The sequence below is a fragment of the Rhinatrema bivittatum genome, chromosome 3 (assembly GCF_901001135.1).
Source record: "Rhinatrema bivittatum chromosome 3, aRhiBiv1.1, whole genome shotgun sequence".
In the NCBI taxonomy this organism is placed as follows: domain Eukaryota; kingdom Metazoa; phylum Chordata; class Amphibia; order Gymnophiona; family Rhinatrematidae; genus Rhinatrema; species Rhinatrema bivittatum.
In genome coordinates this window covers 595,535,238-595,607,326 of record NC_042617.1, presented here as the reverse complement: position 1 = coordinate 595,607,326, position 72,089 = coordinate 595,535,238, and the positions used below count along the sequence as shown (strand labels likewise).

At 46.2% G+C, this 72,089-nt stretch overlaps 1 long non-coding RNA gene across 1 annotated transcript; it reads right to left on the bottom strand.

Moving 5' to 3' along the window:
- Positions 1 to 13,045: 13,045 nt before the first annotated feature.
- LOC115088448 lies at positions 13,046 to 48,312 on the bottom strand. The gene is made up of 3 exons (XR_003855781.1): positions 48,234 to 48,312; positions 25,347 to 25,504; positions 13,046 to 13,183 (listed from the first exon to the last, which is right to left on the bottom strand). It is a non-coding gene; the product is annotated as an uncharacterized LOC115088448 (long non-coding RNA).
- Between the last annotated feature and the right edge of the window lie 23,777 nt (positions 48,313 to 72,089).

The following is a 72,089-nucleotide window of genomic DNA, read 5'->3' as shown; positions in this document are numbered from 1 at the left end:
GGTCTTTGACGAGGCCGCTCGCAAACCCACTGCTGCCTCCAAGTTGCTCCAGCTGCGGTAGGGCAAACGGTCCCTAGCGGAACATGCCATGGACTTTCAGACCCTTGCTGCTGAGTTAAACTGGGGAAGTGACAGCTTACATGGTATCTTCCTGGAGAATCTCTCCCCGAGATTGCAAGATGAATTGGCAGCCCGAGACCTCCATGATGATCTGAACGATCTTATTGATTTGGCTGGCCGGGGTGGACCGCCGCATCCAGATTCGCTTCCGAGAGAGGAGGGCGGCTCATAGGCCTGCTACCCTCTGGATCCGCTCCATCCACCGTGGGAGTTCCCCCGCCAGCCTCTTCTGGGACCCAAGATGTTGAAACCATTGCAGGTGGGCCGAGGACCCCTCTCCCAAGAGGAAAGAAGGAGACGTCGCTCGCTGGGCCTTTGCTTGTACTGCGGTGGAAGAGGTCACATCCTTGCCCGTTGTAGCGAGCGCCCGGGAAGCGCTCGGACCTAGGGATAGTTGGGGAGCTCACCCTAGGTCACACCACTACCGACTCCCCATGCTTCATTCCAGTAACCTTACTTCTCCTGGAGGAAGAGTTTGAGACTCAGGCCCTGATTGACTCTGGGGCTGGAGAGAATTTCATCCTTCAGGAGCTAGCTCTGCAACTCCGGATTGTGTGCAACCCCAAAATCCTCCACTCCGCATTTCCTCCATCCAGGGGAGACTTCTTTCAGGCACCATTGCTACATGCACCCAACCGCTCACCTTACGTACTGGCATTCTGCACCAGGAGGAGATTTCCTTTCTCATTTTAGATAGATCAATGCATCCAATCATCTTAGGGCTGCCCTGGCTCCGGAAACACTCGCCTGTCATCGCAAGGGATTCCCTCCAGGTGGCTTCCTGGGGGCCTGCCTACTTTAACTCCTGCCTGACTAAGGTGCTTCGAGCCCCGGTGCTGCTCCTGACGACTCCCTTGGTGTTACCTCCGCATTATCAGGAGTTCCATGATGTTTTCTCCAAGGAGAAAGCCGAGATTCTCCCCGAACATCGCCCATTTGATTGTGCGATTAATCTTCTGCCCGGTACCACACCCCCACGAGGTCGGGTATATCTCTTGTCCCTTCCTGAGACCCAAGCCATGTCTGCATACATCCGGGAGAACCTGGATCGAGGGGTTCATTCGGCCATCTAAGTCCCCGGCAGGAGCAGGCTTCTTCTTCGTGGCCAAGAAAGATGGGTCACTCCACCCCTGCATAGACTACCGTGGCTTGAACAGGCATTACCCGCCGTGATCGGTACCCTCTGCCTCTGATACCAGAACTCTTGGACAGGTTACAAGGGGCCAAGATATTTACTAAATTGGATCTCCGAGGAGCCTATAACCTGGTTCGGATTCGTCCCGGGGATGAATCTAAAACCACATTCAACACAAGGGATGGCCATTATGAATACTTGGTTATGCCCTTCGACCTCTGTAATGCCCCAGTGGTTTTTCAAAACCTCATGAATGAGGTCCTCAGAGACATGCTACACTCTTCGGTCATAGTCTACCTAGACGATGTCCTTATCTATTCCAAAGACTTGGAAACGCACCGTCAAGACGTCTGGTGAGTACTGCTCCTATTGCGAGAAAATCAGCTTTATGCCAAATTGGAAAAGTGCGTTTTCGAACGGGATTCATTACCCTTCCTGAGGTACATTGTCTCGGCTACTGGCTTCTTGATGGATCCTGAAAAGGTGGCTGCAATTCAAGACTGGCCACAACTCCAGGGGGTGAAGGCACTCCAACGATTCCTATGGTTCGCCAATTTTTATCAGCAATTCATTCCCCACTACTCTCAGATGGTGGCTCCTCTGACAGCCCTCACCAAGAAAGGGGCCGATGCCAAGAATTGGCTGATGGCGGCCATATGGGCCTTGCAAGACTTAAAAGAGGCGTTCCTTCAGGACACCTGCCTGCGTCATCCAGACCCCCAACGCCAGTTCTTCATGGAAGTAGATGCTTCGGACATAGCCGTAGGGGCAGTACTAAGCCAGTTGTCTGCAGGAAACAAGCTCCTGCCATGTTCATGCTACTCTTGTAAATTCACCCCGGCGGGAGAGGAATTATGGTATCGGTGATTAAGGAGCTACTGGCTATCAAGTTAGCATTCGAAAAATGGCGCCAATGGCTTAAAGGCACTCTGCACCCAATCGTCGTTTACACCGATCACAAGAACCTTGAGTACTTGTGCCCCGCTCAATGCCTTAACCCCCGGCAGGCACGCTGGTCACTCTTCTTTAGTCGGTTCGACTTCTCTCTCCATTATCGACCGGCGGCAAAGAATATCCAAGCGTATGCACTCTCCCGTACATCAGAGCCTGAGGATGCGCTCAACCCACCTCAGTACATCTTGGATCCAGCCAAGGTCTTGCTAGCAGCTTCCAAGGTGGCTCCGGCGGGCAAGACTGTGGTGCCGACCCGTTCCCGCAAGAAAGTTTTAGCCTGGGTCCACGACTCGCTGACAGCCAGGCATCCAGGGATCGCTGGGACTCTGGAACTCCTGACTGAGTTCTATTGGTGGCCGCGGGTCAAGGAGGACATATGCCATTATGTCCAATCATGCCCTACCTGTGCCCAACAAAAATCTCTGCATGGACGTCCCTGGGGGCTCCTACAGCCACTGCCCACTCCCACGGAGCCCTGGACTCACCTGGCCATGGATTTTATTGTGGATCTACCAGTTTCCGAAGGAAAAACCGTGATCTGGATCACAGTCGACCGCTTTTCAGAGATGGCCCATTTTGTGCCTCTCGCCAAGTTACCCTCAGTGCCAGAACTAGCCAACCTTTTCATTCAACATGTATTCCGTCTACATGGCCTGCCTTCGCACATTACCTCAGACCGTGGGCCGCAGTTTACGGCGAAGTACTGGAGGGCCCTCTGCCGGAAGTTCAGGGTGTGCCTGGATCTCACTACGGCCTTCCATCCCCAGGCCAATGGCCAGGCCGAATGGACTAATCGTACACTGAAGGCCTTTCTTCGAGCTTTTGTTGGGGATCTGCAGGATGACTGGGTCACCCTTCTACCCTGGGCTGAGTTCTCTTATAATCGACACAAGCACTCTGTTACTGACCAGTCCCCGTTTCAACTCATCTACGGGAAGAGTCCTAGGCCTCCATTACTTTTGCCCCTGACAGTCTCCTCTCCGGTGGTTCAGCTTACTGCCCAGCAGCTGCGCTTCCTATGGACGTCTACCCAAGAGAAGCTCCAAGTTGCTTCTGCCAAGGCAAAGAAGTACGCCGACAGGCTACGGTGGCCGGCTCCGGTCTTCCTCCCAGGAAGTAAAGTCTGGTTGAGTACCAAGAATATTCGCTTACGGGTTCCGTCTATGCGCCTGGCTCCCAAGTATGGCCCATTTTCAGTAGTGGACCGTGTTGGAGCAGTGTCCTACCGCCTGCGATTACCTTCAACTCTACGGATTCACAACGTGTTCCACGTGTCTTTGCTCAAGCCAGTGGTACTCTCCTCCTTTCATGAAAAGCCTCCAGAACCCACTACTAATGAAACGGAGGCCGACGGCACCTATACAGTAAAGGAAGTACTAGACGTCCGGTTCCATCGTCGCAGGTGGGGGTACCTTCTCTTGTGGGAGGGGTACGGCCCAGAGGAAAACTCCTGGGAACCCTCTTCCAATATTTTGGATAAAAACCCTCCTCCGCCAGTTTCATCTCGACCTCCCAGGTAAACTCAGGCCTCCAGAGAGAGGGCGTAGGAGAGGGGTACTGTTACGGGACCGGGCCATGCCCCGGCCCCTCCACTCACCTCGGGGATGGCTCGGCCCGCGCGAATCTCTCTTCAGCCTCCAGGGCCTGTTCTGCAGCCTGCCGTGGTGTCTCCACCATGACGGAGACGCTGCCGACTCCTGTCTCTGGCCCCGCCCCCTAGACGCGCGGGCGCAGGGACTCCCTCTTAAAGGGGGCAGCGCGGGAAACCGAGGACAGCCCAGAAGATGATGTCAGACGCTGCAAGGTATATTACCCTGCAGCTGAGAGAAGATCTTCGCCTTACAACGAGGTTCCTCAGGTTTCCTGATCTCTACTTGCTGCGTTCTCCTGGATTGCTCTCTGTTCTCGACCCGGCTTGACTCCTGACTTGTTCTCCGTCTTCGTCCCTTGTCTCTGGTATCTGCTTCTGACCTCTGGTTCTGACCCGGCTTCGTCCACGACTTCACCTTCAGCTTCTGTCCCTGGCTTGGCTTGCTCTGACCTCTGGCTCCGACCCGGCTCCGTCCACGACTCCGTCTTCTGCCTCATCCCTGGCTTGGTTTCTCCTCCGACTCCCAGCTTCCGACTCAGCTTCCTTCCTGGTCTTCGCTGGCCCAAAAAATTTGCCTAAGTCCCAGCGGCCGGGCCCCTACGGGCGCCTCCTGGGGAGGCTTCGGCTTCCAGGGTGAATCTCCAAAAGTCAGAGCAGCTGGACTCCTACAGGCTCCTCCTGGGGGAGTACTGGCTTCCAGGGTGAAGACTCTTCAGTCACCGGGGCCCAACATCGTCCGTCCTCTCAGCCTTTGCTGAGTCCTTGGTCACATAGGACTCCACCTTGTCCTAGGGCCGAAGCCTTCCCTGAATCCTCCAAGCTGCCTCCCGGTTGGGACGCTTGCCGTGGTTCCCCACAGCGCACCATCTTCTGTTCCAACCGGCCCAAGGGTCCACAACCGTAACACATACTAATTACTAATCAATGCATCTTTGGCCATTACTGGCTCTTTGAAGTGATGATGTTATGAGAATATGATGAAAGGAAGAGGGTAATCAAAGAATAATGCATTGATTGGCTGTGTATGTGTGTAGTAAAAAATGAAAAGTAAATAGTGAACTGCCTGTGTAGGATGAGGGGAGCAAACTAGAGCTGTACTTTTTGCAATAAACCACATAAAAGAAGAAGTTTTGGTTTCATGTCAGAATTTCTTGGCTAAGAGTTTGCTTCTGTAGACAAATTTGGGACCTGTGAGCAGTTTTATTCAGAGATCAGGATTTTTAAAGGAAATATGGGACATTTTCCTAACTTATGCACTTCCTTTCCTTTCTAAATATTTTTTTACAACTTTTTTTTGGCTCTAAAATAGAACTTTAGAAGTGCAACCTTTCTGTCTGAAATCCAGCAGAGAAATGACTGAATACAAAATTGTGACTGCTCAAAGTTTAATATTCCTTTTCAGTTTCAGGTTAAAAAAAAATGAGGAGCTCATTGTCAATCCATACAGGTTCCAGCTAAGCTAGGCTGGTTGAAAAAATCCTTGACCATGATTGGTCCTGCTCCTTCTATGTCCCTCCCATCCTAGCTCCATTCTGTCTGTCTTCAATGGCTTGCCTTGTGTAGAAAAAAATCTATTCAGTTTTGTTTGCCCCATAGACTTTAATGGAATTAAAAAACAAATGCAAATGAATTTTCATTATTTTCAGGAGCACTGTCTATTCATTTCATTTAAAAAAATGAAAATCCCCAGTTTATTGCAGTTTACCCACTCATTTTAAACAAATGCACATCCCTAGTCAATGTCTCAAATCTTTTATTTCTATGTGGGACACCTGTATCTCTTAGATTATCATTTAATTTAATTGTGAAAGATTTCAGATAGACCTGATTTTTGTCTTGGAAAACCATATAAGTAAATGAGGACTTAGGCTGAGTGGGTGGACTCTAACTGGCAAACAACCAGTTTGAAAGAACTTACTTTCTATGCTAATCAAACTTCAAAAAGCAACCGTGAAGGATCACCTTCCTCCAATTAGAAAATAGCCCATACTCTGAGGCAAAAAGGACTGGTGACTGTAAATTTGGGATTTTGCCTTGGGAATTATTGTGGCCCCAGTAAAGGTCAGGGAAAGGGAAACTTGATAAAATGAGAAAAATATTTAAAAAAAACTGAAAGGAGCAGCTACAAAGGTAAAAAGTGTGCAAGAGGCGTGGTCATTGTTAAAAAATACCATCCTAGAAGCACAGTCTGTTGCGCGTCCCATCCGCGCTTGGCTCGCGTCTGGGCCTACTTACCCCACCAAAACTCCCACAGGTCCCGGGTCATCCTCCCCTGCTTCTGCAGCAAGCTCAGCTAGGCTTCGGTATCCCGCGGCGGTGGTCGCCTGGCCTTCCACCTCCAGCCAGGCCTCACGGTGGGGCTCGGCGTCCTCCGTGGCATTTGCCCCGCCCCTAGGCGCGTGCGAGCGGACCACCCAGCCCCTTAAAGGGCCAGGTGTGGATCCCAGTTCCGTGGCACGCCCTGATTGAACACTGCTCAAAAGGAAGTGCCTGCCTGCACTTCCTTGCCTTGGTAATCTGGTCGATCACGCTGTGATTTCTAGTTTGCCTCTGTGTTTCCAGTGTCTGTTCCAGCCTTGTTCCAGTCTCATTCCAGTCTTGTTCCAGTCCTGTTCCAGTATCCTTCTGTTCTAGCATCCTTCAGTTCCAGCGTCCTTCTGTTCCTGCGTCCTCCTGTTTCTTCGTCTCACCAGGTAGTACCTCTCAGACTGTGTTCTCGGTACTGACCTCTGCCTGTTCTTGACTACATTGATCGCCGCCTGGATTTGACCTCTGTTTCCTCGACCATGTCTGCCCGCTGCCTGGAACTGACCTCTGCCTGACCACTGACCACATCTGACTGCCGCCTGGAACATGACCCCCTTCTTTGGCTGACTACCCACGGACTGACCTTTGAAACTTGACCCCTGCTTTGGCTGACTATCCTTGTGCTGACCACTGGTATTGACCACTGTTTTGGCTGACTACGCTACCTTGACTCTGGCCTTGATTCTTGCCATACATTCAGAGACTCTATTCTGGCCTTCTCTGGCACCCCGGACTTCTAGCCTGAACATCGATCATGCACCCTTGATCGTGGTGGGCACACCTCTGAACTTTCTCTCACGGAGATCCTGCGAGGCCCACCTAAGACCAGGCGGACTGGTTAAACAAGGGCTCAACATGAGGGAACCCTGGGTTGCTATTGGTGAAGCTCCAGCTAGCCTCTGCCTCCTCTTGTGGTCTGCCTCCTGGGGGCAGGCGCTCTCTGGGTATGACGAGGGAGCCTACCAATCCTGCAAGGGTCCACCTCCCGGTGCAACAGGTTGCCAAGGCCATGGACTTGGTGGACTCTCCCGCCATATGGACCATTCTGGGTCTGTCCACAACTATCAAAGAGCAACGACGAGCCCTAGAGACACTAGCATCTTCAGTAGAAGAACTCCGCTCTCAAATGTAGGATGCAGTAATGGCTAACCCCACAGACCTGATGTCTACCTTGCTACTGAGAGCATTACTGGTGCTGCCAGCTCCACCTCATTTCAATGGGGGTCCATGCCTCTGCCGAGGCTTCCTCAACCAGTGCTTCATACAATTTGCCCTTCAGCCATCATTGTTCCTGAAGGAATCCACAAAAATCACTTTTATCCTCTCACCCCTTGAGGAGAAGGCCCTAGCATGGGCTTCCGCACTTAGGGAGTGTTCTGACCCCATCCTCACTCAACTGTCCCAGTTCATCACCACCTTCAAGCAGACCTTGGAAGATCCTGGTCATCAGGCGGTTGCGGGCCATCACCTTCTCCATCTCCGTCAAGGCTCAAGATCCCTCTCTGAGTTTACAGTGGAGTTCCGGACACTGGCTATGGAACTGGGATGGCAAGAGGACTGACTCCGGGCACTCTATCTAGAAGGCCTATCTCCTGCTCTCAAAGATGAGCTCATTGTCTGTGAGAATCCCATGTCTTTAGAGTACCTGATTTCCCTTGCTGGGAAAATTGACCATCACCTCCAGCAACGCACCATGAAGGGAAAGCATCCCGGCCTCCTGCTCAATGCCCAGCACCTTCCCCAAGCCCTCAGTTGAAAGCTTAACCGGCACCACCTCCATCTACCAAGGAACCTATGCAAGTCAACCATGGGCGGTTGCTCCTGAAGAGCGTCTTTGGCACAAGAAGCAGGGCCTCTGCTTATACTGTGGTGTTTCCAGACACCTGAGGCAGTCATGTCCGGTCTGTCCAGAAAACCTCAAAGCCTAAACTCGGCGGGGACCTGAGCTTGGGCGTTACAGTCATCGGCCCCCAAGTCTGCCACCACCGTTCCTTCGCTACCACCGATCTTATTGACACTGGAGCAAGTGGCAGCTTCATCATGGACAACATCATCAACCTCTTGAAAATCCCCATGCAACTCCTAGAGGTGCCTCTCCGCATTGCATCTATCCAAGGGGAACACCTCCCCGGACGCATCACGCATCACACGGTGGCCTTCCACCTCACCATGGGAACCCTCCACGAGGAAGAAATATCCTTGTATGTTTTGAAACACTCCACACACCCAGTTATACTGGGCCTTCCTTGGTATCAAACACATAGACCTCAATTCGACTGGAAATCCCTCCAGCTGGTCCAGTGGGGCCCGCAATGCCAGAAACACTGCTTAAAACAAGTCTCCCCAGCAGTTATTGTCCTGAAGACTACAACCCTCGCCGGCCTACTGGGTCAGTACTCTGACTTTGAAGATGTCTTCTCTAAGCAAAAGGCAGATACACTGCCTCCACTCCGAAAATTTAATTGTCCTATCGAACGTCTGCCTGGCACTACACCTCCCAGAGGTTGAACCTATCCACTCTCACTTCCTGAGACCCAGGCAATGTCCGAGTACATCAAAGAGAATCTCAAGAAAGGGTTCATCATACCCTCTGACTCTCCAACAGAAGCAGGCTTGTTCTTCATCAAGAAGAAGGATGGAGGACTATGCCCTTGTATCAACTATCAAGGGCTGAACGCCATCACCCACAAGGATTGCTACCCGTTACCCCTCATCAGTGAATTGTTTGACCGCCTGCAAGGGGCCCAGATCTTCATGAAACGTGATCTACGAGGAGCTTACAATATCGTATGCATCCAGCCTGAGGATATATGGAAGACCACTTTCAACACCAGGGTTGGCCACTATGAGTACATAGTGATGCCTTTCAGCCTTTGCAATGCCCCTGCGGTGTTTCAATGCCTGATGAATGAAATCCTCTGAGATCTACTTTATTCATTCATAGTTGTATACCTAGATGACATCTTGATCTTCTCAAAGGACTTGAAATCCCATCGCTCTCATGTCAGAACTGTTCTTCAATGCCTCATAGAGAATCACCTCTATGCGAAAATCTTTAAATAAATAAAATAAATAGAGAAATGCATCTTTGAACAAAAGCATCTGCCCTTCGTAGGATATATCATTTCCGATCAAGGGTTTACTATGGATCCTGAAAAGCTTCAAGGGATTCACGACTGGCCCCAGCCAGTAGGCCTCCGTGCCTTACAAATATTCCTTAGATTCACGAATTATTATAGGAGCTTTATTGCCAACTATTCCACGTTAGCTGCTGCACTCACTGCAATGACCAAGAAAGGAACCAATCTCTGTGTTTGGAGACCCAAGGCCCAAGCTGCATTCCATGCATTAAAAGAAGCTTTTTGTTCTGGTCCCTTTTTATGACATCCAGACCCATACCGCCCATTTGTCGTTGAAGTCGACGCATCTGCCATTGGAGCCAGGGCAGTGATGAGTCAGTACTCCTCCAAGGGTACATTGCTACCATACTCATTCTATTCCCACAAATTTTCGCCTGCGGAGCAAAATTACACAATTGGAGACCGTGAACTCCTAGCCATCAAACTAGCACTCCAGGAGTGGCGCCCATGGCTAGAAAGTGCACAACACAAAATTACTATATTCACAGATCACAAGAATCTGGAGCACCTAAAAGAGGCACAATTATTAAATCTGAGACAAGTCCGATAGGCATTATTCTTCTAGCGATTCAATTTCGAGGTTTTCTACCGGCCAGCATCGAAGAACCTCCATGCAGATACACTCTCGTTCTCCCTTGAATCCGAAGACACACTGGACACCCCAAGACACATTATTGATCCGGCTTGTGTGTCCTTTGCAGTTACCACTACGGTACCCGCCGGAAAGACAGTCATCCCACGCCGACTACGTGAGTGTGTACTTCACTGGGCCCATGACTCAAAGCTAGCCGGTCATCCTGGTTGAGCCAGAACCTTGTAAATGTTAAGACAGTTCTACTGGTGGCCCAGCATGGTCACAGATTCCCATAATTACGTTGATTCATGACCTGAATGTGCACAACAAAAACCTCCCACAGGTTAGCCATGGGGACTTCTCCAACCACTTCCAGCACCCACCGAACCCTGGTCCAGTATTTCAACTGATTTTATCACCGATCTGCCCCCATCACAAGATAACACCATCATCTGGGTCATCATTGACCGTTTCTCTAAGATGGGACATTTTATTCCTCTGCGGAATCTTCCATTGGCTCCTAAACTTGCTAAATTATTCCTGAGGCACATCTTCCAACTGCATGGCCTACCTAAGGAAATAGTTTTGGACCGAGGGCCACAGTTTGCTGTGAAATACTGGCGATCCTTATGCCAGAAATTTAATATCACCCTGAGCTTCACCTCGGCCTACCACCCTCAGGCTAATGGCCAAGCAGAAAGAACTAATTGGACACTAAAGACCATCCTAAGTTCTTATGTAAATGACCAACAGGACAATTGGGCCGACATGCTACCATGGGCCGAGTTGTCACACAACACACATATTGCTGCCACCACGGACGTCTCTCCATTTTCAGTGGTGTTTGGCCATCAGCCACGACTATCCTTGCCAGTACCCCTCTCCGTGCCTTCGCCAGTGGCTCAATTCACAGCACAGACCATCCACAATGTATGGAACCAAGTGAAGGAGTGTCTGACCCAAGCTGCCGAACATTCCAAAAAAGTTGATGTCGCTCATCGGCGGTCAGCTCCACTCTTCAGACCCGGCCAAAAGGCGTGGTTAAGTACCAGACACATTAGACTGTGACTACCTTCCCCTCACCTAGCACTGACGTATATTGGGCCATTCCCAATCCTCCATCGTTTCAGAGTGGTAACCTACCAACTCCAGTTGCCACAATCCATGGGTATCCACAATACTTTTCACGTCTCCCTATTAAAACCACTCATGCTCCTGGCCTTCTTGCAGAGATCCTCCACCTCCACAGGTCTTCACAGAACCTGACAACACCCTCCAGGTAAGAGAGGTCCTCTATGTCCGTCGCTGTTGAGGCCGCTGGGAATATCTCATTGCCTGGGAAGGGTATGGGGCCGAAGAAAACTCCTGGGAGACCTCACAAAACATCCTCGACAAGGATCTCCTACGGGGGTTCCATAGAGCACACCCAGACAAGCCTCGCCCAAGGAGAGGGAGGCCTAGGAGGGGGGTACTGTTGCACGTCCCATCTGTGCTCGGCTCGCGACCAGACCTGCTCACCCCACCAAGACTCCCACAGGTCCCGGGTCATCCTCCCCTGCTTCTGCGTTTGACAAAGTTCCTCATGGGAGGTTTCTAGGAAAAGTAAAAAGTCATGGGATAATTGGTGATGTCCTTTTGTGGAATACAAACTTGTTAAAAGATAGGAAACAGAGAGAAGGATTAAATGGTCAATTTTCTCAGTGGAAAAGGATAAACAGTGGAGTGCCTCAGGGATCTGTACTTGGACCGGTGCTTTTCAATATATTTATAAATGATCTGGAAAGGAATACGACGAGTGAGGTTATCAAATTTGCGGATGATACAAAATTTTTCAGAGTAGTTAAATCAAACAGATTGTGATACATTACAGAAGGACCTTGCAAGACTGGAAGATTGGGCATCCAAAAAGCAGATGAAATTTAATGTGGACAAGTGCAAGTGTTGCATATAGGGAAAAATAACTCTTGCTGTAGTTACATGATATTAGGTTCCATATTAGGAGTTACCACCCAGGAAAAAGATCTAGGCATCATAGTGGATAATACTTTAAAATCATTGACTCAGTGTGCTGCAGCAATCAAAAAAGCAAACAGAATGTTAGGAATTATTAGAAAGGGAATGGTTAATAAATGTAAAATGTCATAATGCCTCTATATCACTCCATGGTGAGACCACACCTTGACTACTGTGTACAATTCTGGTCACCACATGTCAAAAAAGATATAGTTGCGATGGATAAAGGGGATGGAACAGCTCCCCTATGAGGAAAGCAGAAGAGTTAGGGCTGTTCAGCTTGGAGAAGAGACGGCTGAGAGGGGATATGATAGAGGTGTTTAAAATCACGAGAGGTCTAGAACGGGTAGATGTGAATCAGTTATTTACTCTTTCAGATAATAGAAGACTAGGGGGCACTCCATGAAGTTAGCATGTGGCACATTTAAACTAATCGGAGAAAGTACCTCTCATCCTTCATAAGTTGTACTGTAAACCGATGTGATGTACCATACAAATGTCGGTATATAAAAGCGTTAAATAAGTTGTTTTTCACTCAATGCACAATTAAATTCTGGAATTTTTTGAAAGAGGATATGGTTAGTACAGTTAGTGTAGCTGTATTTATTTATTTATCTATTTGTTTGTTTTTCTATACCAATGTTCATCAACATATCACATTGGTTTACAGTGTAACAGAGGAGTCTATTAGTGTAGACTTCTTGTTTTACAATGGAACATTGAGACATTTAAGACTGAACTCTTTAAAATTTTACATTGAACTTTGTAACATATTGCATTGAACTTTATAACTTTTAGAATTGGTACTTTATAACATTTTGCATTGAAACTTTGTAGCATGCATAACAGTTGGTCTGTGGGGAGTCATTCTGAAGCATATTAGAGGTAGAGGTAGCTGTGTTTAAAAAAAGATTGGATAAGTTCTTGGAGGAGAAGTCCATTACCTTCTATTAATTAAGTTGACTTAGAAGCCACTGCTAAAACTAGCAACAGTAGCATGAGATAGACTTAGTTTTTGGATACTTGCCAGGTTCTTATGGCCTGGATTGGCCACTGTTGGAAACAGGATGCTGGGCTTGATGGACCCTTGGTCTGACCCAGTATGGCATGTTTTTATGTTCTTTTGTTCTTAATCACCCTGAATAGGGGTTACCTCAATATTTCCTGTCTCGTATATTTAAAAAATAAAATAACATTTTACATACAACTGCATGATATTTTGCAAGCTTTGTTGTCTTCTGGATTGACATTGCACCACCAGTAGCTGTTAATCTGAAATATCCCAAATTCATGTGGACTTTTGTTTAATGATGTGTCATAATCACTGCTATAGTATGCCAGACAAACATCTGTGAAAACAAAATGAAAAAGTTATCAAAACGTAATGAGAACAGAAGCCTAAAATCTGTATTGGTCCAGTAGAGAACTGAATTCTCTAAGCATTGTGAAACCTTTATGGGATCAACATCAGATTTATCTAAAGATGTTGCATGTGCATGAGCTTTCAAAACAACATTTCTTCAGATGATTGATTGATAATCAGTATATTTCAATATCTCTTATGCTGGTCCATAAAAAGGTATTGTAAACCCCATAAAGAATCATAAGGCATTAAGAATTGCATTGGTAGTTACACACATGCACATATTGGGGTAGATTTTAAAAGAAGCGCGATCAGCCTACTTTTGCTTGTGCATCAGACTCAAGCAAAAGTACGCTGGATTTTAGTAGATACGCGCGGAGCCGCGCGTATCCACTAAAATCCTGGATCGGCGCGCGCAAGGCTATCGATTTTGTATAGCCTGCGCGCGCCGAGCCGCGCTGCCTCCCCCCGTTCCCTCCAAGGCCGCTCCGAAATCGGAGCGGCCTCGGAGGGAACTTTCCTTGCCCTCCCCTCACCTTACCCTCCCTTCCCCTACCTAACCCCACCCACCCGGCCATGTCTACACCCCCCCCTTACCTTTGTCGGGGGATTTACGCCTCCCGGAGGGAGACGTAAATCCCCGCGCGCCAGCGGGCCTGCTGTGCGCCGGGCCGCGACCTGGGGGCGGGTACGGAGGGCGTGGCCACGCCCCCGGGCTGTAGCCACGCCCCCGTACCCGCCCCCAAAACGCTGCCGACACGCCCCCGGAACGCCGCGACGACCGGGCCCGCCCCCCGACACGCCCCCGACACGCCCCCCTCCGAGAACCCCGGGACTTACGCGAGTCCCGGGGCTCTGCGCGCGCCGGGAGGCCTATGTAAAATAGGCTTCCCGGCGCGCAGGGCCCTGCTCGCGTAAATCCGCCCGGTTTTGGGCGGATTTACGCGAGCAGGGCTCTGAAAATCCGCCCCATTATTAGGGCAAAAAGTAAATATCTTTCATTAATGTATATTCCCAAGAAAATGCTTCTGGGAGAAGAGTATCTGTGCATTTATAAAGAAAAGCCAGAAAATGAGAGATTAGGTGACAGAAAAGGGAAGATACAGGGGCCGATGCAAATGTGGGCATTCCATTTACTGCGGTGGTGAGCGCGTGATTGGAAGCACATTTTTTAAGCACCAAAGGAATGCCAATGCAATATCTGGATTAAGATGTCCATACTGCGCTCACAATATCTGTGTGTAGGGAATAGCACCAATAGCATGCTAATCTAATTTAAATGTGACAATTAAGTTTAATGATCACTGTCCTGATCTCTAATCTATGATTGTTTGGTTATCAGTACTGACTGGATTACAGTGGTACTATATTTTCATGTTTGTTTCCTAAAGGTGATGTTGTATTGTGAAAATCAATAAAATAATAATTAAAAAAAACATGCGAGAATTGTCTATTAGTACCTGATGCAGTAACATGCACTATTAGTACCTGATGCAGTAACATGCACTGAAATTTTGTGCTTCCATAGTGAGTTTACTTACGTTCAAAATGTTGCGCCTGCCTTATCCTAGTGTTAGTGTACTGGAGCTAGTGGCAGTTGGTGTTATTGTGCTGGAGCTAATGGAGTTTCCTGAAGGTTTCCTGCTTTTCAATTGAAACTGTTTACTTCCTTGTCATGCTGACCTTCTTTTTGTGTCTGCAAGCAAGAATTAGGGTAGCCACAAAAGGCACACAAGCGAGGGTGATATCAAATAATCCTGCCAATGACAGAAGACCAAAGGACCATGTGATGGCAAAGGCACAGGTTAGCAAATGGCTTAAATCCTTTTAAATCCTTATTAAAAACTTGTCAATTGGATGTCCATTTCTGGGGCCATCACAAGACACCCTGGACTTTGGCGTTGGTAACATCATCAAAAAGACACCTAAAAGTTGATCGGCCATTACTAGAACAATGGATGCCAAATTCCAAGTCATCTGTGAAAACCTCAGGCCTTGGGTGTCTTTAATTAACAAGGACTTTTATGAACCCTGAAGTTTTCAGTGCTTTTGGATCCTACCCACCACATAGCTGTGATATGCTGAGGATGTGGTTGGTCTAACTGTGTTTAAAAAGCATCTGATGGACCCTTGGTCTGACCTAGTATGGCATGTCTTATGTTACTTATGTTGTTATGTTTTCAAGTGCAACCCAGAGCCAACTATAGACCCTGCAAGCAGCATCTTATTTGGCCATGCACAACTCTCCCTGGATTACCTGAATCAGAAGTGGTGTGAAGATACCATCTCGGCTCTAGTGCAATTGAGACCCTATATGAGGACTTGCGCAATGATATTGATCCAATTGCCTTTCACAAGCATGCGGGTCCCTGGGTTGATGAAACTTCTGTGTGCCTTGCCTTTTTTCACTATAGGAAGTTTCTAGAATACAGTAGGACTGGTTTGCGGGATGAATCAGTTCTCAGTCTCACAGCGCTTTGGACAAGTCTTGAGGGCTAGGATGAAACATATGCAACAGTATATTTATTTCCCAGTGGACCCAGGGCAACTGCAGGAGATCTGGCATGGATTCTTTGACATAGCTGGGATGCCCAATGTATTAGGCACTAGGGATGTGAATCGTTTTTTGACGATTTAAAAAAATTATCAGATATTTTTTAAATCATCAAAAATCATTAAGAGTCGCGATACAATAGAAATTCCCCTGATGTATCGTGAAAAATCATAAATCGGGGGAGGGGGAGGGCGGGGAAAACTGGCACACCAAAACAACCCCTAAACCCACCCCGACCCTATAAAACTAATCCCTTACCTACCCCCACCCTCCCGAACCCCCACGCCCCCACTGGAGCACCAGGTAATTGTAAAAAGTTTTGGGGGGTTCGGGAGGGTGGGGGAAGGTAAGGGGTCAATTTTAAAGGGTCGGGCCTCACTAAAAAAAAAATTATGTGAATCGGAAACGATTCCGATTCACATCACCACCGATCAGATTTTTTTCCCCCTCTAGCCGAACCCGATCATTAAGACGATCGGGCACACGATTCACATCCCTATTAGGCACAATAGACTGCAACCATATTGCACTTACCCCAGCTTGGAACAGGAGAGTACATTCCACAATCGGAAGTCATTCCATTTGATGAATGTGCAGATGATTTGTGATACACAGCAATGGATCCTGAATGTAGTATCGAGGTTTCTGAGGAGCTGCCATGATTCCTACATCCTTGCTTGTTTGTCACTTGGAACTGATTTTCCCAAAGGGAAATACGGTGATGGCTGGTTGCTTGGTAAGTAACAGTAGCTGTTAGATGTCTTGATAGACAACCGAGTGGCAAAGAGGAATGCAGGACACTGTACAAGTTAATTGTTTTAACCAGAAAGTATTTTGGTACAAAGTGGGTGTAGTATAAAATGAACCAGTTATGTATATACCATATGAATTAGTATATATAGGTATTTAGTGGTGTCTTTTCAGTGTCTTTGATGCAATATTGCTTTACTCTTTATTAGGTAATTGTGGCTATGGCTGTAAGCCGTGGTTGCTGACTCCGCTCCTGCCCCACACATTGCGGTGAAAGAAAGTACAATGAGGCCCATACCAGCACTAGGTCTATCATTCAGTGGACATTTGGTGTGCTGAGAGAATGATTCAGAAGCTTGCAACAGTCAGGTGGTGCCCTCCAGTACAGTCCTGAAAAAGTTGCATCTATTGTTATGGCCTGCTGCATGCTACATAAGAACATGCCATACTGGGTCAGACCAAGGGTCCATCAAGCCCAGCATCCTGTCTCCAACAGTGGCCAATCCAGGCCATAAGAAACTGGCAAGCACCCAAAAACTAAGTCCATTCCATGCTACCGTTGCTAATGGCAGTGGCTATTCTCCAAGTGAACTTAACAGCAGGTAATGGACCTCTCCTCCAAGAACTTATCCAATCCTTTTTTAAACACAGCTATATTAAATGCACTAACCACATCCTCTGGCAACAAATTCCAGAGTTTAATTGTGCATTGAGTAAAAAAGTACTTCCTCCAATTAGTTTTAAATGTACCACATGCTAACTTCATGGAGTGTCCCCTAGTCTTTCTGTTCTCCGAAAGAGTAAATAACCAATTCACATCTACCCGTTCTAGACCTCTCATGATTTTAAACAGCTCTATCATATCCCCCCTCAGCCATCTCTTCTCCAAGCTGGAAAGTCCTAACCTCTTTAGTTTTTCCTCATAGGGGAGCTGTTCCATTCCCCTTATCATTTTGGTAGCCCTTCTCTGTACCTTCTCCATCGCAATTATATCTTTTTTGAGATGCAGCGACCAGAATTGTACACAATATTCAAGGTGCGGTCTCACCATGGAGCGATACAGAGGCATTATGACATTTTCCGTTTTATTCACCATTCCCTTTCTAATAATTCCCAACATTCTATTTGCTTTTTTGACTGCTGCAGCACACTGAACCGACAATTTCAATGTGTTATCCACTATGTCGCCTAGATCTCTTTCTTGGATAGTAGCACCTAATATGGAACCTAACATTGTGTAACTATAGGATGGGTTATTTTTCCCTATATGCATCACCTTGCACTTGTCCACATTAAATTTCATCTGCCATTTACATGCCCAATTTTCCAGCCTCATAAGGTTTTCCTGCAATTTATCACAATCTGCTTGTGATTTAACTACTCTGAACAATTTTGTATCATCTGCAAATTTGATTACCTCACTCGTCATATTTCTTTCCAGATCATTTATAAATATATTGAAAAGTAAGGGTCCCAGTACAGATCCCTGAGGCACAACACTGCACTGCCCACTCCCTTCCACTGAGAAAATTGTCCATTTAATCCTACTCTCTGTTTCCTGTCTTTTAGCCAGCTTGCAATCCATGAAAGGACATCGCCACCTATCCCATGACTTTTTACTTTTCCTAGAAGCTCTCATGAGGAACTTTGTCAAATGCCTTCTGAAAATCCAAGTATACTACATCTACTGGTTCACCTTTATCCACATGTTTATTAACTCCTTCAAAAAAGTAAGCAGATATGTGAGGCAAGACTTGCCTTGGGTAAAGCCATGCTGACTTTGTTCCATTAAACCTTGTCTTTCTATATGTTCTGTGATTTTGATGTTTAGAACACTTTCCACTATTTTTCCTGGCACTGAAGTCAGGCTAACTGGTCTGTAATTTTCCGGATCTCCCCTGGAGCCCTTTTTAAATATGGGGGTTACATTAGCTATCCTCCAGTTTTCAGGTACAATGGATGATTTTAATGATAAGTTTCAAATTTTTACTAATAGGTCTCTACCGAAGCCCCTATAGTCTCCACTGACTGTGTTTCCAGGGTGTCCTCCTGCAAGGTTATGGTCCATTCTTCCTCAGGCTGGCTCTCCTCAATCAATTTGCTGTCAGTGGGAGGATGCTTATCAGAAATGTCCTGGAACATGAATTCCAGCATGGAAGGAGAGTCTCAATCTCCTTCCACACCATCTTTCACATTCTGAGTAGTCACGTTGTTCGACGGTGCAGCTGCAGGAAAGGATAAGACAGTCAATAATTTGTTATGTTAACCACCCAAGCACCAAAAAAAAGAATAGGGATGTGCAGAGGGACACCATACGTTGCATTTGGAATTCGTATTCGTCGGGGGGCAGATATGTTGCATTTAGCAAGGGGGGCCCCCGATACATTAATGTGTTTATTCTTATTCGTTTCCTGGCTAAAACTGAATTAACTACAACCCTCCACCCTCCTTCCCCCCTCCAAGACTTACCAAAACTCCCTGGTGGTCCAGCGGGGGGTCTGGGAGCCATCTCCTGCACTCACGTCCTCGGCTGCCGGTATTCAAAATGGTGCGAATAGCCTTCGACCTTACTATGTCACAGGGGTTACCGGTGCCATTGGTCGGCCCCAGTCACATGGTAGGAGCAATGGATGGCCGGTGCCCTTACTATGTCACAGTTGCTACCGGTGTCATTGGTCAGCTCCTGTCACATGGTAGGAGCACAAGATGGTGCCGGCCATCCATTGCTCTTACCATGTGACAGGGGCCGACCAATGGCACCGGTAGCCCCTGTGACATAGAAGGTCAAAGGCTATCGGCGCCATTTTGAATACCGGCAGCCGAGGGTGTGAGTGCAGGAGATGGCTCCCGGATCCCCCGCTGGACCACCAGGGAGTTTTGTAAGTCTTGGGGGGGTCAGGAGTTTGGGGGGTTTGTTTAAATTTGCTCCTTTAGACGGCCGAATAATTCGGCGAAGATTCTTTGTATTTGTGGGTACTGTTGTGTCCATCAGTTCCCGACGCCCTCTCTCCACCCTCCTTACCTCTTTGGCACCTTCCTCTTCATCTGGAGGAAGATTGGCTGCCGTGGCGTCCTCCTGCTGAAGTCCTCCTGTGTCCCTGGATCAGCTCGACGCTGCGAACCGCCATGTTTCCTGGAGGCCTAGGGGTGCGCGTGAGGTGCGGTTCCGACTGAAGTACCGGCAATGGTGCGAACCTCAGGGATGTCCCCCGAAGATGACATCATCTGTGACGGGGGCGTGGTCATCTGCCACTGGTCCAAGGATCCACCTACAACTCTCCTAAATGCCAACACATTGCCAACTCCGCAACACTGAACACATCAGATTGCTAACTCCCAAGCAGTCTGCCCAGTACGAACACAACAGATTGCCAGCTCTGCAACTCCGAACACAACAAATTGCTAACTCCATGGATCCGGCACAACTGAGTGCGCTGCAGGCCATACTGGGCCTTGCCCAGTGCATTGTGGAGCAGCAAGACGCTTTGGAGAAACTTACTGCAGCATTTCATCAGCTACACTCACAGAAGGTTCAAGGCACAGCCTCCAACCAAGAAGGTCAGTCACCGGAGTTAACTTTAAAGACTGCTGTACCACTGGAGGCTCCAATCCGCTTTTCCAGAGAAATCCAGAAGACCCGGGCTTTTTGAACCAGTGCTGCATACACTTTGCATTACAGCCGTCTCTATTTCCTACAGCTCTCTCCAAGATTACCTACATCCTTTCATACCTGGATGGTAGAGCCCTATCTTGGGCATCCACCTTGTGGGAACGCAAGGACTCTATTTTGCTAGAAGGATTTATGGACTTGTTTAAATCCGTTTTGATGACCCTGCTCGTATGTCTGTAGCCGGTTCCGCTTTGGTGGATTTGAAGCAAGGCAACAGATCATTGGCTGAATTTGCCATCGAGTTCAAAGCTCTTGTGGCAGAACTACGCTGGGACTCCAGATGTTTTAAGACTCTCTTTTGCAGAGGCCTGGATAACCGTTTGAAGGACTTGCTGGATGAATTAATAGCCTTAGCTACTCGGATTGATCTACGACTCTGGGACAAGGTGAAGGAACTCCGGCCTAAGGTGTTACCTGGGTTGAAACATGCCAGAGCTGCATCTGCACCTCGGATGGTTCCAGTAATCCCTGCTGCTGATACAGATGAACCTATACAACTTGGTCATGGACACTTGACTTCCAAGGAGAGAAGATTTTGGATGAAGCACGGCCTTTGCATGTACTGTGGTCAGTCTGGCCATGATGTCTCTACATGCTCCATTCGGCCGAAAAGACGGACTGGCCAAAGTCCTACTGGAAGACTGTTGTTAAGCCTTACTGCACCCTCTCGTACGCTCTCTCTCCCAGTCTCCTTGACCTATGGACCCCAGCCCTAGAGGACTCAGGGGCAGGAGGCAACTTCATTCTCAGAAGTCTAGTGGAATATTTGAGGATCCCCCTCATCAAGTTGAAAGACCCATTACGGTTATCCTCCATTCATGGAGAGCCCTTACCGGGAGATGTGACTTGCCAAACCGAATCAGTTAATCTCCGCACCGGAGCTCTTCATACAGAATTGCTCTCTTTCTTTGTACTGGAAAAGACTGTGCACCCTATCGTTCTGGGGTTACCCTGGTTGCAAGTACATCAACCCCATTTTGACTGGGCATCCCTAGATCTCGTCCACTGGGGCCCAGAATGTCATTGGAAATGCCTTAAGGAGATATCGCCTGTCACAAGCACGCCTGTGACTCCAGCAGTATCAGGACTGCTGCTCCAGTACACCCCCTTCGGGGATATATTTTCCAAAGAAGTAGTTGATGTTCTTCCTCCACTGGACCCCTATAACTGTGCCAGACAACAGAAGTCTATAACTGAACCCCCGAAAGGACAGGCATATTTTCTCTCAGCATTTGAGAACAAAGCAACGTCAGAAGATTGTGAAGAAAATCTCCGGAAGGACTTTATCCGACCATCTGAGCCACTAGCTGGTACGGATATCTGCCTTGGGGAAAAGGTAGATGAAGATGGTACACTAACCAGTGAATGTTCATCAATCCATCAAGACGAAGACAATACTCTACCCAGTGAATGTTCTTCAATACATGAAGATGAAGATGGTATACTAACCAGTGAATGTTCTTCAATCCATCAAGATGAAGACGATAATCCACCTAGTGAATGTTCTTCAATAAATCAAGACGAAGACGGTATACTAACCAGTGAATGATCTTCAATAGTTCAAGATGAAGACAATACACTAACCAGTGAATGTTCTTCAATATTTCAAGACGAAGATGATACAACTCCGAATGAACTATCTTCTATATCTCAAGACTCACTTATCTTCAATACAGAAGATGAATTAGAACTCAAGATCACAGAGATTCTGGATGTTCATAAAAGAGGCAAGACTTTTGAATACCTTCTAAAGTGGGAAGGTTTCGGCCCGAAGTGATCTCTTGGGAGCCTCAGACCAATATCCTGGATTAACAGATGCTTCGTCAGTTCCACCTCACGCATCCTTCAAAACGTAAGCCTGATACCCGAAGAGGAACTCACCCTTTGAAGGGGGGTACTGTTGTGTCCATCGGTTCCCGACGCCCTCTTTCCACCCTCCTTACCTCTTTGGCGCCTCCCTCTTCATCCGCGGGAAGATTGGCTGCCGCGGTGTTCTCCTGCCGAAGTCCTCCAGCGTCCCCGGATTGGCTTGATGCTGTGAACCGCCATGTTTCCTGGAGGCCTGGGGCATAGGCGTGGCGTGGCCTGACTGAAGTACCGGCAATGGTGTGAACCTCGGGGGCGTCCTCCAAAGATGACATCATCCATGACGGATATTTAAGGTCTCAGAATTTGCTAACAGATTGAGTTAGCAAGGGTTACTCTACCTCAGTTACTCTGCCTCCTCGGACTTACCAGGGGTATCTGCTCCTCGGGGGCCTCGCTCTCTTCTTTGTTTTTCAGGTGACAGTTTGGAACCGGTACTCACTCCTCGAGGGCCCTCGTTCCCAGACTTACTCGTACTCTCTTCTGCCTGGAAGTCTTTACTGCTAACTTCTTCAGTGAGATACCATCACTCTCTCAGAGCTTTCCCTGGAACAGGTACTCGCTCCTCGAGGGCCTATTACATTCCAGCTCCTGGGCTTCTATGAGACATTGTGTGAGTGTTACCATCTGGTTTGATACATGAACTCTGCATATCCTGCCTACTCACTATATTTCAGTTTCTCTACAGCTCAGCCTCCAGGGATCACTGTTCCAGTATCTGAGGGACTACAGCCCATCCAGGCATTCCAGCTCACTACTGCCACCTCTGGTGGTTCAGTATACTGTCTAATAAAAGAACTAGGGTGTGTCTGTCTCCATACTCTGAGCCTGACCAGTGATCCCTCTCAGGATCTTCCCCCGGGGGCGTGGTCATCTGCCACTGGTCCAAGGTCCAAGGCCACCTACAACTCTCCTAAATACCAACAGATTGCCAACTCCGCAACTCTGAACACATCAGATTGCTAACTCCCAAGCAGTCTGTCAACTACGAACACAACAGATTGCCAACTCTGCAACTCTGAACACAACATTTGTGAAGCCTCAATTTTGCCCGCCTTCTCTTTAAGCTCTCTGTGGGTGTCATGCCAGAGATGCTGAATCTGCTTCACATCCAATGTCTTGATCCCCCAGAGACTGACCTCTCATGCAATCCATGTCCAGATTTGCTTCTTGGTTGATGTGGAAGACTTGGATTTGAAGAACATCCTGTAGTTCATGCAGTTGCTCTAACACAGCTGCTCCTTCTCAGCATCGGAGAAGCGCACATCACATACACACTTCAGTGGACGTTGGAGACCACTGGGGCCTGCCTACTTTTCCTGCACAGCTTCCTTTCTATCCTCCTGAGGCAACTTTCATTTTCCTCCATTGAACTGTCTGTCCACTTGGACATCAGCATTGTGACAGTTGTTCTCTATTTCACTGGCTTGCTGCTAAAATAGAGACAGGGAACAAAAGCACTGTACTCCTGTTATTGGCTTCAAAAAGAGCAATGATACATGAGAAAACAGATGATCATGAAGAACAACAAAGACACAAGCCTCCCAGAAAGCATGGACAGAGAGAAAAAGGCCTCCCAGAGAGCATGAACATATAGAAAAACAGACTATCATAAGAACAGCAAAGATACAGGCATTCCAGAGAGCATGGACAGATAAGAAAAAGGGACTCACAAGAACATAAGACAGACAATCATTGAAATTACAATGGCTTCTCTGGAAGCACGAAAAAAGTGGGCTTTAATGGTATGAAAATCCAACCCTTTGGCGTACATGAATTGGGTGTCCTTTAAAAAAAGGCTTGTTTACAAACGACCATTTTTTATAAGCCTGTGGGGGTCCTTTAACAGGTATGGTACTGACGCACAAGGCCTGGGTCTGAAATCGACGTCCAAGACTTGGGTGACACTAAAGTGATTTCCGGGGGCTGGAATGCAAGGATGCTAAAAAAGCTGGATAAGAATGTTAGTGCCCAGAGGTTACCTGACCACCATTCATGTTAAAGTAGACATTCAGGATTCGGACATCAATAAAAAAAGACCCCGTTTGTGGATATTTTCTACCAATCAATGTCCAAGAATTGAGCATCGATAGCACCTTCAAGGCTCGACATCCAAGACTTGGGTGTCGCTAAAGCGATTTCTGGGGGCCAGAATTCAAGGACACTCAAAAAACTGGATAAGAATGTTAGTGCCCGGAAGTTGCCTGCCTACCATTCATACAATGTTTAAGTGGACATCCAGGAATTGGTCATCGATAAAAAAGACCCTGTTTGTGCTCGCTACCAATCGGTGTCTGAGAAGTGAGCTTTGATAACACCTTCAAGGACGTCCAATTGCTCCTCCAGGCCAACAAAAGGTAAAATATAACATGAAAAAAACCAACAAACAAGTCTGCGGACATACAAATAAGTAGAAAGCAACTACTTCTTACCTTTGGAAAATGAAGAAAATGAAAAAATTGAAGCAAAAATTGCGTGAATTCAAGGAACCAGTTCACACCAGTCTGTGGCAATAACAGTCCCAATTGAACTCAGCACAAAAGGAAAGTTTACTTCATTGCAGTGATTTATATACCATACAGATAGGATTGTGTTGTGCATGTTGACATCACATTGGGGGTGCAAAGCTGGTTTCAAATATTGCTTTTTTAATTAAAATATCATTAATTTTTTAATTTAAAAATATTACTTATTGTATTACAGTTGACAAAAGCCTTTTTGACAAATATACACATACACAGATTGCACTTGTGATGCAATATTGGATGTCTAATGCAATAAAATATATGGTACTATGAACGCTCTGTTTTGAACAACTCATGCCTTTTTCGCACGCTTTTCATTTTTGATTCCTTTAAATATTGCATCCGGGTTAATGACATATTCATTGTGCAAACATTGAAAACATGTGTGTTCCTAATGGACACATTTTGCTTATGTGTGTTTTATTGCATCGGCCCCCAAAATAGTTACTGCCTAAGACTGAGAAATAAGGAGTGAAAATTTTTGAAAGAGATAGAATAAAAGACAAGAATAGGAGGGAGCTCTTAAAAAGAAAGAGAGAGAATAACAGAGGGAGAGTGAAAGACAGAAGGCCTTATGAGAAAGGGAGGAAGAGAGAAAAAGGGAGTTTGCATGAGAGAGAGTTATAGAAAAATTAGCAGAGAGAGTAAGAGGGTATGATGCTCAGAAAAGAAAGAGGGAGATGGAGGAAAGAAGAACAAAAGTGGCAGCAGAATAAAAGACCATGTAAAAGCAAAAGAGATAAAGACAGAAATGAATGAGAAGGAGAGGAAAAAGAAGACTCACAGTTTGCTGCAGAATAACCTCTGTAGCCATCCAGTCCTGCATCCACCACAGCTTTATAAACTTCACATTTTTCCATAACTTCACTCTTCATGATGCAAATGCCAAGAAGGAGGACAAGGAGCGTGAGAGTCTTCATCTTGGCAGAAATGAGCTGAAAACTGAAAGAAGCAGCCAAGGTAGTCAAAATGAAATGGTGTTGATTGTAAGGATAGCTAGGTCCATAAAGTAAGCTGACAAGATTTTTCTCCATGTATGTCAATGAAAGGAGGCAGTTTAGAGGTAAGATTGTATGACTGAAAGGAAAAAGGAGGAATATGTGAAGAAGGATAGTTTGTAAAAACATTTCTGTGCGTAAAGTAATGCTCTATGTACAGAAATCACCTTTTATGTGGGTATACCTGAATGTAGAGGTCCTGTTCTCACTCGTTTACCTGGAATGAATAGAGGCATTCCTGACTGTGGCTTTGGGAAGGGGTTTGCACTTACATGCATACTTTTAGATTTTAAAAAGTATGCATGTAAAATTTCCTGAGATATTGAAGGTGAATTTTAAAAGCCCAATGCGTATTAATTAGGGGATGCACAAACGTGTCGGGCTGGCACACGCCGAGCAGATTTTAAAAGCAGCCCAGATACATGTGTAAATGCAGCTGTGCAGACATCTCAGAACTTTTCAAAAAAGGGCGGGGCATAGGCATGGTTTGGGCAGGGCATGGGTATTTCCAGACTTGAACCAGAAATTTGCACATAAATACTTAGGCAATCCAATGCGTGCCGAGGTCCCCTGACACATAACTTTACTTCTGCTATGGATGGTGTGTTAGTAAAAAAAAAAAAATTAACAAGCCATTTTAGAGAAGAATAAAGGGTCTGGGGTAAATGGGGGGGCGATGGAGGAATACAGGCTACCAATCCAGGGGTTTTGTAGGACCTAGCCGTTAAGTGGGCAAACTGGGGAGGAACTGGTAAAACTGGCAATGGCATTGGCACACGTCACTTTTAAAGTGCCCCCACTTATATGGTAAAAGCACCCACTTAGAACTTGTATATGCAGCCAGGCTATTTTATAAATGCATGCATATACATGTGTGGTATAATATAGCCACATCCCTGGGTGCAGGCCAACGAATGCGCACACATGTGCGCTCGCATGCCGGTTTGAAAGTTACCGTCTACGTGAGGACATCTTAGGGGATGTTAGTATGTGCAGGTAGTTTCTGTGAGATCATTTTCACAATACCCCTTATTGACAAAGGCTGACCAATGACCATACCTGTTTGTGGATAGATAATCCTCCAGGGAAACACACACTGAGAACATTGAAGAACACAGCAGTTGTGTTTCTAAAACAGGTCTGTTTTATTTGCTGGTCACAATGAGGCCAATTTTCAAAGGATTTAGGCTCCTAATTTGGAGTTAGGTTCTTAAATTGTCCCTTTTCAACATTTACTAGGACTGAATTTCATTTGGTCTCTAAATTTAATTTAAGAGCCTAAAAGCTGGGTGACTACAGAAGAAGAGTTGTTGGGGAGATAAAGGAACTTAGCACTAATTTTCAGAGCTAGGCATCTAGGTTTGTAGCCTAACTCTAGGCAAATTAATAGAAACTTAAATTTAGGACCCTAAATTTATGTGAATTTTCAGTTAAAATCTTAGGCTTCCAACTTTGTCTGAAAAAAGGCACTTAACTTGGTCATCTAATGTAGGTGCCTAAATTTGAACATCGGCCTCAGTATATTTACAAGCTCAATCCAAAGAGAACTTAAAAGTAAATGCATATCATCCTCCTGCTTTGAGACACCAATAACAGCAGCAGAGCAAATAATTCCCTTAAGACATATTTTCTGGGTGAAGCAAAGCCAGCTTAATTTCCAGCTTGAAATGTTCTTTATAGAACATGTACAACTATAGACTGAGGCCTTGTTTCATAGTAGAAACCTAGAAACATGAGAGCAGAAAAAGACCATTCAGTCTGTCTAATCTGCCCATCTTTACAATTTCTACCATGTCCTCAAAGAACCCTTGTGTATATCCTATGCTTTCTTGAATTCAGATACTTTCCTTGTCTCCACCACCTCCTCAGGTAGACTTTTCCATGCATCCACTATTCTTCCTATAAAGAAATACTTCCTTAGATTACTTCGGAATCTATTCTCTTTTGCCCTCATCCCATGATATGCTTTAATGAGCAGATCACGAGGCTCACTTGCTTGAAAATCCTAGAAATGTAATTACACCTAAGAGTCCTAACTCAGTAGCCAGTATAGAAAAAGTATTAAATCACAGTCCTCTGATGTTGACAACAGATGGGGCTTCACTGGTAGTGCTGCATTGGTCTTCTAGGGTCAATAAGCATGCCATGTAGAGAAATATAGTGGGTTGCTGGAATTGTCCCTGATTGTACAGGATCAAGACTGGTGAGATGTTCCCTTTTCAGCTCACTCTATGCAGATTGAATCTGCAACTCTTTGAACTTGAACCACTAGGGAACTCTAACACATACAAAAAGATCTCCACACTAATTTACAGGGTCTCTACATACAAGGGTTCTATAAACTATAAGAACATAAGAACATGAGATAATCCATACTGGATCAGACCAAGGGTCTATCAAGCCCAATATCTTGTCTCTAACAGTGGCCAATCCAAGTCATAAGTACCTGGTAAGTATGCAAACATAAAAAAGATCTCATGCTACGAATGCCGGCAACAAGCCAGGTGGACGGTAGTATACTCCTATCGGTATACTCTTCCCAAACACACATGGGATTTCTATCCATAAAGATTCTATTATGAATTTAGTCTCTTGCAGGATATTTATTCTGTTGGATTCTATGCCATAATGGACATAAAGCGCCACTCCCCCACCAATTTGCTCTTCCCTGTCATTGTGATATAATTTGTACCCTGCTTTGGCACTATCCCATTGGTTCTCATTCTATTACCATGTCTCTGAGATGCCAATTAAGTCTATCTCATCATTCATTAAGTCTATCTGATCATGCATCAGCCCGGTGCATGTTATAAAATTGGCACGTCCATGTACATGTGCCAGGAAGCATGTGCACATGAATACCCATTCATTTCTTTTAAAATCTACCTTCAAATACTCATAGAAATGGGAAAAAGAATAATATTTGGAAAGCCATGTACACTAATGCACAAAGTATGGGAAATAAACTCTCTGATCTAGAGGCAGTCATGGAAGAAACTGATTTAGATATAGTGGTTGTTTTGGAGACCTGGTACATGGAAAACCATGACTGGGATATAGTTATTTTGGGATACAATCTATTCAGGAAGGACTAGGTAGAAAGGAAGGAAGGAGGCATGGCAGTATATATAAAAAACAATATTAAAGCAACAGCATTTTTGAGCTTACGAGGTAAGGAGTTGGCACTGTGGGTTCATCTGTAAAGAACAATGAAGCATCTGTTTATTTTGGTGTAATATAGAGACCTCCATCACAGACAGAAGAAATGGATAGAGATTTAATGGATGATATTCATAGGACTGCTGTGAAAGGAGAGATGCTATTGCAAGGGGATTTCAATGTGCCAGATGATGAATGGGACAACCCAGCTGCAGTGTCTTCTACAAGCAAGGAGATCCTGGATTATCTGCAAGAAGAACTGTTCTATCACCTGGTAATGGAACCCACATGGGAAGACTTGATTCTGGACCTGGTGCTTACCAATAGGAATAGTATTTCTGATTTTGTACTGGATGATCATATGGGATCTAGTGATCAATGGAAGGTGTGGTTCAGTGTAGGGTGCAAGAATTGAAGGTTCATTCAAAGATGAGGGTCCTAGACTTAAGGAAAATGAACTTTCTTCAAATGGGGGGAGTACCTTAACCCACTATGTCCCAGTGTCCTATTTAAAAATTTGGAAGATAATGGGTTAAGGAGTCGCTAACAAGATGGGAAAATCTAGGGGACAAAGAAGAGCAGTGGGCAAAACTGAAAGGAGCTATCATAAGGGCAACTAATCTTTTTATAGGAAAGTAAATGAAGGAAAGAGGAAAAAGAGGCCACTATGGTTTTCTAAAGAAGTAGCTGAAAAGGTAAGGGAGAAATGGTTAGCATTCATAATCCACAAGAGGTTGTAGAAAGAGGAAGACAGACAACAATATCTGGAAAAATTAAGAGAAGCTGGGGAAGTAGTCAGGAATGCAAAAATGTAATTAGAAGAACAAAGGGATAAGATTTTTTTTTAGCTGCTAGTGATAGAAGGAAGTACAAAGTAGCATTGTGAAACCCAGAGGAAAATGGAAGGGAAATGTAGAGGTTGATAAGGAAAAAGCAAAATTGCTTAACAAATATTTCTGTTTAGTGTTCACTGTGGAAGGGCTTGGAGCAGGATCACATAAAACAAACAAAAATAAAAATGTAAGTGAGGTAAACCACAACTGATTTTCAGAACAGTGAGTTCATGAGCTAACTAAACTTAAAGTAAATAAGGTGATGGGATCAGATGGGATACATTCTCTGGCTGACATTTCTAATGCTTCTTTAGAGAATAGTTTCAGAGAATGGGTTTCTATTCATAAAAGTAAAAATAAGGAGAAGGCTGGGAACTACACACTGGTTAGTCTGACCTCTTGTTATGACTTGTGAGAGTGTGAACCCTGGGCCCAGGTGAGAGGTGTCTCCGCCCACAGGGAGGAGCCCTGTGAGCCTCACCATCGGTAGGTGAGGTCTCAGTGCTGTCAGACCCAGCTGTGGAATAGATACTTTATTTAAAAGAGGAGAAAGGGCACAGCCTGCGGAGCAGGAGGTGCAGTAAAGACCTGAGCAGAGGGGTATACCCAAGGGTGATACCTCCGATGAGAAGATCCGGTAGTAGTCCACAGAGCAGGGTACGCCAGGCAGTCTCTCAGTAGTGAAGAAATACCTCAGACATCCAGTAGTGGCCTGCAGAGCGGGGTACACTGGAAAGGTGTCCCAGTGGTGGTAATGGGAAGGTAGTCCGAGGTGCAGGAACCCCTAAGAGGATCCTGTAGTGGGTACTGCAGAGTGATTTGCAGCACAGGGTATACCAGAGAGAATCCCACAATGAGGTTGGATAGTTGAAGTCCATAGGAGTAAGGTACTCACAGGAGATGGTTCCAGGAGAGGTCCCAGGGAGTGGGATAGATAAATCCAAGGCATAAGGCCCTCCAAGGAGCGGATGACCAAAGAAGAGGAAGGGCCCCCGAGGAGTGGGTACCCAGAGCATCTCACGCCACGTGCAGAGTCAGTAACCGGAAGTCCAAGGTTGGAGTGGAACTTAGCAATGAGGGAACTCCTTGCTAACTCGTCAAACCGAAGGGCCAGCCAGCTTAAGTACAATAGATGAATGACGTCATCTGGAGGGGATGCCCCCAAGGTTCCCGCCATGACATGTATAAAGGTGGCCCGTGCGCACACGCGACTAGGAAATTCCTGAAACAAGATGGCGGTTGGCAGCGCCCATGCCAACCTGGGAACACCAAGCTGGTCGGCGGTGGTTGGCGGAGGCCGCCATTCTTCCCAGAGATGACAAGGCAGCATAGAAAGAGGTAAGCATAAGTGGTCACAGCCATCTGTGACCAAAAGGTGTAATAGTACCCCCCCTTCTTAAGACCCCACCCTGGGGGTTTTGGTTTCCTGGGATGAGAAATGTGGACTTGTCTGATCAAATCCTTGTCGAGGATGTTGCTTGCAGGCTCCCAACTATTTTCCTCAAGGCCAAATCCTTCCCATGAAATGAGATACTCCCAGCATCTTCCACGTTTTCTTACATTCAGTATATCCTCGACCTGATACGTGATGTCCTTTTCTGCTGAAAGAGGTAGAGGTTCAGGTGTTCTCTTCGAGAATTCCAAAGGATGAGTGGCTTTAAAAGGGAGATGTGGAAGGCGTTGTGGATTTTAAGCGAAGAGGGCAACTGAATGTTGTAGGTGACTGGGCCCAGGTGGTGAAGTATTGAAAAAGGTCCTATGTATCTGGGTGCAAATCGAGCGGAAGGCAGCTTTAAGCAAATGAAATGGGTGCTGAGCCACACCTTGTCTCCGGGATGTAGCTGCGGAGCTGCTTGGTGGTGAGCACCATAGACCTTCTTAGCCTTTTGGCCAGCCTTTTGGAGGAGCTATTTGGTATGCTCCCAGAGTTTGTGCAATTCTTGCGCCTAAGCCTATGCTGCAGGAGATGACACAGACAAAGGCACCAGAAGAGGAGGCAGAGGCTGACGTCCGTAGACGATTTGGAAAGGTGAAGATCCAGTTAAAGCAGACTGGTGTGAATTCAACACAAACTCGGCCCAGGGAAGCAGCTCGGACCAGTCACTCTGTCTGGAGTTAACGTATGCCCAGAGAAACTGTTTTAGCCTACAGTTCATCCGCTCTGTCTGTCCATTGGCCTGCAGATAAGAACATAACAACATGCCATACAGGGTCAGACCAAGGGTCCATCAAGCCCAGCATCCTGTTTCCAACAGTGGCTAATCCAGGCCATAAGAACCTGGCAAGTACCCAAAAACTAAGTCTATTCCATGTTACCGTTGCTAATGGCAGTGGCTATTCTCTAGGTGAACTTAATAGCAGGTAATGGACTTCTCCTCCAAGAACTTATCCAATCCTTTTTTAAACACAGCTATACTAACTGCACTAATCACATCCTCTGGCAACAAATTCCAGAGTTTAACTGTGCGTTGAGTAAAAAAGAACTTTCTCCGATTAGTTTTAAATGATAAGCAGAAGTGAGATCCAGGGAGATGTCAAATTTTTACATAGGGATCTCCAGAATTTTGCTGTAAATTGGATCCCTCAGTCGGAGAGGATGTATCTTGGCAGGCCATGAAGGTGAAAGACGTGGCGGATAAAAAGCTTCACTAATTCTGGAGCTGAAGGTGACCTTGGTAGTGGCACAAAATGAGCCATCTTTGAAATGTGGTCCACAGTGACCCAGATGGTATTGTTGCCGTTGGAAATGGGTAAGTCAACAATGAAATCCGTGGCTATATGGGTCCATGGTTTGCTAGGTGCAGGGAGTGGCTGAAGAAGTCCCCAGGGATGACCAACCGGTGGTTTTTGTCACGCGCATGTAGGACATGACTCTACGTAGGTCTGAACATCTTTCTTCATGGTGGGCCACCAGTAGAACCGTTATAAATGGGAAGGTTTTCTGGCTTGTCCAGGATGACCTGCAAGCAGAGAGTCATGTGCCCATCTGAGGATCTTTTTCCTGAGTTCTTAGGGAACCACCATCTTCCCAGCCGGAACCATGTGGGTAGCAGAGAGGAGTACTCTTGTAGGGTCAATGATTTAACGCGGAGTATCAGGTACATCTTCCATGGAAAAGGAATGGGAGAGTGTATCTGCATGTGTGTTCTTGTCCGCAGGACAGTATCACAAGAGGAAGTCAAAGCGATTAAAAAATAGAGACCAGCAGGCCTGGCTGTGGTTCAGGCGTTGTGCATGACATAAGTATTCGAGGTTTTTGTGGTTGGTGTAAACCATGATTTGATGTTGTGCACCCTTGAGCCATGGACGCCATTCCTCAAATGCCAATTTAATTGCCAATAACTCCTTGTCTCCAATCCCGTAGTTTCACTCGGCAGGAGAGAAGTGTCGAGAAAAAAATGATAGGGTTGTAATATGTAGTTGTCAGAATGTTGACTGAGGACGGCACCAATCCCAATGTCAGAAGCATCCACCTCTATGATGAAGAGTCGTCGGGGGTCTCGGTGGCGTAAGCACGGCTCTTGAATGAATGCCTCTTTAAGTTCCTGAAAGGTGGTCATGGCTTCTGAGGACCATTGAGAGGGATTGGCTCCCTTTCGTGTCATGGCAGTAAGAGGTATGGTCAACGTAGAATAATGGTGAATGAATGATCTGTAGTAGTTAGTGAACCCTAGGAAACATCGCAGAGCCTTAAGACCAGTGGGTTGTGGCCAGTACCGGTTACTCTTGTTTTTTTCGGATCCAACTGGAACCCTTGGCTGGATACCACATAGCCTAAAAAGGGAACAGACTCTTGGTGAAAGGTGCATTTTTACAACTTGGCATATAGGTGGTTGTTTCTTAACCTCTGCAAAATGTTAATGATGACACATTGATGGCTCTGAAGATCTTGAGAGAAGACCAGTGTGACATCTAGGTATAATACTACACATCTGTAAAGCATGTCCCTGAAGATTTCATTCATCATGTTTTGAAAAATGGCCGAGGTGTTGCAAAAGCCAAAGGGCATGACTAAATATTTGAAATGTCCGTCGTGGGTATTAAATGCGGATTTACATTCGTTGCTCTGGAATATCCGGATCAAGTTGTATGCCCCTCTGAGGTCCCTTGGAGCCTATCAAAAAGTTCCGAGATCAATGGCAATGGGTAGCGATCCTTCAAAGTGATCTCATTTAAGCTGCGGTAGTCTATGCACGGGAGAAGGGATCCATCCTTCTTACCCACAAAAAAGAACCTGGTTCCAGCAGGAGACTTGGAAGCCCAAATGAATCCCTTTGCCAAGTTCTCTTGAATATAAGCGGACATTGCCTTAGTCTCCGTCAGAGAAAGTGGGTACACCCGTCCTCTTGGGGGGTTCGATGTTAGGTAATAAGTTTATGGTGCAGTCAAAGGATCGGTGAGGTTGTAAAGTATCTGCCGCTTTCTTAGAGAATACATCTCTGTAAGAAGAGTACTGTAGAGGTAGACCCGGAAGGGATGTGGTGGTGGTCAGGCGAGGCATAGGAGTCACAACCTCTAGGCACTTTCCATGGCAGGAGTTGCCCCATTGGGACAGTTGCAGGGTGCTCCAATCGAATTGGGGTGTATGCATTTGTAGCCATGGTAGTCCGAGTACCACAGGGTGGATGGCCTTATCCAAGACAAAGAAGGAAATGTTCTCCGTGTGCAGAGATCTAGTGCAGAGTCAGATAGGTTGAGTGGAGTAGGTGACTTCTCCAGGTAATGGCTCACCATAAATTGATGACAATAGCAGAGGTATAGGTGTCCAGATGGTGGGAATTCGTAGGTGTTCTATGAGTTGTCTGAGTATAAAGTTCCCACCGGTGCCGGAGTCCACCAGGGCTAAAGTGTGGAATTCAAGGGTCTCTGAGTTAATGGAGACAGGAAGTGTCAATGGAGGAAATGGAGAGGTGAGACCTAGGAGGAATCCTCTGGCAGATCCTAAGTCTGAGAGTTTCCTGGAAAGATAGGACAGATGGGCACAGCGTGCTCTGGCTGACCGCAGTACATACAGAGGCCTAATCTTTGCCGGTGACATCTCTCTTTAGCGGATAGGTGACTGCAGCCCATTTGCATGGGTTCTTCTTCCTCAACCCTGGGTGTGGGTGTAGTCTGGGTGACCGGTGTTGGACGAGAGTGCAGGACCCCCGAGGACATCTTCCTGGGCCCCTTAGTCTCCTGAGAATGCTCATGCAGGTGGCAGTCAACGCGACCAGTGAGGTCGATGAGAGAGTCCAAAGTCTCGGGGAGCTCACGTGCAGCTAATTTGTCTATGATAAGAGAATTGAGACCTTCCGGGAATATAGCACATAGACAACCCATATCCCAATGTAATTCTGAGGACAGTGTTTAAATTCAATCACATACTCAGTCAAAGGTTTGGTACCTTGTTGTAGGTGCAGGAGTGTAGATCCAGTGACAGCCTTGTGAGTGGGGTCATAAAATACAGAACAAAAGAGAGCAAGGAAACCTGTCAACTTATTGAGAATTGGATCCATCCGCTCCCAAAGGGGTGATGCCCAGGCCAGGGCTTTCCCGTTCAAAAGAGACAAAATGTACGTAGTTTTGGACACTATGTCAGGCAAGTAGGTGGGTTGCAGTGAAAAGTGCATAAAGCATTGATTCAGAAAGCCCCTACATAACAGGGGATCACCTGTAAAACGAGTAGGTGCTGGTAAGGGCACAGAGAAGAGAAGCGGAAGTGGGATTGACAGGCATCGAGGCAGTGTCTAGCTGAGCGCTTAACTGAGTAATGGCGTTAGCCATAGTCTCTAATATTTTTTGTTGCTCTGAGATTCGTTGGGCCAAACCAGGCATGGCCTGGATGGCTGAGACCTGAGCCGGGTCCATGGAGTGAGAGTGTGAACCCTGGGCTGAGGTGAGAGGTGTCTCCGCCCACAGGGAGGAGCCCTGTGAGCCTCACCGTCAGTAGGCGAGGTCTCAGTTGTGTCAGACACAGCTGTGGAATAGATACTTTATTTAAAAGAGGAGAAAGGGCACAGCCCGTAGAGCGGGAGGTGCAGTAAAGTAAAGTCTTGAGCAGAGGGGTATACCCAAGGGTGATACTTCCGATGAGAAGATCCGGTAGTGGCCCGTAGAGTGGGGTACACCAGGCAGTCTCTCAGTAGTGAAGAAATACCTCAGACGTGAAGATCCGGTGGTGGCCCGCGGAGCGGGGTACACCGAAAAGGTGTCCCAGTGGTGGTAATGGGAAGGTAGTCTGAGGTGCAGGAACCCCGAAGAGGATCCTGTAGTGGGTGGTGCGGAGTGATTTGCAGTGCAGGGTATACCGGAGTGAATCCCATAATGAGGTTGGATAGTTGATGTCCGTAGGAGTAAGGTACTCACAGGACATGGTTCCAGGAGAGGTGCCAGGGAGTGGGACAGATAAATCCAAGGCAGAAGGCTCCCCAAGGAGTGGATGACCAAACACGAGGAAGGGCCCCCGAGGAGCGGGTACCCATAACATCTCACGCCAAGTGCAGAGTCAGTAACTGGAAGTCCAAGGTTGGAGCGGAATTCAGCAACAAGGGAACTCCTTGCTAACTCATCAAACCAAAGGGCCAGCCAGCTTAAGTACAATAGATGAATAACGTCATCCGGAGGGGACGCCCCCAAGGTTCCCGCCATGACGTATACAAAGGTGGCCCGTGCCCACGTGTGACTAGGTAATTCCTGAAAGAAAATGGCGGTCGGTAGTGCCCACGCCGACCCGGGAACACCAGGCTGGTCGGTGGTGGTTGTCGGAGGCCGCCATTCTTCCCAGAGATGACAAGGCAACATAGAAAGAGGTGAGCATAAGTGATCACAGCTGTCTGTGACCGATGGGAGTAATACCTCTGTGGTGAGAAAATTAATGGAATTGCTGCTAAAACAGAGGTTAATGCAGTTTTTGGAATCCAATGGATTGAAGATCCAAAGCAGCATTGTTATGCCAGAGGAAAATCTTGTCAGGTGAATTTGATAAATTTATTTAGGTGACTAGAGAGTTGGATCTTGGAAAGCACTAGATATAATGTACTTGGATTTCAGTAAGGCCCTTGATATGGTTCCATATAGAAGACATAAATAAATTGAACACCATTGGTATGGGACCTAGAATGAGTAGCTGAGGTAGAAACTGGCTGAGTGGGAGATGATAAAGAGTAGTGGTAAATGGAGCTTTTTTAAGGAGTAGGGATCAAACCTTGGACAGCTCTTTTAACATTTTCATATTTTGACAATGTGGAAGGATTATCAGGAAAGGGTTGTGTTTTTGCTGATGACACCAAAATCTATAACAGGATAGACTGCCAGGAAGGTGTGGAAAATAAGTGGAGGGATCCAGTAAAGCTCAAGGAATTGTCTAGAGTCAATCAGCTAATATTCAGGCCTATAAAGTAAAAGTCATGGGAGAGCGGGTGCTCGCCCACTCTCCTGGCACGCGCACAGGCCACTTTCCTGTGCATGCAATTCAGTAAAAAAAAAAAATTCAAATTAGGGCCTGTGGTAAAAAGAGGCGCTAGGGATACTAGTGTGTCCCTAGAGCCTCTTTTTTGACAGGAGCGGCGGCTGTCAGTGAGTTTGACAGCCGATGCTCAATTTTACCGGCGTCGGTTCTCAAACTCGCTGATAGCCACGGGTTCAGAAACCGGACGCCGGCAAAATTGAGCGTCCGTTTTCAACCCGCGAGCCGCGGGCCTATTTTTTTTTTATTTTAACTTTTGAACTTCCGACTTAATATAGATATTAAGTCAGAGGGTTTACAGAAACGGTCTATAGTTACCCGAGCGATCCGGATAACTATAGACCAGTGAGCCTGACTTCAGTCCCGGGAAAAATAGTGGAAATTATTTTCAAGATCAAAATCGTAGAGCATATAGAAAGACATGATTTAATGGGACACAGTCAATATGGATTTACCCAAGGGAAGTCTTGCCTAACAAATCTGCTTCATTTTTTTGAAGGGGTTAACAAAAATGTGGATAAAGGTGAACCAATAGATGTAGTGTATTTGGATTTTCAGAAGGCATTTGACAAAGTCCCTCATGAGAGGTTTCTACGAAAACTAAAAAGTCACGGGATAGGAGGCGATGTCCTTTCGTGGATTACAAACTGGTTAAAAGACAGAAAACAGAGAGGAGGATTAAATGGTCAATTTTCTCAGTGGAAAAGGGTAAACAGTGGAGTGCCTCAGTGATCTGTACTTGGACCGGTGCTTTTCAATATACGACGAGTGAGGTTATCAAATTTGCAGATGATACAAAATTATTCAGAGTAGTTAAATCACAAGCAGACTGTGATACATTACAGGAGGACCTTGAAAGACTGGAAGACTGGGCATCCAAATGGCAGATGAAATTTAATGTGGACAAGTGCAAGGTGTTGCATATAGGGAAAAATAACTCTTGCAGTAGTTACACGATGTTAGGTTCCATATTAGGAGCTACCACCCAGGAAAAAGATCTGGGCATCATAGTGGATAATACTTTAAAATCGTCGGCTCAGTGTGCTGCAGCAGTCAAAAAAACAAACAGAATGTTAGGAATTATTAGGAAGGGAATGGTTAATAAAACGGAAAATGTCATAATGCCTCTATATCACTCCATGGTGAGACCACATCTTGAACACTGTGTACTATTCTGGTCGCCGCATCTAAAAAAAGATATAGTTGCGATGGAAAAGGTACAGAGAAGGGCAACCAAAATGACAAAGGGGATGGAACAGCTCCACTATGAGGAAAGGCTGAAGAGGTTAGGGCTGTTCAGCTTGGAGAAGAGACGGCTGAGGGGGGATATGATAGAGGTCTTTAAGATCATGAGAGGTCTTGAACGAGTAGATGTGACTCGGTTATTTACACTTTCGAATAGGGATGTGAATCGATTTTTGACGATTTAAAATATCGTCCGATATATTTTAAATCGTCAAAAAATCGTTAGGGCCACGATACAATACCAATTCCCCCGATTTATCGTTAAAAAATCGTAAATCGGGGGAAGGGGGAGGGCAGGAAAACCGGCACACTAAAACCCCCTAAAACCCACCCCCGACCCTTTAAATTAAATCCCCCACCCTCCCGAACCCCCCCCCCCCCAATGCATTAAATTACCTGGGGATCCGGCGGTGGTCCAGAACGGCGGCGATCCGGAACGGCCCCCTCAATAGAATCGTGTTGTCTTCAGCCGGCGCCATTTTTCAAAATGGCCGCCGCAAAATGGCGGCGGCCATAGACAAAAACGATTCGACGCAGGAGGTCGTTCCGGACCCGTGCTGGACTTTTGACAAGTCTTGTGGGGGTCAGGAGGCCCCCCCAAGCTGGCCAAAAGTTTCCTGGGAGTCCAGCGGGGTTCCGGGAGCGATTTCTTGCCGCGAATCGTTTTCGTACGGAAAATGGCGCCGGCAGGAGATCGACTGCAGGAGGTCGTTCAGCGGCGGTCCGGAACCCCCGCTGAACGACCTCCTGCAGTCGATCTCCTGCCGGCGCCATTTTCCGTACGAAAACGATTCGCGGCAAGAAATCGCTCCCGGAACCCCGCTGGACTCCCAGGAAACTTTTGGCCAGCTTGGGGGGGCCTCCTGACCCCCACAAGACTTGCCAAAAGTCCAGCGGGGGTCTCGAACGACCTCCTGCGTCGAATCATTTTTGTCTATGGCCGCCGCCATTTTGCGGCGGCCATTTTGAAAAATGGCGCCGGCTGAAGACAACACGATTCTATTGAGGGGGCCGTTCCGGACCGCCGCCGTTCTGGACCACCGCCGGATCCCCAGGTAATTTAAAGCATTTGGGGGGGGGTTCGGGAGGGTGGGGGATTTAATTTAAAGGGTCGGGGTGGGTTTTAGGGGGGTTTAGTGTGCCGGCTCACGATTTTAACGATTTTTCACGATAGTTTACACACCCAAACGGCAACAATACGATTCCCTCCCCCTCCCAGCCGAAATCGATCGTTAAGACGATCGAGGACACGATTCACATCTCTACTTTCGAATAATAGAAGGACTAGGGGGCATTCCATGAAGTTAGCAAGTAGCACATTTAAGACTAATCGGAGAAAATTCTTTTTCACTCAATGCACAATAAAGCTCTGGAATTTGTTGCCAGTTAGTGTAGCTGGGTTCAAAAAAAGTTTGGATAAGTTCTTGGAGGAGAAGCCCATTAACGGCTATTAATCAAGTTTAGTTTAGTTTAGTTTAGTTTATTGGTTTTTATATACCGACACATCAGACAGGCCTTCACATCGGTTTACACATAATAAAAAGTAGAAATACAAAGTTTACTTAGGGAATAGCAACTGCTATTAATTGCATCAGTAGCATGGGATCTTCTTAGTGTTTGGGTAATTGCCAGGTTCTTGTGGCATGGATTGACCTGTGTTGGAAACAGGATGCTGGGCTTGATGGACCCTTGGTCTGACGCAGCATGGCAGTTTCTTATGTTCTTATGTTTCCCTTGGCTGGCAGAAATTAATGCCTACCTTTGGGTGGGCGCTAATTTCTGAAAGTAAAATGTGCGGCTTGGGCTGGATTTTAAACGCCCTGCGTGCGTAAATCCGGCCGGATTTACGTGCGCAGGGCACTCGCGCGCCGGTGCGCCTATTTTGCATAGGCCGCCGGCGCACGCATAGCCCCGGGACGCACATAAGTCCCGGGGCTTCGTAAAAGGGGTGGGAGGGGGGCGTGTCCAGGGGCATGTCCAGGAGTCAAGGGGCGGTTCGGGGCGGGACCAGGGGTGTGGCGCTGGCCTGGGGGCGTGGTCGAGGCCTCCGGACCAGCCCCCGGGTCGGGTGATGGCGTGCCAGCAGCCCACTGGCGCGTGCAGATTTACATCTGCTTTCGGCAGGCGTAAATCTGCCAACAAAGTTGGGGGGGGGGGTTTAGATAGGGCCGGGGGGGGGGGGGGGGGGTTAGGCAGGGGAAGGGAGGGGAAGGTGATGGGAGGCGGAAAGAAAGTTCCCTCCGAGGCCGCTCCGATTTCGGAGCAGCCTCAGAGGGAACAGGCAGCCCGCGCCGGGCTCGGCACGCGCAGGTTGCACAAATGTGCACCCCTTTGCGCGCGCCGACCCCGGATTTTATAAGATACGCGCGGCTACATGCGTATCTTATAAAATCCAGCATACTTTTGTTCGCGCCTGGTGCACGAACAAAAGGGGTAAGCAAGGGCTGGTAGGAGGCGGCAGGTAGTTTGGGGTGGGGTCAGGGAGTATATATTTTTTGTTTATTTTGTGGGGGGGTTTACAGTTTAATGGTTTTTTTTTCTATTCAGCGAATGAACTGAATTAAATTAAATATTAAACAAACTGAATCCCCCTAAAAAATCCCAAAATGAAAAAAGCAGAACAGAAAGAAAATTATTTGTATGCATATCACTAGTCTGCATCGGTATCCTCCCTGAGAATGGGCTGTCGCTCAGGTCTGACATAAACATGCTCACCACCATTTCTCTTATGCAATCAATCTTTTCTAAACAATCTGAAATTTGATGTATTTACTAGAGATTTGCTTTCATTTGAAACAACATGGGGAAATATTGACAAAATGTCCTGTCTTAAGAACATAAGAATATGAGAACATAAGAAAATGCCATACTGGGTCAGACCAAGGGTCCATCAAGCCCAGCATCCTGTTTCCAACAGTGGCCAATGCAGGCCATAAGAACCTGGCAAGTACCCAAAAACTAAGTCTATTCCATGAAATCGTTACTAATGGCAGTGGCTATTCTCTAAGTGAACTTAATAGCAGGTAATGGACTTCTCCTCCAAGAACTTATCCAATCCTTTTTTAAACACAGCTATACTAACTGCACTAACCACATCCTCTGGCAACAAATTCCAGAGTTTAATTGTGCATTGAGTAAAAAAGAACTTTCTCCGATTAGTTTTAAATGTGCCCCATGCTAACTTCATGGAGTGCCCCCTAGTCTTTCTATTATCCGAAAGAGTAAATAACCGATTCACATCTACCCGTTCTAGACCTCTCATAATTTTAAACACCTCCATCATATCCCCCCTCAGCCGTCTCTTCTCCAAGCTGAAAAGTCCTAACCTCTTTAGTCTTTCCTCATAGGGGAGCGTTTCCATTCCCTTTGAAAACAAAAGAAAAACAAACAAATATTTTTTGCTTTGTATTTAAAAGCAAGGTCCTTGCCAGTACCCCCTCCCCCCCTCAAAAAAAAGCTCTTCCTTGAGTCATCTCTCCATTACCTTCTACCCCATGGATCCTCTTACCCCATCCAGAGCTTGAAAATCAGGTAAAAGTGATTCCTGTCGCTCCTGTCCCACTGGTGCTTGTTCCCCCATAGTGCAGGCCATATAAGAAAATGGCTCCAAATGTACCAGACTCCAGGCATCCAAGGAGTAGGAGTGACTCAAGGTTGCTCCTGCCCTATTTTCAAGCTCCAGATGGGGCAAGTAGGACTGGGAATGAGAGAGAGAGAGAGCACATAAAAGGTTTTTATTTTTTACTGCGAGCCCAGACATGACTTTTTCTTTTTTGTGTTTTTTGTTTTGTTTTGTTTTGTTTTTAAATTTCATCTGTTATTTTTTGTACAATTCTGTCACTGCATTTATGAAATATATGGCAGAATTAGAAAAGGTAGAAAGAAATGCAACCAAAATGATAAAGGGATGGAATGATTTCTCTATGAGGAAAGGCTAAAGAGATTATTACTCTTCATCCTGGAGAAAAGACTGCTGAGGGGAGATATGATAGATAGGGATGTGAATCGTTTTAGGATGATTAAAATTATCGTCCGATAATTTTAATATCGTCTTAAACCGTTATGGAACACAATACAATAGAGATTCTAACGATTTATCGTTATAAATCGTTAGAATCGTGAGCCGGCACATTAAAACCCCCTAAAACCCACCCCCGACCCTTTAAATTAAATCCCCCACCCTCCCGAACCCCCCCCAAATGACTTAAAAAACCTGCGGGTCCAGCGGCGGTCCGGAACGGCAGCGGTCTGGAACGGGCTCCTGCTCCTGAATCTTGTTGTCTTCAGCCGGCGCCATTTTCCAAAATGGCGCCGAAAAAATGGCGGCGGCCATAGACGAACACGATTGGACGGCAGGAGGTCCTTCCGGACCCCCGCTGGACTTTTGGCAAGTCTCGTGGGGGTCAGGAGGCCCCCCACAAGCTGGCCAAAAGTTCCTGGAGGTCCAGCGGGGGTCAGGGAGCGATTTCCCGCCGCGAATCGTTTTCGTACGGAAAATGGCGCCGGCAGGAGATCGACTGCAGGAGGTCGTTCGCTGAACCGGCACATTAAAACCCCCTAAAACCCACCCCCGACCCTTTAAATTAAATCCCCCACCCTCCCGAACCCCCCCCCAAATGACTTAAAAAACCTGCGGGTCCAGCGGCGGTCCGGAACGGCAGCGGTCCGGAACGGGCTCCTGCTCCTGAATCTTGTTGTCTTCAGCCGGCGCCATTTTCCAAAATGGCGCCGAAAAATGGCGGCGGCCATAGACAAACACGATTGGACGGCAGGAGGTCCTTCCGGACCCCCGCTGGACTTTTGGCAAGTCTCGTGGGGGTCAGGAGGCCCCCCACAAGCTGGCCAAAAGTTCCTGGAGGTCCAGCGGGGGTCAGGGAGCGATTTCCCGCCGCGAATCGTTTTCGTACGGAAAATGGCACCGGCAGGAGATCGACTGCAGGAGGTCGTTCGCAAAACCGGCACATTAAAACCCCCTAAAACCCACCCCCGACCCTTTAAATTAAATCCCCCACCCTCCCGAACCCCGTTCGCTGAACGACCTCCTGCAGTCGATCTCCTGCCGGCGCCATTTTCCGTACGAAAACGATTCGCGGCGGGAAATCGCTCCCTGACCCCCGCTGGACCTCCAGGAACTTTTGGCCAGCTTGTGGGGGGCCTCCTGACCCCCACGAGACTTGCCAAAAGTCCAGCGGGGGTCCGGAAGGACCTCCTGCCGTCCAATCGTGTTCGTCTATGGCCGCCGCCATTTTTCGGCGCCATTTTGGAAAATGGCGCCGGCTGAAGACAACAAGATTCAGGAGCAGGAGCCCGTTCCGGACCGCTGCCGTTCCGGACCGCCGCTGGACCCGCAGGTTTTTTAAGTCATTTGGGGGGGGGTTCGGGAGGGTGGGGGATTTAATGTAAAGGGTCGGGGGTGGGTTTTAGGGGGTTTTAATGTGCCGGTTTTGCGATTTTTCGATTTTTCACGATTTTTCACGATTTTTCACGATATTTTACCCCCCCAAACGGCAACAATACGATTCCCTCCCCCTCCCAGCCGAAATCGATCGTTAAGACGATCGAGGACACGATTCACATCCCTAATGATAGAGGTCTATAAAACAATGAGTGGAGTGAAATGGGTTAACACAAATCGGTTGTTTACTCTTTCAAAAAATTCAAAGACTAAGGGACACGCAATTCATTTAGTAGGTAATGAATGTAAAACAAATAGGGACACATTATTTTTTACTCAACACATAATTAAACTGATGTCGGCAAAAGCGCGCCAAGAGGAGGGGATTTAAATGGAGCCGGACCCGGAGGAGGAAGTACGACTGATACCCTGCCTAAGAAGACACCAAGGCCCCCACTAACCTGGTTGTTTCTCTTTTTCAGTGCCCGCTCGATTTCCTGCTTTTTTTTTTCTCTTCTCTCTCCATAGGCGCTGCTGCTCGAGGCCCCAGAAGAGCGACCCGCACCCATCCCCCTTGGTCGACGCTGACGCTGATGTCACTGACATTGGCAAAAGCGTGCCAAGTGGAGGGGATTTAAACAGAGCTGGACCCATAGGCACCGCAAGCTGGTGTCACGCACCGAAGGGGCGCAACAAAGGGGCATGCCCCTTTGTTCGCTCCTTCATTCACCCCTGAGAAACCCCACAGAAAACAGGTTAACAATAAATCCAGAGCATACAACCCCAATCATAGACAATGAAAGAACTGTACCAAGAATACAAAACATCAAAACCTGCCTAAACAAAGGTAAATATGGAAATGCCTACTCATATCCCAGAAACTGAACAAATGTACTTTTAAATCTCCCTTTTGTGCAGGTAACTTCATTTCTGCTTGCTTCTGTTTGTGCAACTGCTCTCCAAGCCAGTATCCAGGGCTTGGATTGAGATTTCTCCTGAACCCAGCCCTCCACTGGACCCTCTCCTCCTCCTCTACCTCATGGCTGTTAACCCCTCCCCCAGCTGGAAGACGTCCCAGAAACTGAACGAATGTACTTTTAAATCTCCCTTTTGTGCAGGTAACTTCATTTCTGCTTGCTTCTGTTTATGCAACTGCTCTCCAAGCCAGGATCCAGGGCTTGGATTGAGATTTCTCCTGTACCCAGCCCTCCATTGGACCCTCTCCTCCTCCTCCACCTTGTGGCTGTTAACCCCTCCCCCAGCTGGAAGACGTCACAGAAACTAAATGAATCCACCTTTAAATCTCCATCTTACACAGGCGTCGCGCGCCTGCGTCGCGCACCTAAGGAGCGCAACAAAGGGGCCAGCCCCTTTGTGAGCCCCTTAGTGCACCCTCTGAGCACCCTCCGGTTGTAGCGCTGCTCCACAGGACCTGACCGCTGCTTGACCCTTCCTCTACACTCCACTGTCTGCCAACAGCTCTGTGACTCCAGGCACCCATTAAGGTTACCTGGCCCAAGCACCTACTTTCAGCAAAAACTTCACACGCCTCAGGTGACTTCTATCTTTTACAGCTTGCTGTTAGTGTATGTACCTTTAATATCTGCTCTTGACTCTTCTGACACCGTTGTATATGCTTCAACCTCTATTAATTCACTGTTACAGTCTCCGCTTTACACCGATATACTATCTGTGACCACAACCTCACTGTTTGTTTATTTCCTCCTGCTATCTGCCCCCTGCCTACAGCACTGACCCTTCCTCCTTATCCCCCCACCATGGCCTGCATTTCCAGCCTCCCTATCCCACACATCCTTCACCCCTCCCACAGAACACATTACCCCCTATTAACCACCCAACCCACCCAGCGCAGATCCTTCCTCCTCCCTATCCTCGTCTCCCCTTTCACTCAGCTCCTCGGTCTCACCACCCTCTTCATCATGCTTATGAATGCTCAGTCCCTATCCAAGAAAACTGTCATACTGTCTGATCTACTAGATGACCATAAGCCAGACATGTGTGCTGTCACTGAAACCTGGCTCAAGGACTCTGATATTGTCCTCCTCAATCAGCTCCCTTCTGACACCTATGATTTTTTCTCCATCCCAAGACCGAAGAAACGAGGTGGTGGTCTCCTCCTCGCTGCTAAAAAGCACATGAATCTCAAACCTGTAAAAATCATCACACCACACAAATTAGAGATTGGGCTATTCAAATCTCAGAATCTCCAGGTCTGCCTAGTATATGCCCCTCCTAGCATTCTCGAACACAACCCCTCCCCCCTTATAGAGTTCATCTCCAACAACATTAACAGCGATGCCCCTGCCATTATCCTGGGGGATTTCAACCTCCATGTTGATGCCACCCTCCGCTCCACCTCATATGAAGCCATCCTCAGCACACTCGAAGCCATCGGCTTTACCCAAGTTATCACCTCCCCCACGCACAAAGCAGGGCACACCCTGGACCTCCTCTTTGTCAACTCCAGCATTAGCCTACCCTCTAAACCACACTGTACCCCTGTTCCATGGTCCGATCACGCTATTGTCAAAACATCCAAATCCCCCTCCACCACATCTTTTGCCTACAGAAAATCCTGCCCCAGTGAGGACCTCACTTCAGCCTTTGCCAGCTCTTCTCTGAAACTCAACTGCTCGACTCCAAACACAGCCCTAGACTCTTGGAGCCACATCACCTTAGATATTGCAAACAAACTGTGCCCTATCACCACACATAAAACTAAACTATCTGCAAAAAAACAAAACCCATGGTACTCCCCAGACCTCAAACTAATGAAACATGAGCTCAGGCAGAAAGAACGCACAGAAAGAACCTAGCTTGAGGGACTCTCTACCTGGGTAACAACAAGCTAGGTTGAGAGAACCTTGCCCAAATCTCATCTTGGAGTGAGTTTCCTCACTCCGAAGGCCAGCACATCTTCACAAGAGACCACTGTTCTGTTCGGACATCTCACGTTGAATGTCAAAGTGGCCCCTATCCCCCTACACTAATACTTAACCCTCACCTCGAGTTACTAGGTGGGCCTCCCATAGGGATACAAATACCTGTCTAGGGAGGAGGCACTATAGCAATGTGCTCTCTCTCTCCCTCCCTCTCTCTCTCTCTCTCTCTCTCTCTCTCTCACTCACTCATTCACCGTGATATATACTGGCAATGTAGCCCAAATTGGGCTAATAGTGCAACTTGCAATAAGAGCTTTTTGCATAGCTGAAATCGCAATTTGCGATACTGGAAAATGAGGTCCTAAAACCAAAAAATATATATCTCAGGTGTTACTTTTTTATTAGACTAACAATATATTTCTTGACTAGCTTTTGAATGCTAATACTCTCTTCTTCAGAATTTGAAAGAACAAACAATGACATTACCAGAAACATAAAGTAATGTGATTATGATGAATGAACCAGAAAAGGAATTCCAATGACAGGACGAAGGAGACATCAAAGGATAATTTAATACAATCCGAGAAAGCAAGACTTTAGAATGTAAAATGATTAGATGCTTTGGAATTGACAAAAAAAGGTAAAATTATACTGCCTGTCACTTTCTGATCATCCATCAAAAACCCCTCACCCCTTTTTTCCCTTTCCCCTTCACTCTCTGGTTTATTGATGAGCTTCTTATGTGGAACAGTTTCAAAATAATTATTGAAATACAAGTGTAACCCTAGATCTTTCCTATCCCTCTTTCCCTGCTTTTCCAGATATCCTTCTCTGCTCTCCTTGTTTCTGAGATCCCCTGAAAGTGCTGAATGATACATTTTTGCCTTTAATTTTCATCCACCTCTTTTGAAAACCATAGTGGTCTCCTTTTCCTCTTATTTATTTAACATAAAGATTTCTTATCTTTACACGATTCCTTTTAGTTTTACTTTTCTGAAAAATTGTCCCAACCTCTGAATGCTTTTCAAAGGTGCTCTACCATCTTAATAAAACCAGTGCTTTTTCAGGACACTTATCAAGCCCATTCCTGCAGGTCAAAAGCAAAAATTGAGTTTTTGAGAATTTCCTAGCCCATTTGTAGATACAATTATGCATGTAATGCCCCTACACACAACATTTTCAAAATGTTACCCTTGGGGTGAGGATGGCGGGGGGGGGCTATTCCTGGGATCAGAGTTGGAGTGGGCCAAGAATATATGCAGATACTTCTGCACTTTCAAAAATAAATGCATACTTTCAACCACCTGCTGAAACTAGAAGCTGTTCTGATTTAATCTTGGGCTCAAGAGCAGATAAGCAGCAATCAGAAGATTCCTTCCATTTCATCAATGGAACAACTATTCCAAACTGATTAACCAAAAAACAGAAAGCTTATAAATGAAAGACATTTTGAGACTGCAGTAAACAGACATATAATGAATAGATAATTCCTGCATAAAAGATGTAGGTGATTTAAAAAATTCTAGGTTTAAAATTAAAATCACAAACATATATAGAGATCCAGATATATGTAAAAACAATAAATAAAAAAGCAAACAAAAAACAGAGGAAAGAGAGAAATAGGCAAAGAAAAAAGGGGATAATTAGTAATTATAATATAAAATAAGCTTATATAAGCAAAATAATCTTACTTCTAGCTCTTCTTTGTCACTGAACTCACACCACAAAAGAAGATAAATCCTCTAATCTCCTTTACCCTTTTTATCTACAGCTACCTCACTGACCAATAAATCAACACAAACTGGGCTGGGATATTTATTAAATTTGGCTGCCAACCAAAACCTTTTAGGAGCCAGGGAAATTATTTTGTAACTTTTCTATTTGCTTACTTTATCTTTTTTTTATCATTATTTATTTATTTTATTTATTTATTTAAAAGTATTTCTATACCATTTTTACAAATAAAATGTTATCAAAACGGTTCACAAGGATAATAATAAAATAAAATAAAATTTAAAAAAAATGTATTATCGCCTAAAAGAGACTAGGCAATGTACAAATAAAATCATACATAAAATGCTGATTATACATAACATAAATCTATCAACAAAAGGCATGGACAAATAAGGGCTGAATAGAAAATGCCTGAAATGATGCCATAACTTAATAAAAGGCCTGCTTAAACAACCATGTTTTAATAGCATTTTGAAAGTTTTTAGACTGCTAGGCAAAATTCCTTTGGAAAGGTGTTCCATGTAACAGGGGCAGCAACAGAGAAAGCACAGTCCCTAGTGTTTCACAATCTGGCATGGGTTGGTGAGGGTACGTCAAGGAGGCCCCTTTGCGAGGAATGGAGTTGTTGTGTGGGGCAATACAGATCTAACAATGCATTGCACCATGTGGTGAGAATCTGAAATCAGTTTATAGGTAATGACTTCAACTTTATACTTAATTCGTTCAGTAATAGTAGCGAATGTAATTCTATCAGAACATGTGAAATGTGATCACGTCTTTTTGCTGCTGGAAATGAGACAAGCAGCTGCATTGAGCAATAATTGCAAGGGTTTTAAAGTTACTGCAGGTAAACCTAAAAGAATAGAGTTACAGTAGTCAACAGAAGGGAGAATGGATGCTTAAACTACAGTCCAAAAATCGGACTTTTCCAAAAGGTGTTTGAGTCAACACAGGACTTGAAGTTTAAAGAAATCAGACTTTATGATATTTTCTGACATGGGGGGGGGGGGGCGCGAAAGGATAGCAAAGGATCAATTAGCACGCCGAGGTTACGTATACAAGCGTTAAGTGAAAACGAAGTGTTTTCAATGGCAATTGAGGATTGAGAAATCTTGGAATGGGTGCATTGAATAAAACACATTAGGGTAAATTTTACCCCCCCCCCCCCCCACTGCGTGTAATATCCGAGGGTTGCATGAGCGCTGGGCCTTATGCACACCGTGCACATTTTAGAAGGGGCCTGGTCACATTCGTAACCCCCATTATTCGCACCGGGCCTCACAAAAGGGGTGGGGAAGGGTGGACCAGGGGGCGGGGTGAGGCGGAGCTGGAGGTGGTAAGTACAGTGGCCATTTGACACTCTGTCAGGGGATCACTCGCCGGCAGCCTGTTGGTGTGCACAACTTACACCAGGTCAGGAGCATGCACATGTTATAAAATACGTGTGATCATGGGCTTGCGCTGGGTCCCGCGTGCGTGCTTCTTTAAAAATCTACCCCATTGTGTTTTATAGATGTTCAGGGATAGTTTATTTAAAACTTACTAACTAAACTTAAAGTAGATAAGGCCATGGGGCTGGATGGGATAAATCCGAAGTGTCCTGGCATCTCCACTGGCTGACCTTTTGAATGCTTCTTTAGACTCCTGAGTAGTTCTGGAGGACTGGAAAAAGTGGATGTGGTTCCTATTCATAAAAAGTGGAAATAAGGAGGAGGCTGGGAACTACAGGACAATTTGTCTGATCTTGTGGTGAGCAAACTAATGGAATTGCTGCTAAAATATAGGATAGTGCAATTTTGGAATCCAATGGTTTTACCAGTGACAAGTCTTATGAGACGAATCTGATCAGTTTCTTTGATTGGGTGACCAGAGAGTGGGATCAAGGGGAGCACTAGATGTAGTGTTCTTGGATTTTAGCAAGGCCTTTGACATGGTTCCACATAGATTTATAAAATGTGCGTCCTTGGTATGGATCCTAGAGTGACTGAGTTAGAAACTAGATGAGTGGGAGGCAACAAAGAGCAATGGTAAATGGAGTTTTCTCTGAGGAGGGGGTTGATACTAGCGGTGTACCTCAGGGATTGGTCCTTGGACTGGTTCTTTTCAACATTTTTCTGAGCGATATAATGGAAGGGTTGTCAGGAAAGGTTTGTCTTTTTGCTGATGATATCAAAACCTGCAACAGGGTGGACAGCCAGGAAGGAGTGGAAAATATGAGGAGGGATCTAGCAAAGCTTGAGAAATGGTCTAAGGTCTGGCAGATAAGATTTAATGCTAAAAAATACAGAGTAATGCATTCAAGATGCAAAACCCCATGAGGTACAGTATGGGAGGTGAATTTCTTCTGAACACAAAAGAAGAGCAGGATCTGAGAATAAGGTCTTAAGGTGGACAAACAGGTGGATAAAGTGATGGTAAAAACTTGGCTGCAAAGGAGATGAATAGTCAGCAGAACAAGGGAGGTGATATTGCCCTTGTATAGGTCCCTGGTGAGACCTATACAAGGGCGAAGAGAGAATTTGAAATGAAGTTGGCCGTAGAGGCAAAAACTCATAATAAAAACTTTTAAAAATATATCCAAAGCAAGAAACCTGTGAGGGAATCAGTTGGACCATTAGATGAAAGAGGGGTTAAAGGGGCTCTTAGGGAAAATAAGGCCATTGCAGAAAGACTAAGTGAATTCTTTAGAGATGTGAATCGTGTGATCGATCGTCTTAACGATCGATTTTGGCAGGGGGGGGGAGGGAATCGGATCGTCGCGGTTTTGTTTTTTTAAATATCGTGTAAATCGTAAATCGGGGGAGGGTGGGAAAACCAGCACACTAAAACAAACCTAAAACCCACCCCGACCCTTTAAAATAAATCCCCCACCCTCCCGAACCCCCCCAAAATGTCTTAAATTACCTGGGGTCCAGTGGGAGGTCCCGGTGTGATCTTCCACTCTCGGGCCACGGGTGTGTTGATAGAAATTGCGTCGGCGCTACCTTTGCCCTGCAGGGCAAAGGTAGCGCCGGCGCCATTTTGGTTCCTGTCCCCCGACGTCACGAGCGTAGGAGATCGCTCCTGGACCCCCGCTGGACCCCCTGGGATTTTTGGCCAGCTTGGGGGGGCCTCCTGACCCCCACAAGACTTGCCAAAAGTCCAGCGGGGGTCCGGGAACGACCTCCTGCACTCGAATCGTGTTGCCGCATTGCAAAATGGCGCCGGCCGTATGGCCGTATGGCCGGCGCCATTTTGCAATACAGCAACACGATTCGAGTGCAGGAGGTCGTTCCCGGACCCCCGCTGGACTTTTGGCAAGTCTTGTGGGGGTCAGGAGGCCCCCCCAAGCTGGCCAAAAATCCCAGGGGGTCCAGCGGGGGTCCGGGAGCGATCTCCTACGCTCGTGACGTCGGGGGACAGGAACCAAAATGGCGCCGGCGCAATTTCTATCAACACACCCATGGCCCGAGAGTGGAAGATCACACCGGGACCTCCCACTGGACCCCAGGTAATTTAAGACATTTTGGGGGGGTTCGGGAGGGTGGGGGATTTATTTTAAAGGGTCGGGGTGGGTTTTAGGGTTGTTTTAGTGTGCCGGTTTTCCCGTCCTCCCCCTTCCCCCGATTTACGATTTTTGATGATAAATCGGAGGAATTCCTAGTGTATATCACCTCTAACGATTTTTGATGATTTAACATATATCGGACGATATTTTAAATCGTCAAAAAACGATTCACATCCCTAGAATTCTTTGCCTCCGTGTTTACTAATGAGGATGGTGGGGAGATACCAGTTCTGAAGATCGTTTTCAGGGGTGATGAGTCAGACGAACTGAACGAAATCACTGTGAACCTGGAAGATGAAGTAGGCCAGATTGACAAACTAAAGAGTAGCAAATCACCTGGACCGGATAGTATGCATCCTAGGGTTCTGAAGGAACTCAAAAATGAAATTTCTGATCTATTAGTTAAAATTTGTAACCTATCATTAAAATCGTCCATTGTACCTGAAGACTAGAGGGTGGCCAATGTAACCCCAATATTTAAAAAAGTCTCCGGGGTGATCCGGGTAACTATAGACCAGTGAGCCTGACTTCAGTCCCGGGAAAAATAGTGGAAACTATTCTCAAGATCAAAATCATAGAGCATATAGAAAGACATGATTTAATGGGACACAGTCAACATGGATTTACCCAAGGGAAGTCTTGCCTAACAAATCTGCTTCATTTTTTTGAAGGCGTTAATAAACACGTGGATAAAGTTGAACCAGTAGATGTGGTGTATTTGGATTTTCAGAAGGCATTTGACAAAGTCCCTCATGAGAGGCATCTACGAAAACTAAAAAGTCATGGGATAGGAGGCGATGTCCTTTCGTGGATTACAAACTGGTTAAAAGACAGGAAACAAAGAGTAGGATTAAATGGTCAATTTTCTCAGTGGAAAAGGGTAAACAGTGGAGTGCCTCAGGGATCTGTACTTGGACCGGTGCTTTTCAATATATATATATAAATGATCCGGAAAAGAATATGATGAGTGAGGTTATCAAATTTGTGGATGATACAAAATTATTCAGAGTAGTTAAATCACAAGCAGACTGTGATACATTACAAGAGGACCTTGCAAGACTGGAAGATTGGGCATCCAAATGGCAGATGAAATTTAATGTGGACAAGTGCAAGGTGTTGCATATAGGGAAAAATAACCCTTGCTGTAGTTACACGATGTTAGGTTCCATATTAGAAGCTACCTCCCAGGAAAAAGATCTAGGCATCATAGTGGATAATACTTTAAAATCGTCGGCTCAGTGTGCTGCAGCAGTCAAAAAAGCAAATAGAATGTTAAGAATTATTAGGAAGGGAATGGTTAATAGAACAGAAAATGTCATAATGCCTCTGTATCACTCTATGGTGAGACCGCAACTTGAATACTGTATACAATTCTGGTCACCGCATCTCAAAAAAGATATAGCTGTGATGGAGAAGGTACAGAGAAGGGCAACCAAAATGATAAAGGGGATGGAACAGTTCCCCTATGAGGAAAGGCTGAAGAGGTTAGGGCTGTTCAGCTTGGAGAAGAGATGGCTGATGGGGGATATGATAGAGGTCTTTAAGATCATGAGAGGTCTTGAACGAGTAGATGTGACTCGGTTATTTACACTTTCGAATAATAGAAGGACTAGGGGGCATTCCATGAAGTTAGCAAGTAGCACATTTAAGACTAATCGGAGAAAATTATTTTTCACTCAACGCACAATAAAGCTCTGGAATTTGTTGCCAGAGGATGTGGTTAGTGCAGTTAGTGTAGCTGGGTTAAAAAAAGGTTTGGATAAGTTCTTGGAGGAGAAGTCCATTAATGGCTATTAATCAATTTTACTTAGAGGTAGATTTTCAAACTATGCGAATAGGCCTACTTTTGCTGGCGCATCAGGCGCAAGCAAAAGTACGCTGGATTTTAGTAGATACGCGCGGAGCCGCGCGTATCTACTAAAATCCTGGATCGGCGCACGCAAGGCTATCAATTCTGTATAGCCGGCACACGCCGAGCCGCGCAGCCTACCCCCGTTCCCTCCAAGGCCGCTCCGAAATCGGAGCGGCCTTGGAGGGAACTTCCTTTTGTCCTCCCCTCACCTTCCCCTCCCTTCCCCTACCTAACCCACCAACCCGGCCCTGTCTAAGCCCCCCCCTTACCTTTGTCGGGGGATTTACGCCTCCTGGAGGGAGGTGTAAATCCCCGCGCGTCAGCGGGCCTCCTGTGCGCCGGGACACGACCTGGGGGCGGGTACGGAGGGCGCGGCCACGCCCCCGGACCGCCCCGGGCCGTAGCCACGCCCCCGTACCCGTCCCCAAAACGCTGCCGACACGCCCCCGAAACGCCGCGACGACCGGGCCCGCCCCTGACACGCCCCCGACATGCCCCCCTCGGAGAACCCCGGGACTTACGCGAGTCCCGGGGCTCTGCGCGCGCCGGTAGGCCTATGTAAAATAGGCGCACCGGCGAGCAGGGCTCTTAAAATCCGCCCCTTAGGGAATAGCCACTGCTATTAATTGCATCAGTAGCATGGGATCTTCTTAGTGTTTGAGTTATTTATTTATTTATTTATTTATTTATTTATTTGAGGTTTCTTATATACCGATAGCCGTTTGCACATCGTATCGGTTTACATACAACTAATAACTTATGGGCAAAGCCCCTTACAAAGAACAGTAGAACAATGTGGAAACAAATATACAGGAGATATAATTGTAATAAATAGATCTATACAATAAAAATACAAGAGATATATATGTATGTGTGAGTAGGGAGTATAGGAGTTACTTAGGGAACTATATTCATGAAGATATCTTAAGGAGAACACTTAAGCTGGAGGGGTCATAATACTATCAATACAATAACTCTGAAACTATAACACATTGTAGGTAGAAGGTGTAATTGCCAGGTTCTTGTGGCCTAGTTTTGGCTTCTGTTGGAAACAGGATGCTGGGCTTGATGGACCCTTGGTCTGACCCATCATGGCAATTTCTTATGTTCTTATTTTCTTAATACTGTGTGCAATTCTGGAGACCGTACCTACAAAAGGATATAAAAACAGGATGGAGTCAGTCCAGAGGGTGGCTACTAAATTGGTCAGTGGTCTTCATTCTGAGGCATATGGGGATAGACCTAAAGATTAAAACATGTACACCCTGGAGGAGAGGCAAGATAGGGGAGATATAATAGAGACATTGAAATATCTCAAAGGTTTCCATGCACCAGAGGTGAGCCTTTTTCAATGGAAAGGAGGCTCTAGAACGAGGGGTCATGAGATGAGATTGAAAGGGGGTAGGCTTTTTTGACTGGGTAACCAAGGAATTGGATCAAGGAAGAGCACTCAATGTCATCTACTTGGATTTCAGCAAAGCTTTTGATACGGTTCCGCACAGGAGACTGGTGAATAAAACAAGTAGCTTAGGAGTGAGTGCCGAGGTGGTGACCTGGATTGCAAATTGGTTGACGGACACAAGACAATGTGTGATGGTAAATGGAACTTTCTCTGAAGAGAGAGCGGTGTTAAGCGGAGTGCCGCAAGGATTGGTGTTGGGACTGGTCCTGTTCAATATCTTTGTGAGCGACATTGCGGACGGGATAGAAGGTAAGGTTTGTCTTTTTGCGGATGACACTAAGATCTGCAACAGAGTGGACACGCCGGAAGGAGTGAAGAGAATGAGACGGGATTTAAGGAAACTGAAAGAGTGGTCGAAGATATGGCAGCTGAGATTCAATGCCAAGAAGTGCAAAGTCATGCATATGGGGAGTGGATATCCGAATGAACTGTATTCGATGGGGGGGGGGGGGGGGGGAAGGCTGATGTGCACGGAGCAGGAGAGGGACCTTGGGGTGATAGTGTCAAATGATATGAAGTCTGCGAAACAATGCGACAAGGCGATAGCAAAAGCCAGAAGAATGCTGGGCTGCATAGAGAGAGGAATATCGAGTAAGAAAAGGGAAGTGATTATCCCCTTGTACAGGTGCTTGGTGAGGCCTCACCTGGAGTACTGTGTTCAGTTCTGGAGACCGTATCTACAAAGAGACAAAGACAAGATGGGAGCGGTACAGAGAAGGGCGACCAGGAAGGTGGAGGATCTTCATCGGATGACATACGAGGAGAGATTGAAGAATCTAAATATGTACACCCTGGAGGAAAGGAGGAGCAGGGGTGATATGATTCAGACTTTCAGATACTTGAAAAACTTTAATGATCCAAAGACAACGACAAACCTTTTCCGTCGGAAAAAAATCAGCAGAACCAGAGGTCAAGAGCTGAGGCTCCAGGGAGGAAGACTCAGAACCAATGTCAGGAAGTATTTCTTCACGGAAAGGGTGGTGGATGCCTGGAATGCCCTTCCGGAGGAAGTGGTGAAGTCTAAAACTGTGAAGGACTTCAAAGGGGCATGGGATAAACACTGTGGATCCATCAAGTCTAGTGGGCATAAATAAAGAGGAGACAGCAAAACACTGCACGGAGCGGCAGTAGCCACAGAGGCATTCACGGAGCGGGATGCCAGTGGCCAGTAGTTGGTGTTCCACCTTCAGGCAGCAAAACACTGCACGGAGCGGCAGTAGCCACAGAGGCATTCACGGAGCGGGATGCCAGTGGCCAGTGGTTGGTGTTCCGCCTTCACGGAGGGCTGCCATCTCCAAAAAAAAACAACAAAAAACAAACAAACAAAGCAGGGGTGGGTAAGAGTATGGAGCAGGGGTGTGGCCTGCTTGTTGCGGCGGTTGCTACCCCTGATTGAGCTGGATGTTCACTGGGATGCGGATACGGCGCTGCTCTCTGCATGGTGGAGGGGTGGAAGGGAGTTGGGGCCGGAGGGTGCTGGAAGCCAATAGTGATGGGTGGGAGGGAGAAAAAGGGTGGGGAAAAAAATGGATAAACTGCATGGCTTGCTGGGCAGACTGGATGGGCCGTTTGGTCTTCTGCTGCCGTCATTTCTATGTTTCTATGTTTCTATGCTCAGGAGTAATATTAGGAAATATTTCTTTACAGAGAGGATGGTGGATGCATGGAACAGCCTTCCAGCCTTCCATGCATCCACCATCCTCTCTGTAAAGAAATATTTCCTAATATTACTCCTGAGCCTACCCCCTTTCAATCTCATCTCATGACCCCTCGTTCTAGAGCCTCCTTTCCATTGAAAAAGGCTCACCTCCTGTGCATGGAAACCTTTGAGATATTTGAATGTCTCTATTATATCTCCCCTATCTTTGATACAAATCAAATCAACCCGAGTTGATTTGATTTGTATCAAGAAAGTCGGTATATAAAAGCCTTTAATAAATAAATAAATAAATAAATAAATAAATAAATAAATAAATAAATCTTGCCTCTCCTCCAGGGTGTACATGTTTTAATCTTTAGGTCTATCCCCATATGCCTCAGAATGAAGACCACTGACCAATTTAGTAGCCACCCTCTGGACCGACTCCATCCTGTTTTTATATCCTTTTGTAGGTAAGGTCTCCAGAATTGCACACAGTATTAAGAACATAAGAACATAAGAAATTGCCATGCTGGGTCAGACCAAGGGTCCATCAAGCCCAGCATCCTGTTTCCAACAGAAGCCAAAACCAGGCCACAAGAACTTGGCAATTACCCAAACACTAAGAAGATCCCATGCTACTGATGCAATTAATAGCAGTGGCTATTCCCTAAGTAAAATTGATTAATAGCCATTAATGGACTTCTCCTTCAAGAAGTTATCCAAACCTTTTTTGAACCCAGCTACACTAACAGATTCTGAATTTAAGAAAGCATGGGATACATACAGGGGATCTTTAAGGTAGTGACAAGAATTATAATGCTAAATTAATTGGACGCATTGGCAGACTGGATGGGCCCTATGGTCTTTTTCTGCTATCATGTTCTATGTTTTGTGCCTACTTTTTTTTGGCTTGGAGGTATTGCATTTACTTTTCTCTTTTTGGGGGTTTATCTTTTTCTATTTTGCTGAGGTGTTATTTTATATTTTGCTCTTTTATTTCTTTAATTTTACTCTCCTTGTCTCATTCCTTCCTCCGGCTTCTATTCCTCCCCTCCTCTCCAGTCATTCTCACCCCTTCCCCTCTCATGTCACTATCTTCCTCTCTATCCCACTTTTTCCCTTCCTTCATCCTTCCCCTTCCAGCTTCTTTCCTTTCTCCAGCCACTCTCACCCCTACCAGATGCTCTCCTATATATCCCAACTTCTGCCTTCTCTCCAGTCACTCTTTCTACACTCTTCAGCTTTTTTACTCCACATTTATGTGGCATAGTGACAAGGCGCAAGTCTGGACTGTCGCATCTCCACTTGGGTGCAAGTCCATGCCTCAGGAGTGGTGGTGGCATTTATCCTCAAGCTTAGGTCAGCCACAGAAGCAGGGGCAGTATCTTTTTTTGGGCCTTGCTAGCACTGGGACAATTAGTACCAGGGATAGTTCTATAATGAGGCAGGGTGAGGTAACCACTTTAGGCAGAAACTGGAGAGATGAGGCTGGCAAGCAGTCAGGCAGACAGGAATGCAGCAACTCACACTACAGGAAGCTGTAGTCAACCCGTTCCTGAGGCAGTGATCTGTTGCATGGCTAAGGTTTAAATACCTGGTCATGTGATGTCATCATCCTGTGGTGGGAGAAACAGTTCCCACCATGGGGCCTAGAAAGGCAGGCGTGCATGGTGCACATGTGCTTAGGGGGAAGCGCTTGAAGGAGGATGGCAGCGATAGCCCCGTTGGAAGGTAGACTGCATCGTTGCTGGTGTCAGATGACTGTGCTGGCTTGCAGGGGCAGACCACAAGCTAGCAAATAAGAACATAAGAAATTGCCATGCTGGGTCAGACCAAGGGTCCATCAAGCCCAGCATCCTGTTTCCAACAGAGGCCAAAACCAGGCCACAAGAACCTGGCAATTACCCAAACACTAAGAAGATCCCATGCTACTGATGCAATTAATAGCAGTGGCTATTCCCTAAGAAAAATTGATTAATAGCCATTAATGGACTTCTCCTCCAAGAACTTATCCAAACCGTTTTTGAACCCAGCTCCACTAACTGCACTAACCACATCCTCTGGCAACAAATTCCAGAGCTTTATTGTGCGTTGAGTGAAAAAGAATTTTCTCCGATTAGTCTTAAATGTGCTACTTGCTAACTTCATGGAATGCCCCCTAGTCCTTCTATTATTCGAAAGTGAAAATAACCGAGTCACATCTACTCGTTCAAGACCTCTCATGATCTTAAACACCTCTATCATATCCCCCCTCAGCCGTCTCTTCTCCAAGCTGAACAGCCCTAATCTCTTCAGCCTATCCTCACAGGGAAGCTGTTCCATCCCCTTTATCATTTTGGTTGCCCTTCTCTATACCTTCTCCATCGCAACTATATCTTTTTTGAGATGCGGCGACCAGAATTGTATACAGTATTCAAGGTGTGGTCTCACCATGGAGCGATATAGAGGCATTATGACATTTTCCGTTCTATTAACCATTCCCTTCCTAATAATTCCTAACATTCTGTTTGCTTTTTTGACTGCCGCAGCACACTGAGCTGACGATTTTAAAGTATTATCCACTATGATGCCAAGATCTTTTTCCTGGGTGGTAGCTCCTAATATGGAACCTAACATCGTGTAACTACAGCAACGGTTATTTTTCCCTATATGCAACACCTTGCACTTGTCCACATTAAATTTCATCTGCCATTTGGATGCCCAATCTTCAAGTCTTGCAAGGTCCTCCTGCAATGTATCACAGTCTGCTTGTGATTTAACTACTGTGAATAATTTTGTATCATCTGCAAATTTGATAACCTCACTCGTCGTATTCCTTTCCAGATCATTTATATATATATTGAAAAGCACCGGTCCAAGTACAGATCCCTGAGGCACTACCCCTCTTAAGCCCCCTCTTCGAGGTCTGAGGCTTTGGTTAGGAGGGGGATTTTCAGTGGAACTCTTTTACAAGGAGAGGTGCTTTGAGGTTGCTGGCAGGCTTCCAAGAATTCTCCTCTGGTCTGTAGTTTTTCCATGCGATGAGGTATTCTAGTTTGATCCACCAAATGTGTAAGTTCGAGATTTCTTGTACCTCATATTGTGTGTCTTCTTCTGAAGTTATGTCCGTAGCTGTGGAAGGCTTCCTGGTAGGCCAGGAAAGGATCAGCAATTTTAACAGTGAGACGTGTAACACATTATGGATTCTCAGTGCGATGGGAATCTTTATCTGGTAGATCACAGGTCCCACTTGTGGTTGAATGGGGTAGGGTTCGATGAACCAAGATGCTAGATGGAGCAAGGGGACATGAATGTGTAAATGTTGCCTGCCTAGCCACATGAGATCACCCAGTTTGAATTGTGGTGCTGGTTGATGTCGGGCGTACTCATATTTTTTGGCCTGGGCGGCTGCCTGCAAGATTACTTGGTTGGTGTGCATTCAAAGATCTTTGAGTTTTTTGGCGGTGAGGCAGGCTGCAGGGCACTCCATGGTGAGAGGCAGAGGAAGCAGAACTCGTGGAAGTTTCCCATAGACAATTTGAAAAGGAAAGGAACGGGTGGTACTGCTCACATGGTTGTTATGTAAAAACTCTGCCCAAGTTAACAGAATGGCCCAGTTGTCTTTACTTTTGTTGATGTGAATGTGGTGAAAATGAAAATAAATAAATATTTACCTACCCGTGTGTGTGTGGGAGGGTTCCAATTGGTTCGCTGTTGTGATCTCTGGTGCTATAATGAGGCAAAGAAGAGTTGTTGCCATGATTTTTTTTAAAAAGAAATAAAGGGTTATCAAAGGTGATGGGGAGGGCTAGGACAGGTCCAGGAGTTTGACCGCATTTTTTTGAGGGAGGTGGGGAGGCTGTGGTGGCTTGAGCAGCATTTTCTGCTTTGAAGCCGGGAAGTAGGATACCGAGAGAGGTATTGGGGAGCCAGAACGAGTTGTTGCATGAGCCGCAGATGCTTTGGGGATTCCCTGATGCGTCTACTCACAGTGCCGACAATGCCATGGGAGCTGGGAAACTCCCGCCGGCATGAGAAAGTAAAAAATAAGAGAATGCTGCGAGTGCAGGAGGGGCTGGGGCAGGACAGCAATCAAAGTTGTAACTGCTCCTGTCCTTCTTTTGTGTCAGGTCCCGCTGAGGCCAAAAATACATAATAAAGCACCGTGAGTGAGTGGCTGGCTCAGATTAGTAGCGGTAGCCTTGAGAAAGCTACTGCTGCATATTATATTATCCAGGGAGGCTATACACGCCATTGGGAGCCCTGGGGAAGCTCCCGGTGCACCAGTCACATTGAAGACCCACTGATGTCATCAGCAAGTGCCTTATTAAGTGCCTATAACCCATTTTTTTATATTAAAAATAAAGTTTTAGGACATTTTATTATTTTAAAGTATGGCGATTTTGGTGCTGAAATAGGGCAGAGGTTGTCACATTAGTCTCAACATCTGTAAAGCATCACGGTGAACCCAACACCATTAAAGTAATATAACTCTTTTCAAGACAATAAAATTTAAATTTTGCCAGTAGTGGTCATCTGAGGGAGATTCAGTTACATGAACAAAACTGAGCTTTGGGCTCTATCACAGTTAATTTAAAAGTTGTTTATCCTGTTGGGTACTGTGAACCCCAGGGACTTAAAAGTAGTTAAAAACTTCTCAAAAATTGGTTTTAGTGAATTTGGTCACCTAAAGGAAGATTATAAATTGTAGAAAAACCATTAGTTTCACTAAAAATTTCCCACATTTTGGCTACGGACATTTCCTGTTCACTCGGAGGTGAATTTCCTATTTCTTTTGATTTTATTTTATTTTATTTATTTATTTATTTAGAGCTTTTCTATACTGGCATTCATGTTACAATCATATCGTGCTGATTTACAGGTAACAGGGGGTGCGATAACCTTGAACATTTAACAAGTGTAGATGAAACAAAAGTTACAATGAAACGGTTGCAAGAACTGGGGGAGGAAGGAGACAAGAGTAAGAGTAGCTTTAAAGTAGAAGTTATTTACATTGTGCTGAAAGGTCTCTTAATAGTTCTCTTAATAGTTGTTTTGGTGCCTCAGTTAGACTCGGGGAAGGCTTGTTTGAATAACCAAGTCTTAAGCCTTTTTTTTTTTTTATTCATCAAATATTCATTAATTAACAGACGAAACTTGTCAACAGTAATTACTGAACATGTTATATAATACATTTCTTAATAATCTTAGGAAATTAATTCAAATAGAACACAAAACCATTATAAACTCATGTTCAGCGTCTATAAGGAAAATATTAGAAAAGGTTATTTGAGCGATTCAACATTATACATATATTCCTTTAGGTAAACATGCATGAATCCCTTAATACCTATTTATTTGCCGGGATTACAATATTCTGAAGAAGACTCTCAAGGTGTTCGGGGTCTGAGAACAAATAATCCTTCCCCGAAAGCTTAATTGCACAGCTACAGGGATATTTTAACAAAAAAGAGCCACCTTTTTCCAATACTTCTTTCCTTGAACTTAAACATTTTTTCCTACGAAGCTGGGTACTCCTGACTAAATCAGGATATACCCAGATTCTCTACCCATGGAATGTACTTAATCTATTACGAAAGAAAATACATTTTCCTTATCAGTAATGAAAGCAAATTTTACCAGCAAAGTGCACCTGTTTGTTACTACCATTTCTTCTTGGGATTTTTGAAGTAAATCTGATAGGTTAATTGCATTCTCTTGAGGAGTTATATGATTTTTTTCATCTTTTCCGGCCTCCATCTGAACAAATTCTTGTTTATGTTGTTCCTTCTTCTTTCATATATAAAATGTTCTTTCAATAACAGGAATAACCTGTTCAGGAACCTTTAGAATCTGTGTAACATAAGTTTTAAATAAATCAACTGGATTAATTTGCTTAATAATTGGAAAATTAATTATCCTTAAGTTCAAAACCCGCATGGAATTTTCCAGAATTTCAAATTTTTTATAAAACTCCTCTTCAACTTTAACCTGATTACTCTGAATTTTTTCAATTTTTGTAGTACGTTCTTCTATCCTACAGATTTCCTTCTGCTGGTTTTCTATTTTTTCTGAATTACTTTTCATAGAATTATTTGCTTCCATTACTGCCACAGTTAAATTCGTAATAGAAGTATCTAGCTTAGCAATATAATTCCACAATGTTTCAAGTGTAATATTCGGTGGCCTCATTATCACTGATGTTGGACCCTTAGATTTAACAGTTGTAGCAGTATCTTTCAATTTAACCAGTCTCAAAGTTTCTTCTTTCGGAGTAAAGTCTCAAAGTTTCTTCTTTCGGAGTAAATAATAAGCTAACAGAATCATCAGATCCAGATATTTCAGAGGACACTTCCTTGTCAGGATCGTTAGATATAGAAACTTTTGCTGCTCTCTGATCCAGAACATCTGAGGTTTCTTGAGAAACACCTGGTTCATCTTTGGGAGAAACCCAAATTTTACCAGGTGGAGGGGGTGTTATTGGCACCCCTGGACTCAAAGAGATCTCTTCAACCAAGTGGGGTGCATTCCGCTCCACTTGCACTCCCAGAGCAGTTTCCTCCACAGGGGTAGTCTTAGGGGATTCCAGCCACTCCGTTACACTCCTCTGGCTCATCTCAGTAACCATAGTGCCTGAGGAAGGTTTTAACTTTGCCTTCCTCTTGGTATGGGGCATTACTCACATTGGAAATCTCAAGTGAGCTTTTAGGAGGCAATTCGTAGCAGCAGTGCAATGATTTTAAATAATAACCTTCTCTAATGGGAGATTGATAAGAGCAATCAAAGTATCAGAAAGAGTTACACCTACCTGGGGATGAAGCATTGTAAAATGTCATCAAAGTCCGAAGAGCAAATATAAATGTCCCAGAACTTTCAAATTATCACCAAACAGCTCCAAACGACTCCAAACTAAACCAGGCAAAGCCGGGCGCCCCTTTGGAGCGCGCGGCTTCGGTGCTGCGCTGGCGGCGTCTGTGCCACAGAAAGATCAATTTTAAGATGTCCTTGCGATCCAGGAAATTTAAATCAGCTGGAGCCGCTGCTGTCTTCGGGGCTTGCCTCCAGGCCCAGCCTTGCGTCTGCGTCAGCATCGTCGGTGCAGGACCGCTGTCCACGATCTTGCACAGCTTCCTTCCTCCTAGGCGCGCGGCTGCACCTCTCTGCTGAATTTAAAGGGCCCACGGCCGGATATGCCCTGGGCCCTACCTATGGACTGACTTTCTGAGTTAGCCCTATAAAAGGGCTGTCTTCGTACTACGTCTTTGCCTTGCATCAGAGTTACTTCACTCTGGAGGCTCCTGCCTGCCAGAGCTCCATCAGGTCTTCTTCGTGGAGCTCCTCATTGTTTCTTCTTCTCGTCATGTCAAGTCTTCGTGCCTGAGGTCCTCATCCAGGTGTCCTGGTGTCTCGTCTTGATCTTCCGCTTCCTGATGTCCCAGGTTCCTTGGTGTCTTGCTCCTGTGTCTTCAGCGCTCCTGAGCCTTCTTGTCCTGTCAGGCCTTGCTCCCTCGGATGATGTCTTTCCCAAGCATGGAGTGGCCTGCAGGTGGAATCCATTCCTGTGCTCCTGAGCCGTCATGTCCTGCCAGCCTTTGCGGAGCTCCAGATGACTTATGGCTCCGTCGTCAAAGTTCTGCCTCAGCTGATTCTTCCCTGCGCTTGTCCCGCTCTCCGCGTGGTCCGTGACCAGCCTCCTCGGGCTGTGTAGGGCACGCAGTGGGACAGAGTGGTCCTCGACCAGCCCATTGGGTCCGCCAGTGAAGGTGGGCTGAGTAGGGCGCCCTGAGAAACAGTGCCAATGTCCACCTTCCCAATTCTCGTCTCGTCTGGTCTTCGTCAAGTTCCTCGTCTCTGATGTCATCGCATTGACCCTGGTCCGGGATGCCGTTGCATCGACCCTGGTCCGTGATATCTTCGCATCAGCCTTTGTGTCATGTCTTCAACTACCTTGGTGTCATGTCTTGTTCCAGCCCTCGTCTCTGATGCCGTCCGCATCAGCCTTGGTGTCATGTCTTGAACAACCCTGGTGTCATGTCTTCAACCCTCGTCTGTGATGCCGTTGCATCAAACTTGGTGTCATGTCTTTGTGTCAAGGCCCGTCTGCCCTCGTCCTCAGGCCAGGCCTGCTGCTCCATGCTGATCTAAGCGGCAGGTCCGAAATGGCTCGGAATGATCGGAGGACCATTCAACTTCCAACATCATCTTGTTGTTGGCCTTGGGAGCTTGCAGGCCTGGCAGAGGGTAAGACCATTTGCCATGCTGGAACATGCCGCCAACCCTCTGTTCGGTCCTGGATCCATTTGGGCTCAGGCTGAGGCCCAAGGGCACACTAAAACACCCCCTTTGTAACACAAATTGAGTGGATATGAGTAAATATATGCATGAGAGGTAGAATAAATACATTACTTGCACTAACTTCTTTCATATGGCACAACTTAATTAAAGGATGCACACTGACCAACATCTCCATCTCAGCATTGATACATATTAGGGATGTGAATCGTTTTTTGACGATTTAAAAAAATCGTCAGATATTTTTTAAATTGTCAAAAATCGTTAGAGTTGCGATACAATAGAAATTCCCCCGATTTATCGTGAAAAATCGTAAATCAGGGGAGGGGGGAGGGGGGGAAAACCGGCACACCAAAACAACCCCTAAACCCACCCCGACCCTTTAAAACAAATCCCCCACCCTCCCGAACCCCCCCAAAATGTTTTAAATTACCTGGTGGTCCAGTGGGGGGTCCCGGCACAATCTCCCGCTCTTAGGCCATCGGCGCCATTTTGGCTGCCACTAATATAAATGGCGCCGATGGCCCGATAAAATACCCCCCACCCGACCCTTTAAAATGACCCCCCCCCCCCCCAAAACCTTTTAAAATTACCTGGTGGTCCAGCGGGAGCGCGGGGAGTGATCTCCCACTCTCAGGCCATCGGCTGCGTTAATAAAAATGGCGCCGATGGCCCTTTGCCCTTACCATGTAACAGGGCAAAGGTAGCGCCGACGCCATTTTGAATATTGGCAATACAGTCTGAGTGCAGGAGATCGTTCCCGGACCCCCGATGGACCCCCAGGGACTTTTGGCCAGCTTGGGGGGGCCTCCTGACCCCCATAAGACTTGCCAAAAGTCCAGCGGGGGTCCGGGAGCGACCTCCTGCACTCAGGGCATATTGCCAGTATTCAAAATGGCGCCGGCGCTACCTTTGCCCTCACTATGGATGACCCCTGATGGTCGGCCCCTGTAACATAGTGAGGGCAAAGGTAGCACCATTTTTATTAACGCAGCCGATGGCCTGAAAGCGGGAGATCACTCCCCGCGCTCCCGCTGGACCACCAGGTAATTTTAAAACCTTTTTTGGGGGTTCGGGAGGGTGGGGGAGGGTTTTTTGATTATCGGATCGGGCGCAGCCGATAATCAGAACTCAAATCGGGCTGGGCGATAAAAATTTTAAGATTTGGATCGGAACCGGAACCGAGCAGATTCCGGTTCCGATTCACATCTCTAATACAGATAAGGACTCTAATTATCTTTTTGTTTATTATATCTAGATCATATATCACTAAGCTATCCAGGCACCAATTGCTTACACTGAGCACAGAACATAATTTTTATGAAAGGGAGTTAGTTCTTTGAGTTATTAAAGTTAGAATAGTAGTTGCTGAGGACAGATGTCGGGTTCAAGAGTAAGAAAGGGCTATAGTTGATTCTCTCAAACAGTGCCCCCTAACATCATTCTCAAAACTACAAAAGCAACTCTCCAATCGAGTTTTGTCCCTGTTCTCTGTTCTCAATAAACGAGCCCTAGCCCCATCCCGCAGCAGCTGCTGTGAGGGAGTACATGCTAAGTGCACCAGTAAACCAGAGACTGAGTCTATCACACTAGACACACATACATTTAAAGAGATAATACTTACCTGATTCTATGGTTTAGTTGAAATCTTCTTCTCTGATCCTTTAAAAAAACAAGTGAACACAAAAAATCAATTCTAAATTGAAATCCTAAATTGCTATATGAAGTAGTAGTAGGAAAGGTAAAATATATCTCAGATATACTTATCTAATAGGGATTATTTTCATTGGGAATCAGTTCTCATATCTCACATCTCATTTCTCATGTCTCAAATTTCATATCTCATAGGTTCTCATCGCATATCCCAAATCACTGTGAACCTGGAAAATGTAGTAGGCCAGATTCACAAACTAAAGAGTAGCAAATCACCTGGATTGGATGGTATCTATCCTAGGGTACTGAAGAAACTAAAAAATGAAATTTCTGATCTATTAGTTAAAATTTGTAACCTATTATTAAAATCATCCATTGTATCTGAAGACTGGAGGGTGGCCAACGTAACCCCAATATTTAAAAAGGGCTCCAGGTGTGATCCTGGAAATTATAGACCAGTGAGCCTGACTTCAGTGCTGGCAAAAATAGTGGAAACTATTCTAAAGATCAAAATCGTAGAACATATAGAAAGACATGGTTTAATGGAACACAGTCAACATGGATTTACCCAAGGGAAGTCTTGCCTAACAAATCTGCTTCATTTTTTTGAAGGGGTTAAAGGTGAACCGGTAGATGTAGTGTATTTGGATTTTCAGAAGACGTTTGAGAAAGTCCCTCATGAGAGGCTTCTAAGAAAACTAAAAAGTCATGGGTAGGAGGCGATGTCCTTTCGTGGATTACAAACTGGTTAAAAGGCAGGAAACAGAGAGTAGGATTAAATGGTCAATTTTCTCAGTGGAAAAGGGTAAACAGTGGAGTGCCTCAGGGATCTGTACTTGGACTGGTGCTTTTCAATATATTTATAAATGATCTGGAAAGGAATATGACGAGTGAGGTTATCAAATTTGTGGATGATACAAAATTATTCAGAGTAAAATCACAAGTGGATTGTGAGACATTACAGGAGGACCTTGTGAGATTGGAAGATTGGGCCGTTATGCGTGCCACCTGAGGCAGCCCCAAGCCGCGGCCCTCTCACCTTTTCCGATGGACTCCAGCTGCTGGTTTCTCGTCGCTGGTGGCGGTGGGCCGCCAGCTCTGACCTCGGGTTCCTGCCGGTGCCTCCGGACCTGCCACACTACCCAGTGCTGCCAGCCAAGTTGTCCCTGTTCGTCAGACCTCTCCATGTGTCCCATGGAAATACGCCGCCACCAGCGCTGTGCCCCTTCCTAGGTATGCGCATGCGCATCACTGATTCTTTTAAAGGGCCTGTGGTGGGAACCTGGCCACGGACCCGGATGCCGATGTCAGACCCTTCAGCGTATAAAAGCTCAGGCCTTGCTCCATAGAATTGCCTTTGCAACAGATCTCCTCATATTCCAAGTACTCACTGCTGTTCCTAGAATCGTCTCATCATGTGTTCCTGTCTTCTTGTGGTTCCCGGTTCCTATTCTCCTAGTTCCTGTTTGTCTATGTGTTGGATTGACTCTCTGGACTTGACCTTCAGTACGCCTGACTACTCTTCAGCTTCTCTCCAGCCCTGGACCTCTGCTACGCCTTACACTCTTCAGTTTCTCTCCAGCCTCGGATCTCTGCTACATCTGACCACTCCTGCCTTTTCTGTGCCCTGACCACTGCCTTGCCTGACCATGTCTGTCTTCTCCATACTGTGACTATTGCCTGGATTGACTATACCTGCCTTCTCCATGTCCTGACCCTTGCTTTGCACGATTATGCTACAGACTCTCCTACGTCCAGAGTTCTACATTGCTTGCCACAACTTCCACTCATCACTGGCTCTGAACCTAGCTTGTCAGTGGTGCCTCTCCTCGCCTAACCTCTGGATGTGGACTTTCAAGGCTTCAGCCTTCCTTTGCTCGGGTGCCTGCAGTTCTCTATTTTTCCTTTGGCACCTGAGTCCTTGTACCGAATCCAGTCCAGGATAGAAATACGCCATCTACCGGCTACTGTCTCTGGGCTGAACTGCTATTCACCTTTAGCTACTCTCGAGGCCCACCTAAGTCCTGCCGGCCCTGGCACCCAAAGGCTCAACCTGAGGGGAACGAGGGCTGGTATAGGTGAAGCTCCAGTGGCCTCTAGCTTCAGCCCACTCCACCTGCTGATGGTGGGGACCCATAGGTCCTCACCTACGGGTTGCATCAACCCCACCTCAGCCTAAGGGTCTACCTCCAATGCAACAGGTTGCAAAGGCCATGTACTCGGTGGAGCCATGTGCCCTCCAGGCCATCCCAGACATGGCATCTAAGGTACAAGAACAGCAGCAGTTCCTTGTGGCATTGGCCTCCTCCATGGATCATCTTCACGCCCGGCTTGATGGTCTTACAAATAATTCAGCTCCTCCTCCTCCACAGCTACCTCCATTGATGCCTCGAGCTTTGTTGGCACTTTCAGCGCCTCCACGTTTCAATGGCGACTCCAGACTCTGCAGAGGGTTCATAAACCAATACTATATGCAATTTGCTCTGCAACCTTCCGTCTTCCAGGATGAGTTGACTAAGGTCACATTTATCCTGTCCTGCCTTGAAGGGAAAGTGCTGGCTTGGGCTTCTCCCCTGTGGGAATTCTCGAATTTCTTGTTAAAGAAACTGGCTCAGTTTGTGGCTGTTTTTAGATGGACATTTGATGATCCTGGGCAACATGCCATGGCAAGCACCAGTTTACTACATCTTCGTCAAGGACAAAGAAGTCTATTTGATTATACCATTCGGACTTTGGCTACCGAGCTCGCTTGGCAGGAAGACTGCCTCTGAGCTATCTACCTGAATGGACTCTCTCCACAGCTAAAAGATGAGTTGGCTGCACGGGAGTTCCCTTCCTCTCTGGAAGATCTTATAGATTTGGCAAGTCAAATTGTCTTCAAGAGCATCACCAGGAGAGTTAGATGCCCAAGAAGCCTTTGTGGGTTCGCTCCCGCTCACCACCAGTTACCAACCCTGCATCCTGCAGTGACATTAGAGTGGTCAAAGCGGAAGAACCTATGCAATTGGGTCGCGGGCGGCTGACACCAGAAGCGGAGACAAACTGGCCTGTGTCTGTATTGCGGAGCACCTGGCCACCATCTATAGACTTGCCCTATCCATCCGGGAAACTCCTTGGCCCGAGTTCAGTAGGGGTCCTGAACTTGTGTGCAACCTCTCCGGCCCATCAATTGTCAGTACCAGTCACCTTAATCTGGGACTCCCAGGTCTTCCCAGTTCTTGCTCTGGTAGATTCCTGAGCAGAAGGTAATTTTATCCTTAAAAACCTTGTACAGCTTCTGGGTATAAAAACGCATTCACTTGATACATCTTTGTGCATCGCTTCTATCTATGGAGAGCCACTACCCGGCCGAATCTCCTTGACTACAGAACCTGTCCAGTCACGCACTGGGGCTTTACATCTTGAGGAACTTGAATTACTAGTATTGGATAAGTCCATCCACCCTATAGTACTTGGGCTCCCCTGGCTACAGAAGCATTCTCCCCAATTCAACTGGACTTCATTGCAACTAGTAGAGTGGGGTCCCACTTGCCATGAGTCCTGCCTCCAAAAAGTGATACCATCTGCTGTGGTTCCCCTGGCTACTACATCCTCTGGTATACCTGCTCCATATGCTGCTTATGAGGATGTGTTCTCTAAACAGAAGGCTGACCTTCTTCCGCCTCTCTGAAGGTTTGACAGTCCAATTGATCTCCTTCCTGGAACCACGCCTCCTTGTGGATGCACCTACCCTTTTTCATTATCTGAGACAAAGGCAATGCGTAAATATATTCAGGAAAATCTTGCAAAAGGATTTATTCACCCATCTACATCTCCCACTGGGGAAGGATTCTTTTTTGTGACCAAGAAATTGTTGTAATTCTGTTGTAGATCTGTTGCTGGATACTCCTGTGGGAGGAGGAGTTAGCAATCTGTAATGAATACATCTCCTGTGAAGGAGGAGTTAGCAACTGTTATGCTCCATGGGCGGAGCATAACAGTTCCATACAGAGCAGTTCCATACAATCTGTATGGAACTGCTCCTGAGGAAGGAGGAGTTAGCAATCTGATATGCTCAGCTCCTGTAGAGGGAGTAGATAACAATCTAATAGAGGTTAGACTGCGGAGCTAACAATCTGTAATGCATCTGTAGCTGAAGACTCCTGGTGAAGAAGGAGTAGCAGTCTGTTACCAGCAGAGTGCTTGGAGAGGGCACTCAGCTGTAGAGGAATGTAGATAGGTGGGTCCTTGGCCGATGGCAGATGACTGCTCCCCCAGGAGGATATCCTGAGAGGGACCACTGACTAGGCTTGGATATGGAGACAGACACAGATAATGTTTTTATTAGACAGGTTAGTTGAACCTCTAGAGGTGGCAGTAGTGAGCTGATATGCCTGGCAGGGCTGAGGTCCCTCAGGTACTGGAACAGTGATCCCAGGGTTGCTGAGCTGTAGAGAAACTATAGATGGTGAGCAGACAGGGCATGCAGTGTACATAGCCAGAACTGGATGATAAAACTCACATAGGGTCTTAATGAAGGTCAGTAACTGGAAAGGGTTAGGCCCTCGAGGAGAGAGTACCTGATTACAGGGAAAGCTCTGAGAGAGTGATAGTAACTCATAATGTCTGTATCTGCGATAGCTTCCAGGCAGTAGAGAATCTTCAGAGTGTTGCGCTGGTAACTCACAAAGTCTGTATCTGCGATAGCTTCCAGGCAGTAGAGAATCTTCAGAGTGTTCAGGAACATGGGCCCTCGAGGAGCGGGGAGCGAGTACCGGTTCCTATTTGTAATCTGAAATAAAGAAAAGAGAGTGAGGCCCCTGAGGGGCGGGTACCCCTGGTAAGTCCGAGGAGGGAGAGCAGCATAGAGAGAAGCGGGTCCAAATGAATCCCCGCAATCAATCCTTGCTAACTCAATTCATTAGCAAAAACTGAGACCTTTATATTGGAAGTGGATGATGTCATCTCTGGGAACGCCCCCGAGGTTCGAACCCTTGCTGGTACATCAATGGGAGCGTGCGCGCAACCTATGTCATCAGGCAACATGGCAGATCTGCAGCATTGTGCCGGCCCAGGGACGCCGGAGGGAGATGGCAAGAAGAAGCCGTGGCATTAAACCGTCCATCAGACCCGGAGGGAGTCACCAGAGAGGTAGAGAGGGTGGAGTGATGGTGTTGAGCAACAGTACCCCCCCCCCCCCCCCCCTCAAAGGGCGATCTCCTCTTCGGGTACCAGTCTTCAAAGGATGCGCGAGGTGAAACTGATGAAGCATCTCTTTATCCAAGATATAGGTCTGAGGCTCCCAAGTGATCAAATCGGGGCTGAAGCCTTCCAAAATCAGAAGGTATTCAAAAGTCTTGCCTCTGTTACGAACATCCAGAATCTCTTTGATCTTGATTTCCAAATT